Consider the following 70,632-nt stretch of genomic DNA (forward strand, 5'->3'; position numbering starts at 1 on the left):
GCTGCACTTCCTAACCTCCTTCCAAATGTATGACCATATTAGAGACACATATTTCCCTCAGATTACACAGATCCACAAGGAATTTGAAAACAAACCTGATTTTCATAAACTCCCATATCTACTGGGTGAAACACCACAGTGTGCCATCACAGCGGCAAGATTTGTGACCTGTTGCCACAAGAAAATGGCAACCAGTGTACAGTGTTAATTTGTATTGTTTATTTCACTTTTGTATATTTTCTACATCACCTGGCATTTGACAATGTTAACATATAATAATGCCCCTTGAATTAAATTGAATTGAGAGAGAGAGAGAGAGAGAGAGAGAGAGAGAGAGAGAGGGAGGGAGAGTCTGAGAGCTAGAAACTGATAGAGAGCGAAAGAGCGAGAGAACAGGAGAGCGAGAGAGCGAGAGAGCAAGGGAACAAGAGCAAAAGAGAGATTGCGATAGAGAGTAAGTGGCGAGAGAGTAACAGCTCTGGGAGGCAAAGCCTGTTTGATCCTGAGGGGGTGTAAGACGTTTGAAGCTGACAACCCCTTTGTGATGATAACACATGTTTTCCAGCGCATTACCCCCCCCCCCTCTGCTCTCCTCCATGCCTCCACTGCTCCATCTCTCCATTGTATTAAGCCCTTCCAGACGGAAGCTCCCTGTATTGTAACGTCAGCGCTAATCTGAAACGATATCTTTAGCTGTGTGAGTTTATGAACAGCTGTTGGTATTGTTAGACCCATGTTAATCTGGTTCAGTATCTTCAGCCCGTCATTTAGTGCTTTGATCCTTTCCCATTATGGTGTGGCCTCTGTTTATCACACAAATGCACGCACACACACACACTCACACACACACACACACACACACACAGGCTGTCGATCTGTGGTGGAATTATTCCACATGGATGAAAATAAAATCTCCATTATCGGCCATCTATTAGCAGATGTGCATAGAGATCCAATGAGTTGTTACACTATGTTACACTCACTAATGAGTTGTTACACTATGTTACACTCACTAATGAGTTGTTACACTATGTTACACTCACTAATGAGTTGTTACACTATGTTACACTCACTAATGAGTTGTTACACTATGTTACACTCACTAATGAGTTGTTACACTATGTTACACTCACTAATGAGTTGTTACACTATGTTACACTCACTAATGAGTTGTTACACTATGTTACACTCACTAATGAGTTGTTACACTATGTTACACTCACTAATGAGTTGTTACACTATGTTACACTCACTAATGAGTTGTTACACTTACTTTGTAATGCTGTTCAGAAAGAGGATTGACACACTAGGTGTCTGTATTGTATTATCTATGTACAGTTGTAGATAGCCTAGAGGTTAAGTAACCGAAAGGTTGCTGGTTTGAATCCCCGAGCCGACTAGGTGAATATTCAGTCGGTGTGCCCTTGAGCAAGGCATTTAACCCTAACTGCTCCTGTAAGTTGCTCTGGATATGAGTATCTACTTAATGACTAAAATGTTAAATAATGCCATGTTAGTTGACTCATAAGATGTTAACAGCAATGTTTACAACAATGACCTGGGGTCAAGAGTTGTGCACAGTAAGACTGTACACAAGACTGAAAAAGCTGGAAAGTACAAATGGCTGTAAGCGAAGTGTTCAACTCAAATTCAAGGTCTAATTATACAGAGCAACCCTAAGTCATCTCTGATTGAGACGCACAATTAGCATCTACTATTATGAGCATAACAATAGAAACGTGAGGTTCCTGTGCCTGACGACAAAAAAACTCAGAAAACTGGAGCAGAGCGGAGAAACAAGGCAAGCTGTGTACAATTAACAGAAATATAAATATCACTTCATGGGTTGTGTCCCAAATGTGTCCCAAATGGCACCCTATTCTTTGTGTAGCACTACTATGGCCACTACGTAGTGCACTACCTATGGGTTCTGGTCAAAAGTAGTGTACTTGACAGGGAACAGGGTGCCAATTGGGACCATGTTTAAGCAGTCATTAATCAGATATAAATAGTGTGCAGCCTTTAGTTGATTAACGAGGTGAGACTTGTGCTAATTACTGTTTCCTGGGCTTGTAATTAAGTTGGCAGAGATAATCAAGACGAATGAACACTCTGACCCCCTTCTCTTCTCCCCTATAAGGCTCCAGGCATTGTTCTCCACTGGTGTGTCTGTTTTGATTCGCTGCTGCTGCTGCTGCTCAGTCATGTAGCATGTAGCAGCCCTCACCGTGACACATACAATGCTCATAAAGCACCATGCTTATGAAGCCACAGACATTACCTATCTACTGTTGTCCCATCAAAACCATGCATGGCAATAGTCTACTTCAAGTCAGTTCTTCTATGATGCTCTTATTGTCTATTTATATAGTACAGCTCAAATAATGTCTTACAAGTACTGTAGAAAACTCTCACTTCCCACCTTCCCTGGAGGGGAGCCCACCCCTTATTGGCCGCCACACACCTCCATCAAACTTAATCAAAAGCCCAATAATGACCACTTCGAAAGGGGTGGGCCATTTCTATTAAGGGTGCTCACCAGAATTCATTAGGCCTCTTTCCACCAACCAAACCAGCTCAATAGAGTCCTACAAATGCTTGTATTGAAAGTAAGTCATGTATGTGTTCTGGCCAATGTTAAGTATATCCCTATTGTAAATGTAGCCCAAATGTATATATTGTTTTGTAACTAAGTGTGCTAATTGGAGGACATATTTAAAGCATGCATTAATACTACAGCCTGAGTGATTAAATACTGATTGTTGCTAATTGTCTCATTGTAGTACTTAGAATCTTTCAGTTCAAGTATATTTCCTTTATTGTCCACATGAATATGCCCTGTTCTGTTTTATCCTAGTAAATTCAACTGCCATCCAATTGTCATCCATCCTCAGACAAACCCCTTTTTTTTCTGGTCATAAAACTATTTGAATAATGATGTTTTGCTTCAAATCCAGTTTTTATACATTACAGTCTCTAACTGCTAAAGTTAAGGATAATAAAATGTAATATGTTAATAAGGGATGGTTTTTTAAAAATGCGTTATGCTTCACCAGCCTTATTTAGGTTGTTGACCCACTCTTTCATATTGTGCCTCCCCAGATGTTCCTGGGACTTTAAAATCAAGTACCTAGGCAACTTTTTGAGTTGGGTTTTTTATTTTGTATTTTTTGGGAAAAACCCTCAACTGGGAAACAAAATCAACTGGACCCACAAGGTAGATTCTCTGACTGATACGTATAAGTTGTCTACATCACCACTACAACTACTATAAACTTGATTATATTACTTCACTACTGGTTGTCAAAGTCTAATACCAACCCCACCCATGGCTTTCCAGAGATGGTTATACCTGGGACCTCGGTTGGGGAACAAAACATTTTTCAATATGAAGGAGACATGTAAATGAACCTTATCAGTCCCAAGCCAATATCTGCGTTTTTCACTCATTTCATTTATCTGCTTATACAGTCTCACATTGACGTGTTTCACCATTTTCTTTTCAGGATGAGTCTCATGGCTGTTCCCCAGGACCACGCTGTGACTTGAGGGCTGCAATAAGGAGAAAATGTTTTCTGTTTTGTTATTTTGGACCAACTTTACTTGTGCTAATTAAATGTACGTTCTTTATGGTACTATATAATCAACTAATTGTACGTCTATGTGCTAAAATGACCCCACTTAAAGTATACTAGGTGTAGTTGTAAGACATTATTTGAGATGTCTTATATACACTTACAACGTAGCGACATTGCAAATAGTGTGAAGTGCAGCAGAAGTGTCACTAGAATATCCCATGTGCACTTCAGCTTTGGTGTACTTTTTCAGTACTTCAATACAGACTTTCATCAAACTGGTGTCTTTTATATTAGTGCATTTGTATGGTATTGCAGTACATTGTAGTGTTATTATACTAAAGTACCTTTGTGTGTGTATATATAACGTTTGACATATGCACACTTGTAACGTCGGCTTGAGTGTTTGTCTGTTTACTTACACGGGGAAGACTTCTGGCATCTCCCACTCCCAAGATTGATACAGTCGGAAGTGGTAATTGAACGTTGACCTTTGTGTGAATTGGAAACAAGTCGACTAGCAGATATTGAATCCATAATTAACGTGTAAATGCGCTAGGAAATAGCTGAAGGGATGTGGAGTTCATTGAATTAGACAGAGCTGGAGCAACGCTCTTAATTATTTCACGCTGCAACTGCTGCTCACATTAAGACGAGCTGAAGCCATGATCTGCCTGGCTGCTCTCAAAATGATTGTTGGAAAATATTGTGTGCATTTCCATAAGGCTGTGGTGTATAGCCTCCCTCCCAGTCATTCTGAAGAGGTCTATAGCCCTGGAATAAGATGCATATTTCTCAACTGCCTTCATCTTTGCGTTAAGGGAGAGGGAGCATGTACACAATCTCACCTAATGGTATGTTCATTCAAATGAGCACCATCCACTTGTTCAGGGTAACTAAATAAAAGTAACTGCCAAAATAAAGGTAAACGCCAGCAGTGTGTTAATAGGGTGTTGGGCCACCACCAGACAGAACAGCTTCAGTGCACTTTGTTGATGGTGGTGGAAAATGTCTCAGTAGCAGGTTAACATGGTCATTTAACCGAAGCTCTTCTCCAGAGCGCATCCATTTCTCATACTGGTCACCCGTGGGAATAGAACACCCAACCCTGGCACTGTAAGAGCCAAGTTCTTCCAACTGAGCCACACTTTATATCCCTCATTTACTCAAGGTGTTTTTATTTGGACAGTTACCTGTACAAACGCAACAATGCTTGGCTTTTAATTTCATCATGTTTGGCGCCATCTCCTGGTGCTCTTGTGGTAGCGCAGTGGTTAACAGGGAAATACTTCTGGCTCAGAGTAATTAAACAGACTGGTAATAATCAGAGGGGAATATATATATAACGTTTTTTTTAAACAATAAACAGGACATGGTAATAGACTTTAATCTCCTTTCAAAAGCACTTGTGTACAGTATTCAAAAGTCTGCTCGTTTCACAGTTAAACAAAAAGACTACTTGACGTTAGAGCAATGTTTAGAGAGAAAAACTCCCCCTATGTACAGTCATTCACATTTGACAGTTCAAGCAGAGATATTACATTTGATTTTGAAATGTACATATACACATATGCTACAAATGCCAGAGAAGAAATAATGGAGTGCATTTATACACATTTTAAAGAAGCAGACCAGTATTGAGTCAAGCTGAAAGTGTTTTTTTTTTTACAGTGGTCTTGTGTTCATTTCAGAATGAAACTCAACAGGGAATCAGACTTGCGTTACGGAGTGTTTATGATTCCTTTTTAACATTATAGCGCACGTGTAGGCGACAGTGTATATCAGCACTATTTGTGGACCCTGTGTGGTTAAAAACATGACGAGGTCTGCAGACAAGAGGACGACACACAAACATGATTCTAAAAGGACAACACTAACTTGAGTCAAGTGTAAAGGAAACCTTTTCAAAAATCCATGCACTTATGTCAGTAGAGAACATTCACAAAAGTTGAGTAACTTAGTGCACAACACATCTCAAGTTAGGATCTGATCAACAACAACCAATTTCTGACCCGTCCTCCATTTCCCCCGTGAAGGAACATACACCTACCATCTCAGACACTGCAGTCACAGACCCAGAATACAGACATGTTGATTATCATTAAATAAAGCCACATCAAAATAAAAGGCATGCTCAAAACAAAAAGTGAACACAAGAGTTAAGACAAGAGTTAAGACAAGATATCGTGATTCCTGTCCGACTTCCCAGTTTGTGGTTTCTTCGCTACAGTAGATGGGGTTAACTAAACATGCAGAGGGCTGCACAGGTCAGGAGCAACAGTATGATAATGGGAGAGGCATAGGTCTGCAGACTCGCAGTCGCTTCCTGAAAGGTGCCTTGAAATGCAGTTCTCACAGGTGCTAGCAGCCCATAGGACACCGGCTGCAAGTCTGCAGACTGATACCGTTGGCATGGAAGTGCTGAGTATGAATGGAAAAATATATAGTCTGTCTATATATCCGAAATGGCACCATATTCCCTATACACTTTACCCCGTGGGACCTGGTCAAAAGTAGTGCACCATGTAGGGAATAGGGTGCCATTTCAGCAGCCTATCAAGGTGGTCTCTTCATTCAGGTACAGTGACCGCACAGACCTGCCCTGACTAACGTTGAGGCTGTTTTAACACACTCCTAACATACTCTCCAAGACCTCCCAGTCAGAAAACAGTTCTTCACTTAAATGGGTATAAAACTGCACTTTAAAAAGTAAATATTGTACATTATCAATATTATCAATTCGTAAATGGAAAAATACAATGTGCAATTATGTACAAGCAAAGAAAATATCAGCACTTTGGTATTGGTTGGTTTTTACCTATTAGATGAACTTTTTGTCGTAAAGAACTTCCAGAACCAAGCAGCACATACATTATAAACAGACAAAGACAAGTACTATACTGTTAGACTCTTTCAGACAAAGATACATGTCTTTCAAAGACACTCACTACCAAAGCCATTGGTCCTCCAATCATAGGTCTTACCTCAGTTGTCTCACAGGCAGTTGCAGTAAACCTTGTCAGACAATTCACCCTGAATTTCATTCCGCTGCTCTGTCGATCGCTATATACATTCAGTCTGAAACTGCCATCCTAGAAGTCAAAATGAGGGCCGTCGTACAAAACAATTGAATCAGCGATTGAATCGTCTTAACAAAATATCACCAGTAGCAAAAGTTGATTACGTCATCAGTGTAGGCCCGGACCTGGCCCAACCCATCAGTTTCTGGGACCAATCAGAACGGTCAGAATACCTTCTCATTCTAGAAATCATTAGGGAGGGAAGCAAATCCACTCATCGTGGAGAAGAAACTTCAGTTGGCCGGAGTGTTGTGGATGGGTAGCCAAGCAACAATAAACCAGGTGACGCCTATAATCCTCGACTTAAAATCACTTCCAATGGTGACGCCATTGAACATCAACTCTCCATTGAAAGTGCCTTTTAGTCCAGGACTAGGCTGAGTCGAGCCAAATGCAACTGCCCCATGAGGTTACATGAAAAAAAAAAAAAAAAAAGTGAATCTAAATGACTTTATACAGTGAACATAACATAGTCATGACTAGGGCGTGGCGGGTTTCAAGACCACAAGGCCCCAGGCCCAGAGTTTCTCCTGGTCAAGAGTTTTTCCAGGAAATACTCCTGGCCGTCATCATGACGACAACATTTCCCATAATTCAAACTACAGCCCAGTTACGGTAGGGAAGCGGACGTCGTTTCAGTCAGGTGAACAGAATGTAAACAAGATGGAGGCACTCCTGTTTGTTACCTAGCAGACAGTACATAAGTGAATCTAACCATTCGACCGACAAATATACATTGGTGACTATACCAGATGCACCAACACATATTTGTCACTTGCTACGTAGCCTACCATTAAACCAACCGATATAATGGTGACTAAATAATCAGTGGGCCAGCGAGCCCAGACAAGAGATGTATATATATCCAATAGGAATGGCTCGGAGTGAGCCCACACACACTAATATTCCCAGTCAGTCAGCAGCACAACACAGGAGACAAGTTCCAGAGTTGGTCCGGGTCTCCTCTGTTGTGAGTTACCCCTGTGGGCGGACACAGACTGGGGTGAGAGATGCTACTGGAATGTCACACTGAATTTGCCATTCTTTACATGGCACTGTTTTCATTTGGTTGATCTTAACAAAAAAATAGCCATGATAGTTTTTTTCCTTTTCTTCTTCTTGCATATTTATAGACATTTTGGAGGACTTGGTCTTAAAGACTTTAGTCTTTATGAAGAAGTGCATGGTTCTAGGCTTCTATAGCGAACTAGGTAGGGATCTGTCTGTAGCAGTGATGCTATGGAATTGGCCCTGTGGAGTGTCAATGGATGCTGAGTCATGGTTTCTAACAGCTAGGAGTTCTCAAAAGGGTTCTATGAGTTCTAATATAGTTATACGAGTTCTAATATAGTTCTATGAGTTCCCATAGGGTTCTATGAGTCTCTAGTGAGTGCCTGAATGAAATCCACAGGAAGTGTGGACTGGGCTCTCTCTGGGTCTTCTTTCCGACTCCCCCTAGAGGGCACTCTACGGTGGACATGAGGACCACATAGGGAGGAGGACTTTTACTCTGGAAAGTTCAGCGCTGCAACTTCTGGCTTCATCTTGAAGTACTGGCTGAAGCGAAGGACTGCGTATCTGAAACGAGCGAGCCAATGTACGCCAACGTTAGTAACAAGATATCAAGTGACAATGTGTCATAAGAAAACAAGATGCTGCGTAAGGGCATAACATCAGAAGGTCAAAGGTAGGCATTCAGGGTGAAACAAAGTATTCAACAACTGACATTATTACAGAAACTAAAAATACGCTATATGCTATATCTGCTATGGCTTTAATGTAATGTCTTTGAGAGCTTGGGACTATCTGCATTATGGGCAAAATTGAGTTATTGACTAAGCCTTGTTCTGTTCAATTGTTCTGTTCAATTGTATCCACATATATAGTACTCTAAAAACCCCCAATTCAAGTTGAAATGAATACAATATAGAAATTGCTGACACCATTCAAACCAATGAGGGTTCGGAACTCTAAAGCCAGGTATCTCAGAACCATATTCTTGCAGATAGAACCTTATAATGCCAAGCTCTCGTTTTTATCTCCGGATAAAAACGTACATTTCTGAAGACACTTACCCCAGGAAGTCAAAATCAATGGTGGAGAACTCAGCCTGAATCAGAGCCCATAGGCCCCAGAAGAAATGAGATGCCTGGAGAGAGGGGGAAAGAATGGGGGATAGTCATGTTATTAAATGTGGGTGTCGGTGTTCATAGTCCTGATAGGAATGGAAATATTTAACCAACACCATTGTCACACCAAACACAACAAATCCCATAGTGACAACCAACAGAAGGTGTTGTCTACAGCTGAAACAGACCGAAACCAAGGCTACCACTTCTATCTACAGTAAACATACTTGAGTGTAGTTACCAAAGGAGGTAGGGTGAGTCTCAGGTGGTGTTGGGATCGTCGCCCAGGAGGGTGCTACTATTGACCGTGCAAAATGAGAATTCTAGAATGTCGCTTTCCAGGACAAGGAGGCTGCTATAGTCTGCTATAGTCAAAACCTTATACAGCAAGCTTCTGTTGTAGTTTGTTAAGCCTATGGATTTGCAGCCCTACCCCCTATGTGTAGCTAATGTATGGATAATAACCCCAAGGACTCTATTGTCCATAACAAGGCTGAAGTCTTCTCGTTGGTTTTCAATACGTTTGCACGGTCACTTCTCTCTATGTGACATTGTAGAAATAAGTCGATCTAGTATGGTCCCTCCTTTGATCTTTGAAAGCAGTGCAACGCTTCTATTGCTATTCAAACGCATCGGACCTTTCTTCATCTAAGCCGTAAAGTACTCCGATAAATGACCATTATTGCACTTCTGTTGAACAGCAAACAGGCAGACGGTCAATTAGAAATATTTACAAAGCTCTCTCTTCCTGCTTCGTTTGTGTCTCATTTGCAAGTCTACTACATGTTTCTTTCAAAGCTCCTCTGCTTTTCGATACCCAGGGTACACACAGTTGAAGTCGGAAGTTTACATGCACTTAGATTGGAGTCATTAAAACTTGTTTTTTCAACCACTCCACAAATTTATAGTTAACAAATTAGTTTTGGCAAGTAGGTTAGGCCATCTACTTTGTGCATGACATAAGTAATTTTTCCAGCAATTGTTTACAGACAGATTATTTCACTTATAACTCACTGTCACAATTCCAGTGGGTCAGAAGTTTGCATACACTAAGTTGACTGTGCCTTTAAACAGCTTGGAAAATTCCAGAAAATGATGCCATAGCTTTAGAAGCTTCTGATAGGCTAATTGACATAATTTGAGTCTATTGGAGGTGTACCTGTGGATGCATTACAAGGCCTACCTTCAAACCCAGTGCCTCTTGCTTGACATCATGGGAAAATAAAACAAAATCAGAAAAGACTTCAGAAAATAAATTGTAGACCCCCACAAGTCTGGTTCATCCTTGGGAGCAATTTCCAAACGCCTGAAGGTACCACGTTCATCTGTACAAACAATAGTATGCAAGTATAAACACCATGGGACCACGCAGCAATCATACCTATCAGGAAGGAGAAGCGTTCTGTCTCCTAGAGATGAACGTACTTTGGTGTGAAAAGTGCAAATCAATCCCAGAACAACAACAAAGGACCTTGTGAAGATGCTGGAGAAAACAGGTACGAAAGTATCTACATTCACAGTAAAACGAGTCCTATATCGACATAACTTGAAAGACCAATCAACAAGGAAGAAGCCACTGCTCCAAAACCTCCATAAAAAAGCCAGACTACGGTTTGCAACTGCACATGGGGACAAAGATTGTACTTTTTGGAGAAATGTCCTCTGGTCTGATGAAACAAAAATAGCTGTTTTGCCATGATGACCATCGTTATGTTTGGAGGAAAAAGGGGGAGGCGTGCAAGCCAAAGAACACCATCCCAACCGGGAAGCACGAGGGTGGCAGCATCATATTGTGGGGGTGCTTTGCTGCAGGAGGGACTGGTGCACTTCACAAAATAGATGGCATCATGAGGAAAGGAAATGATGTGGATATATTGAAGCAACATCTCAAGACATCAGTCAGGAAGATAAAGCTTGGTCGTAAATGGGTCTTCCAAATGGACAATGACCGCAAGCATACTTCCAAAGTTGTGGCGAAATGGCTTTAAGGACAACAAAGAAAATGTATTGGAGTGGCCATCACAAAGCCCTGACCTCAATCCTATGGAAAATTTGTGGGCAGAATTGAAAAAGCCTGTGCGAGCAAGGAGGCCTACAAACCTGACTCCGTTACACCAGCTGTCAGGAGGAATGGGCCAAAATTCACCCAACTTATTGTGGGAAGCTTGTACGAAACGTTTGACCCAAGTTAAACAATTTAAAAGGCAATACTACCAAATACTAATTGAGTGTCTGTAAACTTCTGACCCACTGGGAATGTGATTGAAGAAATAAAAGCTGAAATAAATCACTCTCCACTATTATTCTGACATTTCACATTCTTAAAATAAAGTGGTGATCCGAACTGAACTAAGACAGGGAAGTTTTACTAGGATTAAATGTCAGGAATTGTGAAAAACTGAGTCTAAATGTATTTGGCTAAGGTGTATGTAAAACTTCCGACTTCAACTGTACCTTCTAGATGAGTACGTGTTCAGGGAAACAATCTCTGCTAGGTACCAGGGGAGACCGTTCTACACAATAGACTACACTGCCTTAACTACTGATTAAAGGCCCAACCAATTAACATTGAGTGATTCAACCTAACACACACATCCTTGTGCAATTGATTGGTGTTGGGTACATTGTGTCGTTTCTCTGAAAGAAGTGAACGGAGAAGAGCGGAGGGGATCACTGCTCGGCCCTTCGATCTGAGAACATCAAACAGACGGAGATGACTGGCATTGAAGATCTCCTTGTGAAAAGCTTCAAAAGAGCCTTTCAACTTTACCTAGGAACACCCCTGACTGATTTACCTGTCTCACTAAACATCGGTGTAATACTTCATCTTATAAACAAAACTCAAATAAAAATGTGACAAAACGTACAAAGGTTCACCAACTTCGTCTTGGGCGTAAACCACAGATTAACCACGCAAAAAAGGAGTCGTGAACTCACCAGGGAGAAGCGGTTGACCTGTACGTAGAGCACCTCCACCTCTGTCTCAGTGACCTCTGACCCTTGACCTTTGTGTTCCTTATAGGCTTCCAGGTAGGAGCGCAGCCACTGCAACTGCAAACTCCGCTCTGGGTAGTGGCTGTAGTCCACCTCATTCAGGCCTACAACAGGACACACACGCACCAAGTAAAATATCAAAACACACAAATGCTTAGTACAATGACCAAACGCAAGCTTAACACACTGACCATTATATGTCATTTAGCAGATGCTTTTATCCAAAGCAGTCATATTTTCAGAGCGGGATTTAATTTTTTTATTTTATTTAACTAGATTTTACAGATGTTTTACTTTGTCAGCTCGGGGATTCGATCTAGCAACCTTTCGGCTACTGGCCCAACACCAACCACTTGGCATCGCCATGCTCTACCAAGCTACAGAGGACCACAACACATACTGTACAGGCAGCACTTTATAAAAATGACCAGTCGCACTTGGCAAAGTTACTCCACACACAGACAAACTTTTACCTGCAAATTCATTGAAGTGGTTCCCAATGTCATAGGCTTGGTAATTGTACCCAGCATATTCGTAGTCAATGAACTTGACATTTTCTGAAAGGAGCAGAGAGAGGAAGATTTGATTAGTACAGGACAGAGACCCGTCACATTATTAATGATAAAGCTGTGCATTATTAACCCATTATCATCCCTCTCTCTAGTCTAAGTGGTTCTGATGCCTCACTGACAACCTACTGGAAATACCGTAGGCCTCTGGGGTTGAGGAGTAAGAGTTTGCATTTTGAAGGGAAGTGAGAATGTTTCGAGAAAACGAAGTTGACACAAATGCAGACACATAGAAAGTGGGCAGACAGACTAGACATATAGGCCTAATTGATGCAGACATGCAGTTCGCCTGGTCCCAAACAGGTAAATATGCTTTAGCCGATTCCTCTGACTAGCGTGGTCATGACAGTGGTTGTCATGTTATATAATAGCCAGATGAGTTATATAAAAAATAAAGGTTTCTATGAGGGTTCCATTCAGATGTAGGACCAGCTTCCAACCAGTTTGAATTTCAAAGTGTTCTGGAAAAAGTTGAGAACTGATATTTTCAAAATGTTCATTTTTTTCTGCCATTATGTAGGGTGATCACAATCCCAATATAGGCTACAGGAGCCAGTCATGTGATTGGAAAATGGATTGGATTATTCCGTCGACAAATAGTCTTATCAACTTTTTCCAGGAAATCTCCTGATTGGCTTCACAAACAAATTAGCTCACACAGAAGCTATTATACACAGAGGAATAATGTGTCATTTGTACATGTTTAGGTTTGTGTTGTTTGGTTAGTGAGATACGTTGTAAATAAACAAGAGAAGTCCAAATGTGTCATTTAAAAAAAAAAAAGTAAAGGATGTCTATGTTACTTTCCACAGCAAGCTTATATTGGGTTAGTTCGGTTCATATGCCGTTGGGGAACTTGCAGTGGAATTGATTGGGTAAAAGGTCATGCGTTGAGAAAGTGATTGTGGTGGAAAGATGGAAACAAAGGCACCATGCAGAAGGAATGTGGTGTTGGGAGGTAAAGAGACCCAACACTGACCTCTAGCGAAGAAACAGTACTGCATGAGGGGATGTCAACATGCAAAGCCTTACCCCCAAATCGAACTAGAAAGAGCTGTTTTAACTCTCCCTGACAACAACAAAAATACCCTTTCAAATGCTTTAGGGTCTTCATCCTTTTAGCATTTCATTTACTATGCAGGTCATACTCAAGAGTGCTTGTTGAAGCACCCTAAATTCCAAATGATGTGTGTTTGTCACAGTACAGTTTCACATACAGTGTGTGTATGAGTGTTCTGGTTGTGTGTTTCTGAGGTTGACTGAGTAAAGACACGTGAGATGGTTACCGGACGCCGGGCGGTCCTAGCAGGACACAACAGAACACCTCCAGTCAGTGGCTAGTAGCCCTGTACAGCAGACGAAAAGGTTTGGGCAAACTCACATCCATCACACACACACACACACACACACACACAGACAGACACTCTCACACATTCACACACAACCAGTCACAGAAACAGCCAACTCTGTCCTCTCCTTCGGTCTCTCACACTTCCCCCTTCTCGCAACAGGCACCTTCAAAGCTAAACTCTGATTGGTCCACGTGGGACCAAATGGCACTACACCTCCCTGCTCCTATGCAAATGAGATAATTGAGTGGCTTCCTGTTGTAAGCTAAGCAGCACAGGTTTGAGTCTCAGGGACTTGGGGAAGAATTTGACTACTTCTCTCCCTTAATCACCTGACAGAACAGAAAGATAAACAGAGCGATGAGGCCCTGGGAAAAAAAGGAGAGGACACTTATTCAGCTGAATGAGAAACAATCCTGCTCTCTTACTGGGTGAACTGAAACGACTCTTGTAAACATCTTAAATCAGTTTCCCTACCCTTTCACTTATCAGTTTCAGAAGGTAAATCGTTTGTGTTATTGTTGGAAGGAAGAGGCTTCCCTCTGCTCTCTCTCTCACACAGAGAGAGAGCGAGAGAGCGAGAGCGAGAACTAAAACTGCCACTGAGAGACTGTGGTTGAAAGAGCTGTGTGCTCTGTCTACACTTTAACTGTAGTTAGTTATGTTTTCTGTGATTCATATTTGTTATTGCTGAAGCTTGAGGTTTCCCTCTCATAAAACAGAAAAGAGCTACCCTGTCACCATGTAAGCCAGGTGTAGTCTAGCACAGGGTTGGATAACAGTATGGTAAAGAGCTAGCACTGCAAGAGCCGTCTGTCAATGAGTGAAAGTAATAAAAGCAAATGGTGCACTGAGCTAGCTCACACGGCCAGTCACTGTCTGAGTGAAAGGAGTGAGGTAGCGCCTACTGCTGCTCTGAGCGGAGAGCTGTGGCGTAGAACAGTGGTGTGTTCTGAACTGGGTCTGCCTGTCTGTCAACCCTCCCTCTGGCTGGCCAGACGCTCCTAGGAGAGAAAAGCTGGGCACAAGGAGCAGTGAGATCACCCCGCCCCTTGCTGAACAGACCAGCGAAGGGGTAAACAGTGCTCTCCCTCAATCCCATGTTTTCTCAGGTAAAAATCAGCTGAATCACTCTCCCTCACCTTAGCCTCGGGTAAGAATGCTCTCCCTCACCTTAGCCTCGGGTAAGAATGCTCTCCCTCACCTTAGCCTCGGGTAAGAATGCTCTCCCTCACCTTAGCCTCGGGTAAGAATGCTCTCCCTCACCTTAGCCTCGGGTAAGAATGCTCTCCCTCACCTTAGCCTCGGGTAAGAATGCTCTCCCTCACCTTAGCCTCGGGTAAGAATGCTCTCCCTCACCTTAGCCTCGGGTAAGAATGCTCTCCCTCACCTTAGCCTCGGGTAAGAATGCTCTCCCTCACCTTAGCCTCGGGTAAGAATGCTCTCCCTCACCTTAGCCTCGGGTAAGAATGCTCTCCCTCACCTTAGCCTCGGGTAAGAATGCTCTCCCTCACCTTAGCCTCGGGTAAGAATGCTCTCCCCCTCCACCCTCAGGTTAAAACACTCACCACTCCCTCTGCAACCATTGGCCACCTGGCAGGTCTGGGAGACCATTTCTACTTGCATCAGCTTTGAACACGGGCGGCCGTTAGTACCAAAGGCATTCACAACACAAACAAAACAGCATTCCCAAAGGACCACAAATAAAAACATGTACTGATGAAAATTAAAATGGGCTACAGATCTCCCTCCCTTCCCACCCTTAGCTAGCATGACATGGGCAAAGCCTGTCGGCTCGGTGATGGTAATTGACTACACAAGATGCACTAAAGCCAGGGCCCTGTTCAGTTGAGCAAAACAGGAGAAAACACTATGAAACAGAAACTAAAATAAGCCAACTTAACAAGTTTGGGTACTTCATACCTTCTAGGTTTCACAATGTTCTCAAATGTTTTACCTACTGAACACTATGGTCAGTCCTTCCTGTGATTTGTGGCTTTTGACTGGGAGAATGCCGTGCAGAGCAGGAGTGCAGTGCCTCAAATCTATTTTAACCCCAGAACTAAACAAATTCAATTTCTCCTCATTTCTCCTCAATGTGGAAAATCTGAATTTCAGTCGACTTCCTGAACGGACTGAATTTAAAAATGGAATTGACCCCAAACTCTGGTGCAGTATATGAAATCAGGCCTACCTGTGACTGGGTAGTGGTGGACAGTGCAATAGTAGCTAGGTGCGGTGCAGTATGTTTGGGCATGCAGGGTAAAACTCACCTCCTTGCTGATTATAGATTATGTTCTTACACAGCAGGTCATTGTGGCAGAGGACTACAGGAGAGCCCAGCACAGACAGACTCTGCTGCATCCACACCATCTCTTCCCTCAGTCGCCTTCGACTAGGCACCTCACTGTTTAACCTGGGGATGGAGGGAGGGGGTGGAGGTAGAAAGAGAGAGATTACACTTTACAGAAGTACACAGGGAAAGAAGTAGGTGTTGCGCAAACTCAGAGGTACAGTATTATTGTTCCATATCGGACCAATAAAAGAAGAGGGTTGGAATCTACTAGAAAACGGACATCAGTCAAGAGTAAACTCATTGATACATCATCTCAGATCAATAAACAACGACTGCATAGAGGAGTCTTTTATAGGCTTGAAACTCCAAGCATAGTGCATAATCTCCAATCCACATGACTTTATTAAAACGGTCAACATACCGAACTAAAATACAGTACAGTATTATTTAACTAGGGAACAGTGCATATTGTTCATGAATAGTGGGTGTGGTTTGACAACAAAACAGTACAGTATTTTTTTATTTAACTAGGCAACAGTACATATTGTTCATGAATAGTGGGTGTGGTTTGAGTGACAGGGGGCTCGTCCTCTTCAGGTAAACACACCTGGTGAATGGCAGACACTCACTGTGCAATCGCTCAGGCATGCCAGAGGTCACAGGACAAGCATCTCTCATAACTCCAGTGTTCCATTCAAGAGCTTCCTGATGGAAAGTTAGACTAGAGCCCCAGGGAGTTATTCCTCATCATTATGTAACCAGACATTACCTACAAAAACTCCTGGCCCCATTAATGTCATAAAGTAGGAAATAGGTGGAGGAAAAATATTCAAGCATCAATAATATGTTTTATAACTTTATTGATGAGAAACCTCCAACAGATTTCATGTGTCCCTACTAACATATCGTAGTCCTCCTACCTAGACCTCGACTTCGTCCCAATATCTCAACTAGCATACTATTCAGTGTGCATGGCATGAATACACCAACACAGGCCTTCATACTCCGTACCATGCAGGTCTGGATATTGGGACCCAGTTCATTTCTTTATCTACACCACTCACCTCATGTTCATCTCTGGGTCTTGGAAGAACTTGGGCATCAGGGCGAAGTACTTGCCCATGGTCAGCCACAGGTCTGACTGGGGCACCCATCCGTTGTGAGCATGGATGGCGTGGTACTTAGACAGCTGCCTCGCGATGAGCCTGTAGGGTGGTGGAAGCCATGTGAGTCGGCGATAGGGAGTTTTGAGAGGAGGGACCAAATTCTAGAGGCCAAGACTGTAAAACTCTTACTTCAGTATTGGCTTATACACTAGAGGTCATATTTGTAAAGAATACCAGAAATGTAATGAAAGTCGGGTCATAGGAGAAACCCAAGACTGTCAACTCACTAAGCTTAAGGTGAGTTTACACCTACGGGTGAGGCTGAACTGAATGCATAGCCCCTGAGCACTTGGGCGTTAGCGAAAGAACAGGTTAGCTAAAGAATGGTTCTGTGAGCATAGATCCAGGGTGAGCTTTCAATCACACTCCTGACCTGTAACTGCCTATGTTCCATGTTTCTACTGCTAGGAATGTTCCTCGAGGGAACAAGTCACAATGCCTTTCCTTACTGACTCACCCATATATTAGGCACCGACGCACCACACCTTACATGACATGGAATGGAAAGACTATGGAATGTGTAAAAGTGCAGGTGTACTGTGGTTTCACCTGAAAATGAATTCAAAGGTGTGGTGTATGTAGAGCACCGAGTGTGTCGTGTGGGAGTAGCTCTGCTAAGATTAGGGCCTGGTAGTTGTACTCGACGCGGTGGGCTATCTGTCGCTGTACCTGGACGTGGGCAGGCTGCGGATGTGTTCAGGTTCCAGCGCCTGGCCCTGTAGGAACTCATAGCAGAGGCCGTTGTTGAAGGTACAGTAGAGACGAGGGGCGCAGCGGTGTGCGTGGAGCGTCCGGAAACTCTTCACCTCGTTCTCCCGGTCCACAAACAGCTCCGTCTTGTTGCCATAGATACGCACCAGGACCACATCCTGCATGACCCCGCCCACATAGCAGCCCAGCAACTTATTGGTGATTCCATCTGTGAAGAACTGATAGAGGAAAAAGAGATGATTGGTAGACAAATTATTGCAATGGGGTATCATCATCATCATCACAGCCAATGCCTCAGTATAAAATAAATATATATAAACTAAGCAAAAATAGATAAACGCCTTCTCACTGTGAACTGCGTTTATTTTCAGCAAACGTAACGTTTAAATATTTGTATGAACATAACAAGATTCAACAACTGAGACATGAATTGAACAAGTTCCAGATATCTGACTAACAGAAATTGAATAATGTGTCCCTGAACAAAAGGGGGGAGGGGGGTCAAAATCAAAAGTAACAGTCAGTATCTGGTGTGGCCACCAGCTGCATTAAGTACTGCAGCGCATCTCCTCCTCATGTACTGCACCAGATTTGCAAGTTCTTGCTTTGAGATGTTACCCCACTCTTCCACCAAAGCACCTGCAAGTTCCCAGACTTTTTTGGGAGGAATGGCCCAAGCCTTCATCCTCCGATCCAACAGGTTCCAGACGTGCTCAATGGGATTGAGATCCGGTCTCTTTGCTGGCCATGGCAGAACACTGACATTCCTGTCTTGCTGGTGGCATTGTCATGCTGGAGGGTCATGTCAGGATGAGCCTGCAGGAAGGGTACCACATGAGGGAGCGCACAGCAATGAGATTGCCTGCAATGACAAAAAGCTCAGTGCAATGATGCTGTGACACACTGCCCCAGACCATGACGGACCCTCCACCTCATCCCACTCCAGAATACAGGCCTCGGTGTAACGATAAACGCGAATCCGACAATCACCCCTGGTGAGACAAAACCGTGACTCGTCAGTGAAGAGCACTTCTTGCCAGTCCTGTCTGGTCCAGAGACGGCGAGTTTGTGCCCATAGGCGATGTTGTTGTAGGTGATGTCTGGTGAGGACCTGCCTTACAACAGGCCTACAAGCCCTCAATCCAGATTCTCTAAGCCGATTGCGATCAGTTGTCTGACCGGTCTCCCCGTCTTCGGCGTCTCACAGTACGGACATTGCAACATATTGCCCTGGCCACATCTGCAGTCCTCATGACTCCTTGCAGCATGCCTAAGGCACATTCACACAGATGAGCAGGGACCCTGGTCATCTTTTGTTTGGTGTTTTTCAGAATCAGTAGAAAGGACTCTTTAGTGTCCTAAGTTTTCATAACTGTGACCTTAATTGCCTACAGTCTGTAAGCGGTTAGGGTCTTAACGACCGTTCCACAGGTGCATGTTCAATGAACCATAAGCAATTAATGAGCAAGCATGGGAAACAGTGTTAAAACCCTTTACAATGAAGAGCTGTGAAATTATTTGGATTTCTACAAATGATCTTTGAAAGACAGGGTCCTGAAAAGCGATGTTTCTTTTCTTGCTGAGTTTATTTAGGACAATTCACTCAGTTATTTATAGGCTTATGTCCAGTCATGCAGGTTTTCATAACAGGGATGGCTATAGGCCCCTATTATATAGCCAATTTACTACAGGTACAGTTGACTTCCTGTCAGGTAGGCAGCTTTCTCATCTTTCTATTAATACTACAGATGAGGACCTTTCTAAATACGAATATGCCAACAAGTACGGTCCCCTGGACCTCCACCATCCACGGACAGTATGCTGCCACCTATTGTAGTATCATTTTCATCCTGGGACTGAATTCTATGGTTCCTTTTAATAGGTTGTCAATTGATTTCAGATCTGATTGAAAAACAAAAAAAGGACCCCAGAACGCATTGATGGAATTGTCTGGGTGGGTTTAAACCCAACGGTTGTTTTCATCCCCAATGAAAACTGGAACATTTCTGGGGGGGTGGGGGGGGGCAGGCATTCCACCCCTAATCGTATACACTATCAGGGATTGACCATGAGCGTAGAGGCACGTCCGGAATTTTATTTTGCAGGAGGAAGCAATGGCTGGCATGTGCTGAGTCCTTGCTTTTTGAATGCAAATAGACAGTGTGGTTGTGTGTGTGTGTGTGTGTGTCTACCCTGCCCACAATACCCCCCTAAATCTGTGTTTACAAAGAGAAACCACACCCCCATTCTGTGTTCAAGACGACCGCTCCGCCCCTTCAATTATGTTTTTATTTAGGAGGCGGAGACTGAACTTGTCCCAAATGTGCCAATCTTGTATGGTCACCGAGTTTTACCATACCTCCCGTTCATACGATCAGCATGCATGACAGGCTTGTTCCATTTGTATACATAAGCTAGGTGGTGTAAACCTGTGTGGTGGGTTAGTGCAGGTTTTCCATGAACAAACCACATGATTAGTGAGTCATAAGACCAGTTAATGAAAAACCCCATTTCCTGATGTAAATTGCCAACTAGGCTGTTTCCTTTCTCAGAAGTGTGTTCCCCATTTAGACTAGCCCAACTTTAAATCACACAGAACCCGGGAGAAACTCGGGCTACCTTGTTACTCGGTTGGGAATTGCCAAGGAACTTACAATACGATATTATCGTATCTTCAAGATAAAAGAATAAATAAGACTAGAAGACTAACAATCCTCAAAAATATAGTCTTAGCACAAGCCCTCAGGGGATGTCCCAGAGAACCCCTCCGTCCTGACAACAGCTCTCCCCAAAACAGTTACCGTGCACAAAACAGACCAGGCAAAAATTCGGACTTTTTACCTCCCGTGGTGACTTTGCCAAGTCTCAGAGACCAATTGGTAAAATCTGATTTACCACCCCAAGATATTCCTGAACAACGTCTATTTGCGCCCCTACTGGATGGAAATTACAAATGTAATGGCTGTGCTCAATGCAATGGCACTTCTAAATGTAGATCCTTCAAACACCCACAAACAGGGAAATCGATCCCAATAAAAGGTGTTATTACGTGCTCCACTAAGGCAGTTATTTATCTTATAACTTGTCCTTGTGGTAAAAAAGTATGTAGGTAAAACAAAGCATGAATTAAAAGTACGTATCTCAGAGCATCGTAGCACCATTAGGTGTAAAAACTTTACTTATCCAGTTGCGGCCCACTTCTTGGAGGCAGGCCACTCGATTTCGTCTCTGCGTTATATTGGCATCGAACATGTCACCCTCCCTAGAAGAGGGGGTGACCTTGATAATTTATTGTTAAAACGAGAGGCTACCTGGATCTTTAATTTAAAGACCCTTGCGTCCTTCGGTCTCAACGTAGACTTTGATCTGAAGCCATTCTTGTGACTTTGCCATTGTAATTGTGTGTAAACTTGTATAGTCAAATTAATCTATGATCGTATGCTATCCATTTGTTTGTATGCTGTTCTTTGTATGACATTTTAATATTTGATTATTAACCAATGATATTAGGCCACTCCTGGCCATGATTACAGACACCTGTGTCTTTTGACACTATATAAACCCGCAGTGTTTGTGATTATACCCTGATGAAGACAGCATGGCTGCCGAAACGTTGGTATTACATTTTTGCATCTGAGCTCCAAGAGTGTGCGGCTCTCTTTTATTTTCAAGTTTCTACTACGCTAGCCAGCACCTCGTCTTAATAGGTGTGCGTTTCTTTTTCTTCTAGACTTTGCCAAGTACCTCAACTCCTCCACAGAGCTGAGCTCAGACTGGAGCTTTTACTTTTTTTTTAAATGAGCCTCCGACTAACTATGTAGAGATACTTTTTTAAAAAGTACCTTTTAAACCCTTACCGAGTACCTGTTTGTCCTCTGTTGTTGCGTACCTTTGTTTGCTGAAATCCATACTATTTAATAAAACGTTAATTAAATAAATCAGACATTTCCTTGTTGAGATTCAATTGGCACATGTGCATTCGCTGTTGTGGCAATGAATGCTAATGCAGTGTTCCTCAAGTGTGACACTTAAAGAGACATTTCTTAACTGTTCAACTTCATCTATTCAGACCCCTTGACTTTTCCCACATTTTGTTACATTATAGCCTTATTCTAAAATGGATTTTAAAAATTCCCCCCTCATCAATCTACAATACCCCATAATAAGAAAACAAAAACATGTTTATAGATTTTTTTGCAAATGCTTTATAAATGAAAAAAAAAAAAGAAATATCACATAAGAACCTTTACTCAGTACTTTGTTGAAGCTGCTTTGGTAGCAATTACATCCTCTAGTCTTCTTGGGTATGACGTTACATGCTTGGCACACCTGTATTTGAGGAGTTTCTCCCATTCTTCTCTGCAGATCCTCTCAAGCTCTGTCAGGTTAGATGGGGAGCGTCGCTGCACAGCTATTTTCAGGTCTCTCCAGAGATGTTCGATCCGGTTGGCCACTCAAGGACATTTAGATACTTTTCCTCTGCGCCAATCGAGTTGTCTTGACTGTGTGCTTAGGGTCATTGTCCTGTTGGGAGGTGAGCCTTTACCCCAGACTGAGGTCCTGAATGCTCTGGAACAGGTTTTCATCAAGGATCTCTGTACTTTGATCTGTTCATCTTTCCCTCAATCCTAACTAGCCTCCCAGTCCCTGCCGCTGAGAAACATCCCCACTGCATGATGCTGCCACCACCATGCTTCACCGTAGGGAAGGTACCAGGTTTCCTCCAGACGTGACGCTTGGCATTCAGGCCAAAGAGTTCAATCTTGGTTTCATCAGACCAGAGAATCTTGTTTCTCGTGGTCAGAGTCCTTTAGCAGGCTGTCATGTGCCTTTTACTGAGGAGTGGCTTCAGTCTGGCCACTCTACCATAAAGGCCTGATTGGTGGAGTGCTACAGAGATGGCTGTCCTTCTGGAAGGTTCTCCCATCCCCACAGAGGAATTCTGCAGCTCTGTTAGAGTGATCAGGTTTTTGGTCACCTCCCTGACCAAGGTCCTTCTCCCCCGATTGCTCAGTTTGGCCAGGCAGCCAGCTCTAGGAAGAGTCTTGGAGGTTCCAAACTTCTTCCAATTAAGAATGATGGAGGCCACTGTGTTCTTGAGACCTTCAATGTTGTAATGTTTTGGTACCTTCCCCCAGATCTGTGCCTCGACACAAGCATGTCTCACAGCTCTACGGACAATTCCTTCAACCCCATGTATTGGTTTTTGATCTGACATGCACTGTCAACAGTGGGGACCTTATTCAGACAGGCGTGTGCCTTTCCAAATCATGCCCAATCAATTGAATTTACCACAGGTGGACTCCAATCAAGTTGTAGAAACATCTCAAGAATGATCAATGGAAACAGGATGTACCGGAGCTCAAATGAGTCTCATAGCAAAGGGTTGAATTCTTATGTAAATACAGTATTTTTCTTTATAATATATGTTACGAATTTACAAAAACCTGTTTTTGCTTTGTCATAATGGGGCAAAAAAATATTTTATCAATTTTGGAATAAGGCTGTAATGTAAGAAAATGTGGAAAAGGGGAAGGGGTCTGAATACTTTCCAAATGCACCGTATGTGATGTGCATTTCTACATGTTGTAGTAAAAATAATACAGTAAAACAAGAGTATCCAATGACATTAACCAATTAGTAGACAACGCCTACTCATAATTGGTTAAAATCATATTTTCACAGATGTTGATGGGGTGGTGTTGAATATGAAGTGAAAAAAATTGACATTTTCCTTTAAAGGTGTGCTATGCATTAATCGCACCACCTTTTCCTGGTTGCTACAATTCTAATAGTTCACTTAAATGTGACAAAACAAGCACGTATAGTGTAGAGTCATTGTACCATCTAAACCGCTGTGAAATATATTTTCCATAACCCCACCCCCAAAAAAAATATTTTCAGCTGTTTGAAGCTGGTGTACAAAACAAAGTAAAATAAATCAAAAACCAAACTTAAGAACAGGAAGCATAGAAAAAGTGCACATAGAACACTACAACTTTCAATGAGAATGACAGATCTATAAAACTCACATTTCTATGTGAATTTAGTCAGGTTGCCCAAAAAGTGACATACTGCAGCTTTAAAAGGAAAGTAATTTTAGGTTGTAATTACATTGGTTTAAGTCATTACACTATTGATTTTTTTTTAAATCCCACTTTATAAAGTAATAATTCATGCATAATGTAAAAATGAGCCAAATCTATTACTTTGTGTTCAGCATATTTATAAAATTATCAGCATTTATTACATTATAAATACAATAAGTTATAAAATTAGGAGCCCATTACATTGGCAGTTATTACATTATCAGTTGCTACAGGGTTTAAGAATTTACAATTTTTTCGGAGGTTAATTTAAAAAGAAAACTCGTCTGCTTACCATATTCATAGATACGAACTACTTTAGTGCCCATTGATGATAGGTGAAGTTTTGCTGCAAAATGCAATTTTTTGGGCGGCCCCATCAAATGTACACAGAAATGTGCGTTATAGTTATGTCAGTCTTATTGAAAGCAAGTCTAAGACGCGCTAGATCTGTTCTATGTGCGCCAACTTCATGCTTCCCGTTTTTTCCTTTTGTACTTCAAAACAGCTGAAATTACAATATTTTTGGTTATGGAAAATAGATTTCACTGCGGTTTAGGTGGTACAATGACTACACTATACGTGCTTGTTTTGTCAACAAACAGGATATGGTTGAACGATGTCTGCATAGTACATATTCACGAGTCCCAACTCTTGCTCTAGTCTAAAAAAATAACACGCATCGTTACTGCGGTACTATTTTGGAAAGAATACGGAACGTATCGTTAATATCAGCGAGTAGTGAATATAGATACATTACTACACACATTTATAGCGTTAGTATTCCCATACGGCTATATCTCCACGTTACAGCGCTTGTTTACGGAAGATGTCGCCAACTGTGCTTATTAGCCATCTAGCGTGCTCCGAACACCAGCGTGTCAGCTAACAGGAGAGGAAGTGTAGTTCGTCAACTGGAGGCAAGCATTGGATGGATCGGTGCAAAACTGCTACAGTAAGTAGCTCTCTTTTCTTCTTTTTTTTACGTGTATTTATCTCTGACATTAAAAGACAATGGTATATTCGAAAACTTTTTAGAAAGCGATGGTTATTGACTTTTTTCAAACGTTAAAACAGCGTCGGAATTGTAGTTTACACGGGCGCCAAATGTGGGCGATTGTAATGTGGCTGAAGGGTTTTGAAGAGCTCGTTTGCGCTCAGCTCCTTGTTGGAGTTGATGTAACGCTACTTGGCAACCAGTCCCACTACTCATAATCATACATTCCTGGAAGTTGTATCTAGTCTTGCAATCGTAGAATGACACTTAATATTACAATGCCATAAGAAAATTGGCACCAGATCAAATGCATAGCTGGCCAGTTGTGTTTTGTGCATGATGACGCCTATAATATCCTTGAATTTGATAGATACTTTGTTGCAATCTCCTGACGTGATACAGAACGGACAGTGAGTTACTGAGCTTACTAGATCAGGCAAACTACGTCAAGCAAAAGGCCTATGAATTCTACTGCCTCGATACATTCGTCAATCGGCTGGCTTGAATGCTACACTGTTGCTAGCTAGCAAGTTGACGCAGCTTCTATTTAAAAAAGCGCAACACTCCAGTTTCAGAATTATGTAATAGCTGCCTGGTAAGCAGTATGCGACAGATGACGACTGACTAGTCTCTTACGGTCATCGTAGAAACATATTAGAAATGAATACGTTGAATGTGACAAATGTAATACCTTCATTTTGACCTCGGATGGTTTCCAGAACGGTCTCAGTTCCTTGATTAGTCTCAATGCACCAGATCTGTAATCGTTCTCGTCTAATGTGACATCTATTTTGGGTACAGCGGGCGCCTCGTCGGGTACATGAATGTAGTTGGCCATAATGAAAGGTTCCGATTAAATTGACAAGAAGTTCACTGTAGGCGGCTGCAAATGCGTTTGTATGAACTCTTGCTTGGCTGCGGAGGTTAAAAATCTACTCGCTTCTAGTGCGGCAACGCCTCTCAGAAAATCCCACCCATAAAAATGACCGAATTGCAGTGCATACTGGGAAATTCGTGACTCACCAATCGCCATCAATGGTCTAAAATGTCAGCCATTTTAGTAAGGGAGTAAATCAACCATGGTTCGCCACTGCTGTGATAAGATATTGTGTAAAACAATGAATTTGAACCGTATATGCACTGCATGTTTGTTAGAGCAATGCCAGCCAGTTTTAGAGGAATGAGTCTATCATTTTTTTAAAAATTAACTGCCAATATGCCAGCATTCCATTTAAACAATGCAGTCAATCCACAGCCATACACTGGCTGAAATGACATTTTAGTCATTTAGCAGATGCTCTTATCCAGAGCGACTTAGTGAGTGTATACATTTACTACTGTTTTTCGTATTGGTTTCCGGTGGGAATCGAACACTGCAAGCGCCATGCTCTACCAACTGAGCTAAATCAGTTGATGATAGGACTTAGACAAATTCTAAATGCAACAAGTAGGGCTACTGATATTGTATTATATAATAACACTCACAGCTTTCCAAGAAAACAACATTTAAGACATGTATGTTCTGTTTACATATATTTTGGAGGCTATTTAAACAGAACAAGTGTATAAAAGCTTCATAACTGTATTTATAATTATACAACAATCTTTTGGGGTGACAATATTTTATTACACAATTTCTGATATATTGCATGCCTTTTATTTTCCTGCATAGGTAAAAGCAGGAAATGCATCACCTTTGCCTCTACTGCCATTCATTAAGGCAGCCCTGGCACCTCTCTGATTCAGAGGGGTTGGGTTAAATGCGGAAGACACATTTCAATTGATTGCATTCAGTTGTACAACTGACTAGGTATCCCCCATCTCCCTTTCCCTTCTATTTAGACTGGATTGGATTTCTCTCAGACCAAAATGGCTGCCATTTTCACTACATTCTGGAATTTTGAAGGATTATGACATAGAATATAGCCCCTCTAGTAATTTATTAGGATCTCTATGCCCACTGCCCACTGTGGCAAAAAATATATATAAAAGTGGGATGCATGCCAGCAAAGACACTACACAACACTAAACAATACATTAATTGTACTATAACGGTGACAAACGGTCCCCACAAACGGCCTACATAAAGCTGTCCCAACAGCAGTCCCAACATCTTACCACTGCTACACCTGGCTATCAGCTGAGCCTTGTCTGGCAACGAAACAGTTCACTCAGCCTCATTAACTTCCTTTTAAAAAAACATAGCTGATATGGCTGACTTGCTGTGGTTTTTAATGACAATTGAGATGTACAAACTATGGCATAAGGGGACAACAAGCGGATAAGAGGCAATCCGTAATTTTGATTAAGACATTAATGAGCGAGCCAGGATGGATGTAGTCACCTTCCTTTAGCACTTTTGAAATGTACAGAGACAGAATTTAGAACATGGGCTGTTCTTACAGTGTTCTCCCGGTACACCAAGCCAGGACTGTAGGATAAATAAAGGGGATGCCCATAAGTAGACAATGAAATCTCTTACAATATTAGATGATTACATTTCTTTAAAACAGGTTTTTATTTTTTTGAACCTTTATTTAACTTATCTCCTTATCTCAGTTCACTGGTCACGATGGGAACACCCACCCGTAGCACACGCTCCAGCAGGTGTATCTCACTGATCATCCCTAAAGCCAACACCTCATTTGGCCGACTTTCGTTCCAGTTCTCTGCTGCCTGTGACTGGAACGAATTGCAAAAATCGCTGAAATTGGAGACTTTTATCTCCCTCACCAACTTTAAACATCTGCTATCTGAGCAGCTAACCGATCACTGCAGCTGTACATAGTCCATCGGTATATAGCCCACCCAATTTACCTACCTCATCCCCATACTGTTTTTATATATTTACTTTTCTGCTCTTTTGCACACCAGTATCTCTACCTGCACATGACCATCTGATCATTTATCACTCCAGTGTTAATCTGCAAAATTGTAATTATTCGCCTACCTCCTCATGCCTTTTGCACACAATGTATATAGACTTTAAAAAAAATAATACCGTGTTATTGACTTGTTTATTGTTTACTCCATGTGTAACTCTGTGTTGTTGTCTATTCACACTGCTATGCTTCATCTTGGCCAGGTCGCAGTTGCAAATGAGAACTTGTTCTCAACTAGCCTACCTGGTTAAATAAAGGTGAAATAAAAAATAAAACAACTAGTCAAGTCAATTAACAACAAATTCATATTTTCAATGATGGCCTAGGAACAGTGGGTTAACTGCCTTGTTCAGGGGCAGAACGACAGATTTTATACCTTGTCACCTCAGGGATTCGATCTTGCAACCTTTCGGTTACTAGTCCAACGCTCTAACTACTAGGCTACGCTGCCGCCCCGGGGTTATAGGCTACTTGTGCACCACCAAGTCAGAACAGTAGGGGAAATTAAGAGGGGTAAATAGACCAAATTATTAGGGTGAGGCACATGGGCTACTAACATCTTACTACACAACATACACTTAGTATTACTTTCTTAGCTCTGGTATACATATCTCCCTGGCATATTACATCATTTATGCAGCAGCATACAATACATTTTTGGACTCACCTTTTTGTGCTGTGCTCATTTGAACAGGAAGGTGGCTCGGTGGTCCTTCGTGGGCAAATTTTGTCATCAAAGTCTGGCATTCTCTGGATTTATGGTTCTTTCAAAACAACTGGGAACCCGGAAAAAACAAGGTCGAATCCAGTGATCTTCAGGTCGTAGCTCTAGAAAGAGGCCAGATTTATAATTCCGAGTTGGATGACCGTTCAAAACGTATTTTCCCAGTTGGAGCTTGTTTATTCCTGACTTCCCAGTTGTCTTGAACTCATTGAAGTCAAGTTTTCGCAGTTCCGAGTTAACAGTTGAAGCACAACTCATGCTTCATTGACAGCATGGCCAATGTTGAATGTTTATCATTTTAAACTTGGAAAAGAGCCATTTGGGACACACAGCCACTCCACTGAATAGCAGGCTAGTCATTTCTTTGTAATGCTTGAAGTTAGCCATTGTCACTGATTCCTTCCAAACTACTCATTGTTGAATTAGCGATTTCTAACTTATTGTGTAATCTTTCTGTCCAATGGCCAATGAGCCATTATTTCTCTTCACATGACAAGGATTAAAAAGGATTTGCCAGTAGATTGTTTACTTGATTCATGATGATGACTGCTAGCTAAGATTTCGAAAGTATGATGATGGCATGATTAGTCCAATCAAAGCTACTGTACATATAACGTGATTTGATGTCATTTTATCTGTGACCAATGACTTTGAGCCTTCTTGGACAGGCAGCTCTCTCTCTCGCTCTCGCTCTCTCTCTCTCTCGGTTTCCTAGGCTCCGGCCTTTCTAGGGAGTTTTTCCTAGCCACGGTGCTTCTACATCTGTATTGCTTGCAATTTTGGGTTTTAGGCTGAGTTTCTGTATAAGCACTTTGTAACATCTGCTGATGTAAAAAGGACTTAATAATTATATTTGATTTGTTTGCCTGAACCTTCTCAGCCTGATGTTATTCACAACATCATAAAGCTCTAAAAGCTTTCATTGCACCACTCACACTCCGATGCTCTATAAATGTCATAGGTTTAATAAAATATGCCAGTTCTGCCAATAATCATATTAAATGTAGCACATTATAATAAGAGTATTCATGATATAGATAAATACAGACAGTAGTGACCAATCATTTGGAGTTAATATAATTAATCAAATTGTATCACCAAAACAATTTAAATTTTTTAAAAAAAAGTAGTTGACAAATTGTAAAACTATAGCTAGATAATTTACTTTTACCATCAACGTCATGGTCTTGACCACGAAATTAGAACACGGACAAATATTTTTTTAAGCAAAAAAAACTTTATTTTTATTTTTTTAAATACTTATTTGATTGACAAAAATAGACAAATTATTAAAGTCAGACAAGAACACATACAAAAACCACTGTACATAAAAGTCAGTTGGGACAGACCACATTACTTAAGACGTCAAAAAAACACTTTTTCTGTTACTATGTAATCTGAGGGAATTTAATTTTTTTAAATTGTCAATTAAATGTCAAACGTTGATTTTTTTGTGTGCATTTTAGCTAACCCTAACCCTAATCCAAACCCATGAATAGCCGAGCCGACAAAGTGAACAATCTTTCGCTGTTCCCTCGGGCACCATACTACTATGGCTGACGCTGTTTAAAAACAACACATTTCACTGCACCTATCCCGTGTGTGACAATAAAACGTGTTTTTTTTTAAATCCTCATATTCCTGCTACGTTAATTCTCCTAACCTGGTACGAAAGTCAGGGACTTTTATTTTGAAACGTCGTCGGCGTTCATGACACCGGAAGTAAACTCTCACGTTGCGGAAGCAAGCGCAAAACAGCTGCAGCACACATGTTGAAGCAAAAGCATCACACAACGACGAAATGGAGTTACATTTGAACAACAACAAAACAAGCTCACAAGACTTGCTCGCGTGTGGCAACGGAGGAGGTTTGATACTTTTTCCCGTAACTGATTTATCTGAGGAGTTGTTTAGCCTGTTAGCTATCCTAGCTACATGCACAAACTCTTTAACAACATTATGTTCCAGTGGAGGCTGCTGAGGGGAGGATGGATCATAATGTTTGGAATGGAAAAACCATGTGTTTTATACAATTCACTCCATTCTGGCCATTATTATGAGCCGACCTCCCCCCAGTAGCCTCCACTGTTAGCATGAACACATCAACGTGGTCATATGTAACATTTCGGTGTCCTTGCACATAGGTCTTCATGACAAGCTTCTCCTCAAGTCGAAGGGGCCCAAGGCTGGCAGGTCTTTGCAGACCGAGAGGGTCCCAAGAAGTAGTGGTGAGTTACAAACTATTTCTGGCGTTTGTTTGTAGATTGGCTAGCTTGCTAAATATGTTCAGCAGATTGCTACGTGTGTAGTTACGTACATACAACTGTGTGTCGTGTTTCAGTTCTGGACAGACTGCAGAACTTCCTGCCCCAGATGGCCCAGGCCAATGAGAAGCTCAAGTTGCAGATGGAGCAGGCACCTGAGGGCCACTATGACATAGAGAGGGTGGAGGAATCTGGAAAGGTCATAGAGATGGTGAGTCTAGTGTGGCTGTCTTTTTATAGCGAGGGGAAGTGTGACGCCAGAACACCACGAGCAGCCCTATCTTATTTTGTAGCCTGAACAGCCGCTAGTCTGTCTTTTGATTGTCCCACTCCAAAAGAGAGGTAAACAGCGACCACTAGCGGCTGTTCAGGCTACATGTTGTGGAACAACTGAGCAGAGAAAGGGCACTTCTAGTTTTCATCAGCTAAATTCAACTGAGACTGCGATATGACATTGCCACAATCAACAGGTTGAACTGCAGGTACTACAGATGAGTGTGCAATGGTTTTTTTGTAGTTCTGCTGCAACATTATAGCTCCAGGGGCAACAACCATGAAGTTTGGCCTTGTGCTTCGCACTCATGGTTTTTGCGGAAGTCTGCCAGATTCTGCTGTTTACTTTGCACATAGCTGACTCTGTCCTGCAAGTGAGACATTGGGCGCGTTCGAGGTGATCACTTTTTGTGAAGTCGCCTTTCAAAGTGTGTTGCATTTATCAGGATAAAATTTGTCCGACTTTGTACCTACATGTTGACTGCGTGAACTTTACAAAAATAATGTGATAATGACGTTTTGACTGCAGTCCACTGCAAGTTTCTGCAGTTGCTCTTCACCAACTTCACCCTGCGGCCATTGCCTGCATTGTGGGAGGCTCTATTGTCAACCTATCATTAGGCGGTTTTTGTTTGACCCACGTGAACGTGACCAAAGACGTGACTGGAACAGGAACCAACTTTGCTGCAGTTAGTGCATATGTACAAATTAACGTGATATTTGAGCCTCTCACCAATTTATTGTACAATGTACGCATATATTTTCAGTTTGTGAGTGATGTAGGGGTTGGAGACTTGTTTATTTTGACATAATAAGGAAACATATAGAAACTGTGGTAACACTGCCATGTTGCACTGAACCACATCAGTGTCTGACTTTTGGCCTAGCATTCAAATGAGCTCATTATGTTAATGATGACATTGATTCCTTTGTCTCTCTATCAGGATGTGTCGCTGGTGGAGCTCAGTGGTTCGGACAGCGACTCGGACAGAGAGTCTTCACAGGACAACGACGCCAACTCAGACTCTGAGGAGGAGAGCGAGCTCACAGAGGAGAACCTCAAACTGCCTGGCAACAGCCAGATAAAGAAGGTTCATATCCAAGTCCTGGAGAAACAAGAGGATTAGGCTGTCATAGGCCCCTAAAGAGACTACTGGGACAGTTGCAGTGTAGAATATTGACATGCGTTGGTAAAACTAATCAACTGATGTGGGATCCGTTCTCCTTCTCCAAGCCCTTTTCATACCCATTAACCATTCAATAAGACCTGATCGTGGGTCAGTGAGGACATGGTCCTGGAGGGCTAATGGATTATCAGTGTTTCAGTGGGTGGAGACCAGCTGCAGTGAGGGATAAAGGGGACATAGGTGTCTACATAGGGGGGTGTCTGTACTATAAGGGCCAAATATGTGTCAACAAGTGTTTCAGTGCTATTTGAGCCATACTGAGATGGGGACTAAGCATTGAGTGCATTCTCAAGATTGTGAAGTAAGAATATGCCATATCATTTCCTGTTTATCTGATGACCCTAGGATACTTGTAAGGTTAAAGTTCATAGCGGCTTGATGGTATATTGATGGCAGAGAAAGATTTGTATTAAATCCATTTTCAATAGATCATATTGTTTGTGTACATTAAGTATTTAAGCAGAAGTGTTTGACTGAATTTCTCATCTTCAATACCAAATGCTTTTTTATATCTGTCTGCTTTGTGTTATGGATAGGCTTAGTCCCAGCATTCTGTTAAGGTTGGTCACAAGGTTTGTGAGCTATGAAGGTTTTCCCAGATTCATTTTTTCCTGAAACAAAAGCACCAAAACTGTATACTGTGTTTCATAATAAAATGTTCTGAAATCCTAGGTTGTTGTGAATGACACAGCATACACCTACACACATGGTTAAAAGGAAAAATGGAAGTATAGACCATGACAACGGATGAAGAAAGAAATCATGGAGTTTATTCACCATTGTACAACATTTATGTTGGAAGACAAACAATGCTGTATTGGGGCTGGTTTTTGCACAAGGTTTGGGGGAGAAGAGTCTCCCACATCTCCATAGAGACCAGATTTCCCTGCAGTTTTCAAGATGCTCATTAAAATGGCACATACAATGAAAATGTGATCATCTTGAACGTATACGTTGTTAGTGTTAGCCGTTGTATATCAAACAGTCTTTCTAAGGTCGTTTATTTAATACCTTGTTTAAATTAGTATATTATTTACTAAACTTAAAGGGGCAATCTGTAGTTAATTTACTGTTGGACTTAAATTGATATGTACCCATTGATTCTTGAATATACCTTAAATGCTTGATAAGCTTAGTTCATCTGTTTAACCCCAAATATAAGCTTGTTTAACTTTTTTTTGTAAACAAAGTAAACTATATAGCCTCAACTATAATGTTGATGTCATGGATGGTCAGTCCTTGCATCCATAGCTCTGTCTATACATTTGAGAGTAGTTACATTTCTCCAGCCCCATCCCTCAGTTTTCTACCAAAACAGGCAGGTAGGTTGGTGTCCATTATCTAGTGTTGTAACCTACAGTGCTCCTTTTCTGACAGAAATACAATGTCAAAAATATATCCAATTATTCAGTGTTTTTCATTTGTTATAAAATATTTACAAATTACAATTTAACTAAGGGACTTATGGATATCTTCAGAAGTGTGGCACCTAACATTGCTGAGCAGAAATGACCTACAAATCTGAGCCTGCATGCTTGAGCTAAAATGAAACCTGTGACTGACAGAGCAGGAGGAGATTGCCTGAAGCGCTTGGCTTTTGAAAAGCAAAACGTTCTTTCATGATGAGTGGAGGAACCGAAAACTTAACTCAAAGGAGGGTTGATCCAGTCAAATCCACCTTAGCTCCGGAATACTGAAATCCACCACTGCGTTTGATATGTGCATTCCCCTTTTGTAACTGTGGGGGAAACTGCCTGATATGTCCGTAATGAACAGAATGCTCAAAACTGTAGGCACCTTGAGACGAGGTCGTGGCAGAAGGTAAGCGACCCATCAAAGGTCTCCTCTCTCACACACCTGCTGTTAGCAAAGCAAATGCTGGACTCCTGATTGAGACTGACTGGTGAGTCGTGATCAGGTGGATTGATTGATCAGTCGTTGTTACAGTTTATTAGGAGTGGCTGGCTGCCTTAGTACTCCACAGTCACTGCTTTGGTCCTGAGGTATTCGTTAAGAGCATCCTCTCCTGCCGGGCAGAACAGAAGCACAGTTAAAATCGGTCAAACTCAAATCAAGCATGTTGGGCTCACAAGGCTATTCAAAGCTAGGCCCATTTTCTTTGAACTATGGACTATGTTTCAAGAAAAAGGTAGACAATAGAAAATAAATGGAAATCTATTTATGACAGACCACCAACAAAAATCAGTATATGATATGATCCACATTCCAATATGACAGTATCCACCATGAAACCCCTTGCCTAAATGATTACATGATTAACCCCAGACTCACCAAGGTCTTTCCCGAAGCCCGACTGTTTGAAACCGCCGAACGGCGAGGCCACGTCGGTCTTGTTGTAAGTATTGATGAACACAGTCCCTGCGTCCAGCCTCTCGCTCACGTACATGGCCTTGCTGATGTCACGCGTGAACACGCCGGACGCCAGGCCGAACTCGGTGTCGTTGGCTCTGCTTAGCACGCCATCTATGTCACTGAAGGTCAGAAGGGGAGAAGAAAAGACTTTGTGGTTCCCAACCCTGACCAACGAGCTCTATTACTTGGGTCTGTGATGAAGAAAGGTTGTCTCTCTAAAGACTGAGGAGACGCACCCGTCTTTGAACTTGGACACCACCATGATGGGACCAAAGGACTCCTCTTTGGCGATGAACATGTGATCCTCCACGTCTGTGAACAGTGTGGGCTCCATGAAGAACCCTGGAGGGAAACCACATCATAGTGTAGTTAGCAATGATGATGAAGGTGGTTGGCTGAAACGTTGCATTACAGTGGCCTCCAATTGTGTTGTACTGTCAGTATTCACTAACCAGTCTTATGTTACTGACTATTCAGCTATTGCGGTACATATTGTTAGGAAAATTATGATTAAATGACTGAACAATATTCTCATTTTAAATAGAACTGTTATACTCTGTTTTATTATATCTGATTAACAATATGAGTTCATAAGAAGGGATTGTGTGACACGGACAAGTAGTAATTAAAGTTAATGAACACCATTCCAACTAGGAAGAAAGGAATGGGTTTTGGATTAAGTAAACAGATAAGGTAGTTAACCTATGGTTGAACCGACAAAACTGAGCTCTGGGGTATTTTAGATAAGGCTGTGAGTGCATTCCTAGGTTCTGTTAATTAGAACTGTCAGCTAAGTGGTGATCGATAATGGTGAGGAGTCAAAAGTTAATTCAGTTGTGTTGTGTGTCTTGTGTATGTGTTAGTAGAGTTGGAATGAACTTTTAAAGTTCCCTTTGTCTCGGTTGAGGATTCATTTTAGAAGCAATGAAATGACGTCATGTTATTGTATATAAACTGTTGCTCGTGGTAACGTGGCAGCGCGCTCCGAGAATAAATTATGTTACCTATTATTGATAAGACTGGTCTCCGTCTATTTTATGCAAACAAGAATCTTACAAATTCTCATAAAATAGATTAAGGGAATTCAATTAATGAAAACATTGGTATAATTAAATTACAGTAACAATATACTATTTTATCCTATGTATATACTTCATATTATAGATATACTGCATATTATATCCACATACTGTCTGTCCATGTCTATACATCCCATCATATCCCATCCTGTAGGTTCATGCTCTACAACATCCGCAGAGTACGACCCTGCCTCACACAGGAAGCGGCGCAGGTCCTAATCCAGGCACTTGTCATCTCCCGTCTGGATTACTGCAACTCGCTGTTGGCTGGGCTCCCTGCCTGTGCCATTAAACCCCTACAACTCATCCAGAACGCCGCAGCCCGTCTGGTGTTCAACCTTCCCAAGTTCTCTCACGTCACCCCGCTCCTCCGCTCTCTCCACTGGCTTCCAGTTGAAGCTCGCATCCGCTACAAGACCATGGTGCTTGCCTACGGAGCTGTGAGGGGAACGGCACCTCAGTACCTCCAGGCTCTGATCAGGCCCTACACCCAAACAAGGGCACTGCGTTCATCCACCTCTGGCCTGCTCGCCTCCCTACCACTGAGGAAGTACAGTTCCCGCTCAGCCCAGTCAAAACTGTTCGCTGCTCTGGCCCCCCAATGGTGGAACAAACTCCCTCACGACGCCAGGACAGCGGAGTCAATCACCACCTTCCGGAGACACCTGAAACCCCACCTCTTTAAGGAATACCTAGGATAGGATAAAGTAATCCTTCTCACCCCCCCTTAAAAGACCTAGATGCACTATTGTAAAGTGGCTGTTCCACTGGATGTCATAAGGTGAAAGCACCAATTTGTAAGTCGCTCTGGATAAGAGCGTCTGCTAAATGACTTAAATGTAAATGTAATATACAGTTGAAGTCAGAAGTTTAAATAGCCAAATACATTTAGACTCAGTTTTTCACAATTCCTGACATTTAATCCTAGTAAAAATTCCCTGTCTTAGGTCAGTTGGGATCACCACTTTATTTTAAGAATGTGAAATGTCAGAATTATACTAGAGAGAATTATTTATTTCAGCTTTTATTTCTTTCGTCACATTCCCAGTGGGTCACAAGTTTACATACACGCAATTAGTATTTGGTAGTATTGCATTTAAATTGTTTAACTTGGTTCAAACGTTTCGGGTAGCCTTCCACAAGCTTCCCACAATAAGTTGGGTGAATTTTGGCCCATTCCTCCTGACAGAGCTGGTGTAACTGAGTCAGGTTTGTAGGCCTCCTTGCTCGCATGCGCTTTTTCAGTTCTGTCCACACATTTTCTATAGGATTGAGGTCAGGGCTTTGTGATGGCCACTCCAATATCTTGACTTTGTTGTTCTTAAGCCATTTTGCCACAACTTCGGAAGTATGCTTGGAGTCATTGTCAATTTGGAAGACCCATTTGCGACCAAGCTTTAACTTCCCGACTGATGTTTTGAGATGTTGCTTCAATATATCCACATAATTTTCCATCCTCATGCTGCCATATATTTTGTGAAGTGCACCAGTCCCTCCTGCAGCAAAGCACCCCCACAATATGATGCTGCCACCCCCGTGCTTCACGGTTGGGATGGCTTGCAAGCCTCACCCTTTTTCCTCCAAACATAACAATGGTCATTATGGCCAACAGTTCTATTTTTGTTACATCAGACCAGAGGACATTTCTCCAAAAAGTACAATCTTTGTCCCCAAGGTCCTTTGCTGTTGTTCTGGGATTGATTTACACTTTTCGCACCAAAGTACGTTCATCTCTAGGAGACAGAACGCGTCTCCTTCCTGAGCGGTATGACAGCTGCGTGGTCCCATGGTGTTTATACTTGCATACTATTGTTTGTACAGATGAACGTGGTACCTTCAGGCGCTTGGAAATTGCTCCCAAGGATGAACCAGACTTTTTTTATTTTTTATTCTGAGGTCTTGGCTGATTTCTTTTGATTTTCCCATGATGTCAAGCAAAGAGGCAGAGAGGTAGGCCTTGAAATACATCCACAGGTACACCTCCAATTGACTCAAATTATGTCAATTAGCCTATCAGAACTTCTAAAGCCATGGCATAATTTTCAGAAATTTTCCAAGCTGTTTAAAGGCAGTCAACTTAGTGTATGTAAACTTCTGACCCACTGGAAGTGTGATACAGTGAATTATAAGTGAAATAATCTGTATGTAAACAATTGTTGGAAAAATTACTTGTGTCATGCACAAAGTAGATATCCTAACCGACTTGCCAAAACTACAGTTTGTTAACAATAAATTTGTTTTAATGACAACCTAAGTGTAAGTAAACTTCCAACTTCAGCTGTATATATACACAGTTTATACTCCGGACTCTGAGAATGCTCATATTTCTATATTTCTTAATTCCATTCTTTTAGATTTGTGTGTACTGTTAGATATTACTGCACTGTTGGAGCTAGGAACACAAGCATTTCGCACCCGCAATAACATATGCGACTAAAACAACTTGACTTGATTTTAACACAGGTTATTCTACTATAGCTACTTTGGTATGAGTGCATACTGTGATACTAAGATACTATAGTATTGAAAAGACACTGCTTCAAAAGTGTTTACCTGGCCTGTCCACCTGCTTGCCCCCGTACACCAGCGTGGCGCCCTCCTTCACGCCCACCTCACAGTACTCCACCAGCTTGTCCATGTGGGCCTTGTGGTTCTGGGGCCCGTGGTCCGTGGAGCGGTGCAGAGGATCACCCACCTTCATTTTCTTTATCTCCTCCACCTGATGGGGGAAGAGGGGAGACGGAGGAAGAGGAGGAATGCAAAGTCTATGACGAGGAAAGGGATCTTGAGAGACCCTTGAGCTATGCCACACGGAGACTCAGTTGCTGTGGGGTGGAGGAAACGGTGGAAGGGGAGGAGGAGGAAAAGTGTATTGTGCGTTTTGGACTGTTGTGAGAGGGTCCAGGATACTCACCACTCTCCTGATGTACTCGTCATGTATGGACTCCTCCACGAACAGGCGTCCAGCAGCGATGCAGTTCTCTCCTTTGTTGAAGAACACAGAACTCATACCCTGCAGAAAGGGAGGTGGAGGGGAAGGGAATATGACGAAAAATAAGAGCAGGTCAGATGAAGAAATTCGAAGACACAGGTATGAAGTCTCTCTCCTCTTTTCCTTCTCCTTTAGTTACTCTCTCTCTTTTCTTTCTCTCCCTCCCTCTCTCTCTTTTTTTTCTCTCCCTCCCTCTCTCTCTCTCTCACCATGCGCACAGCCTTGTCCATGTCACAGTCGCTGAAGATGATGAGTGGAGACTTCCCTCCCAGCTCCAGAGAAACCTTCTTCAGGTTACTCAGCGCACAGCTGCAACAGGAAACGACACGCAAGCATGAGCAGGAAGTAGCTCAATATCAGCCAATCAGGAATAAGTCGGGTCCCAGCCCCCTACTGTACCTTTTCATGATCTGTTTGCCGATTGGGGTGGAGCCTGTGAAGCCCAGTTTACGGATGTCAGGATGGTCAGACATGCGCTGTCCCACCATCCCACCTATTAGAGATGGGGGATAGGGAGGTAGAGAGAGAAAGGGGTCAGAGGGCAGCAGGGGGAGAAAGGGTAGTAGAGATGAGGGAGAGAGGATGGTAGATAGAGTGAGAGAAACAGAAAAATAAAGATTAGAATCAAAAACCTTATCTAATAAGTCACCCACAGATCTCCTGGAGGACCTCTCCCTTCCCACAAGCCCTTACTCCCTTGCGTCCTGTTACCTGAGCCAGGTACGATGTTGATGACTCCCTTGGGAATGCCAGCCTTCACAGTCAGCTCAGCAAACTTCAGGGCTGACAGAGGAGTCACCTTTTGGAGGAGAGCAGAAAGTGAGTGAAGCACGTTCCTTGCTGTGGACACGGGAATCTCTTCAAGTGAATGAAATGGCATCTGATATTCACATATGTGGTTCAGCAATGTGCAGTGCTAGAGAGGCTATTTTAACATGTCGGCCTGCAGAGAAAGGTTACGTTAGGTCGAGTCGTGTGTGACTGCTGTGTTACATAAGTTGTTCACCTGCTGGTATAAAATCTATGACTGAATCTGTTGTAATGTATGCAGGTGTGTGTGTTCTCACCTGTGCAGGTTTCAGGACCAGTGTGTTTCCAGCAGCGAGGCAAGCGGCACTCTTCCATGCCAGCATCATGAGTGGGTAGTTCCAGGGAATGACGATGGCACACACACTGGCACCCAGGAAACACACAACACTCACCATGAACGGTCAGACAAATGCAGTGGTTACTACAACCAATGCTCAGACTAAAAAAACTAAAACCCACTACTCATGAATCATGTGCATATCTAAATACATATTGATATTTCCTGGTAGAGTTGTATGTGAACTCTGACCCCTTACCCCAGAGGTTCCTTCTTGGTGAAGGTCAGATTGCGATTGGGCCTGGCCTGGTTGATGGGTATCGTCTTGCCCTGCAGCAGACATGATGTAATAGAAGATATGCATAGACTACTAGATCACTGAAAAGATCTAGATAACTAGGTCAGGATTTGGCAAATATGGACATGTGCATGAAAAATAAGTGGAGCCAGTTTCATCATACAAAACCCTGCAAACATCTTTATAAAACGCTCCAAACAACAACAAAAAACGTCCTCTCACTGTCAACTGCGTTTATTTTCAGCAAACTTAACATGTGTAAATATTTGTATGAACATAACAAGATTCAACAACTGAGACAAACTGAACAAGTTCCACAGACATACAGAAATTGAATAATGGGTCCCTGAACAAAGGGGGGTCAAATCAAAAGTAACAGTCAATATCTGGTGTGGCCACCAGTTTCATTACGTACTGCAGTGCATCTCCTCGTGGACTGCACCAGATGTTACCCCACTCTTCCACCAAGGCACCTGCCAGTTCCCGGACATTTCTGGGGGGAATGGCACTAGCCCTCACCCTCCAATCCAACAGGTCCCAGACGTGCTCAATGGGATTGAGATCCGGGCTCTTCGCTCGCCATGGCAGAACACTGACGTTCCTGTCTTGCAGGAAATCACGAACAGAACGAGCAGTATGGCTGGTGGCATTGTCATGCTGGAGGGTCATGTCAGGATGAGCCTGCAGGAAGGGTACCACATGAGGGAGGAGGATGTCTTCCCTGTAACGCACAGCGTTGAGATTGCCTGCAATGACAACAAGCTCAGTTCGATGATGCTGTAACACATTGCCCCAGACCATGACGGACCCTCCACCTCCAAATCGATCCCACTCCAGAGTACAGGCCTTAGTGTAATGCTCATTCCTTCAACCATAAATGTGAATCCAACCATCACCCCTGGTGAGACAAAACCACGACTTGTCAGTGAAGAGCCCTTTTGCCAGTCCTGTCTGGTCCAGCGATGGTGGGTTTGTGCCCATAGGCGATGTTGTTGCTGGTGATGTCTGGTGAGGACATGCCTTACAACAGGCCTACAAGCCCTCAGTCCAGCCTCTCTCAGCCTATTGCGGACAGTTTGAGCACTGATGAGGGATTGTGCGTTCCTGGTGTAACTCGGACAGTTGTTCTTGCCATCCTGTACCTGTCCCGCAGGTGTGATGTTCGGATGTACCGATCCTGTGCAGGTGTTGTTACACGTGGTCTGTCACTGCGAGGACGATCAGCTGTCCGTCCTGTCTCCCTGTCTTAGGCGTCTCACAGTACGGACATTGCAATTTATTGCACTGGCCACATCTGCAGTCATCATGACTCCTTGCAGCATGCCTAAGGCACGTTAACACAGATGAGCAGGGACCCTGTGCATCTTTCTTTTTGTGTTTTACAGGCTCAGTAGAAAGGCCTCTTTAGTGTCCTAAGTTTTCATAACTGTGACCTTAATTGCCTACCGTCTGTAAGCTGTTAGTGTCTTAACGACCGTTCCACAGGTGCATGTTCATTAATTGTTTATGGCTCATTGAACAAGCATGGGAAACAGTGTTTAAACCCTTTACAATGAAGTTATTTGGATTTTTACGAATGATCTCTGAAAGACAGGGTCCTGAAAAAGGGACGTTTCTTTTTTTGCTGAGTTTATTTCACATATCTGGTCCATGCGGGTGAAACTGTACCTGGATCTTGTCGCACCAGCCGGCAAAGTAGCGGAAGGTCTGGATGGACATGCCTACGTGGGTCTTCAGGGCCAGGGTGTAGACAGCTCCAGAGTCTATGGACTCTATGGTGGCCAACTCCTCCTGGTGCTCCTCCATCAGGTCAGCCAGCCTGGTAGGGAGGGGAGGTCAACAAGAGAGAGGGTCCACTGGCAGTCTTTGTCCTCAAAATATATTTTGTTGTATAAGTGGATATAAATCTGCACTATATAAACAAGTTCCCTGATAGTAACTATACTCCATAATGAGTCGAGGCAGATCTCCGCCAGGCCTCTAGGAGGCGCTGTAGGCTTGGTGCTCACTTGTACAGCAGGGTGCCACGATCTCTAGGGTTCATCCTGCCCCAGGGGCCAACCTCAAAGGCCTCTTTGGCTGCTGCTACCGCCCGGTCCACATCTCCCACTGACGCGTAGGCTACCTTACAGATCACCTAGGGAAAAGGGTTCACATTTCATGAAGTACCAATACAACAATGTCCACAAGTATGTATATCAGTGTGTATGTGAGAGTGTATATCTAAGTCTGATAGATGAGTAATAGTAGGATGTGTGTGTGTGTGTGTGTGTGTTCAGGTGTATCTGTTTGTATTGCATTACAACTCACAGAGCCATCGGCAGGGTTGATGGTATCGGCGGTCTTGCCGTTCTCTGCGTCCTCAAACTTGCCATTGATGAAACACTGCCAAGGCATCTTCACCGTCATGTTGTTGACGTCTTTAGTTGCCTGGGAACCAAACCGTGACAGTGGCATAACATTACACGTCAAAGACAAATTACAGATCCAACGGTGTCTCATAAACACGTGTATATGTGTGATATAAACACTTGGAAGGTGAGTGGGAAACAGTATGTTTCTCATCATCATCAATAATAACACCATCTGTGCTCTGTATGACTAGCCTGGTCCCAGATCAGTTTGTACTGTATTGCCAACTCACATGGTCATTAATTGAACTCCTATAAACATTGTTGCACAACTGACCATAGAAGTTGGCAAGACAGCACAAACTGATCTGGGACCAGGCTACTGTATGACAGTTGTTTGTCTGACTCACATAGTCGATGACCATCTCCTCCTCCTGGTCCTCCCCCCTCAGCCTTCTCACAAACATCTGGATGAAGTCCTGGAAGGTGGTGGCCATGTACACGTCCTCATTCTGCAGCTGCAACCCTGCACACTTCTGCTTGATCTCCTCCACCAGCCTGGGGAGAGGATGGGGATATAGCAGAGTTTATGAAGGGTCATAGTGAGATTACGGCAGGTCATAGGAGAATGTCACTCAGGTACACTGGGGTCAACTAGGGTCAAAAAAGTCGCCCTGATGATCAAAATCCGGTCACTGTTCATAAAATACATAACAAAAAAACTCGAGGTCAAGTGAGGGAAATGAAGGGTTAAACCAGGCCAATGCCAGTGAAAGCATACACTCACCTGACCACGTCCATAGAAGCAGCTCCTGACTTGAAGAAGTCTGTGGTTTCCTCAATGGCAGCAACGTTGCTCAGAATGCCTTTCCAGATGTCCTGGAGCGGCAACACACTGAATCAGTGGTGCTAATTGAACAGCTTCTATCTGAATCATGCGTTTACAACATGGCGGCATACTAAGTAACAGATTATGTTGTAGTAGAGTCAAACTATCACACGTGGCTATGTGGAAGCCTTCAGAGAAACGTACTCGTATCTCCTCTGCTATCTTCTTCTCGTCATCAGTCAGCTCCACGCGGGCGGTGTCTCCTGAAGAGAAGTACTTAGCAGCAGAGATCATCTTACCATCCTCAAACTGCAGGTTCTTCACCATCAGCTGTGGAGGAACCCGAGGAGGGAGAGGGAGAAGGAGGAGAGGCAACAAATAGTTAGGGTTAGGCCTGAGCTATGTCTTAATGAATAAACTGGAGAAATCATTCACAAAATGAACATTAGAAGCCATCGGAGGCTGATAGATATAGTGCTCCATGTTACAGCACAGGCAATAAAGCCAACAAGGTTGCCACTAGACACTTGGCTGGACATTTTTTACATTTACATTTAAGTCATTTAGCAGACGCTCTTATCCAGAGCGACTTACAAATTGGTGCGTTCACCTTAAGACATCCAGTGGAACAGCCACTTTACAATAGTGCATCTAAATCTTTTAAGGGGGGGTGAGAAGGATTACTTTATCCTATCCTAGGTATTCCTGAAAGAGGTGGGGTTTCAGGTGTCTCCGGAAGGTGGTGATTGACTCCGCTGTCCTGGCGTCGTGAGGGAGTTTGTTCCACCATTGGGGGGCCAGAGCAGCGAACAGTTTTGACTGGGCTGCGCGGGAACTGTACTTCCTCAGTGGTAGGGAGGCGAGCAGGCCAGAGGTGGATGAACGCAGTGCCCTTGTTTGGGTGTAGGGCCTGATCAGAGCCTGGAGGTACTGAGGTGCCGTTCCCCTCACAGCTCCGTAGGCAAGCACCATGGTCTTGTAGCGGATGCGAGCTTCAACTGGAAGCCAGTGGAGAGAGCGGAGGAGCGGGGTGACGTGAGAGAACTTGGGAAGGTTGAACACCAGACGGGCTGCGGCGTTCTGGATGAGTTGTAGGGGTTTAATGGCACAGGCAGGGAGACATTTCCTTGTTCATTTCCCATTGATCTAATTTTCCGTGACTCACCGCTTTGCTATCTGACCCGTACAGAACCAAGCCGTTCTTGGTGACGACACCAGCTTGGGACGCCCCCTCTATCTCCAGGGGCTGACCGGCTGGCACCGACTCCCCCAGCATGGACGATCCGTACAGAGTCACAGTCTAAGGAGAGAGAGGACACGGGTTCGATTGACATACTGCCAATGAGACAGACAGACACACACACACACACACACACAGTAATACAGAAACAGAACATTGGACACTACGTCCAGTTCATACACACACTGTAAATGTAATTGTGTGTGTGTGTGTGTGTGTGTATGTGTGTTTTAGGGAACGCACCTGACCATCAATGACCGTCCACGCCCCGGGGACTTTATCGTGGCCACGGATCCAGTTGTGGATAGCCTCTGCCGGCTGGGCGAGGTTGACCTGGAGGAGAGGAAGAAGATGGAGGGTGAGGAAGAAAATCTTCCTTTTCTAGGAATCAGGGGGAGGCCAAACAGTTGGCTGCTTATTATGCAACACCTTAAACCCACCCCCCCCCCACTCACCAGTGCTGTAGGCTCTAGTAAGTTAACACTCCCCCCCACCCCGTCAAACCCTACCCCCTCCTTAGACAACCCATCATCCCATTACTGGCCCTAGTACATCAACCTCTCACTAAACAGGACTTTCCCAAACTGAGTAATGAATGGACGTATTGTGGAATTAAATGGCTACAAATTGAGCAACATCAAACTGCCCTAAACAGTTTTCAGGAGAAAACATAATCATTTGGACAAAAATAGTGACAGGACAGGAAAAACATTTGAATGGTTATTTCCTAACATGATATTTGACTTGGTTTCCTTCATTCCCTACAAACAGCCTTAACCAGGTGACGCTGTGGGCAGTGTCTCTCGCGGTTGATGTTCCACACCCACATTCAGTATCTCACCTTGGAGTTGGACTTCTTCTGGATACCCTCGTAGCTGGCCCCGTCCTCTGTCTGGGGGACGCGCGTGGCTTTCCCATCAGCGATCAGCTGCACTGACTCCACCTGCACCACAAGAACACACCAACCCCCAAGCGATGTCAGTGTGTTACGTGTTACAGCAGTGGGACTGTGTTATGTTTTATCCTGACTGTGATCCGATGATGGTGCGTTGCTGTGGTTACCATGGCCTTGATGCCCTCTGGAAAGAGGAAGCGATTGTAGAGGGAGTCCACCGTGTCGTTGGGTTCCACAGGACACTCTCTCTGGAGCAGGATGGGACCCGTGTCCAGACCATCATCAGCCCAGAAGATGGAGAACCCAGCCTTCTTATCTCCCTGGATCAGAGTCCTGAGGAGGACACAGAACCAGGTCAGACACAGAACCAGGTCAGACACAGAACCAACGTCTAACATAGAACCACGGTCATACATAGGAACTGGGATGTACACAGAACCACGGTCATACATAGGAACTGGGATGTACACAGAAACAGGGTCATACATAGGAACTGGGATGTACACAGAAACAGGGTCATACATAGGAACTGGGATGTACACAGAAACAGGGTCATACATAGGAACTGGGATGTACACAGAAACAGGGTCATACATAGGAACTGGGATGTACACAGAAACAGGGTCATACATAGGAACTGGGATGTACACAGAAACAGGGTCATACATAGGAACTGGGATGTACACAGAAACAGGGTTATACATAGGAACTGGGATGTACACAGAAACAGGGTCATACATAGTAACTGGGATGTTGTGACGACCCTCCCACTCTGTCTGCCGTATTCTCTCTGTTATTTCCTTATTAGGATGCTGGTGGGCGGAGTTGGGAGGGTCGTCAGCTACATGGGAAACACCTGGGCCCGGTGTCTCCCAGGATAAATACACCACTTCCCCATTCATGGAGGAGACTCTCTCCATGCAGACACCCTTTGTAGATTGTGTTGTGGTTCTTGGTGGCCGTTTGCTGTGGCACCTTTCATCACCCTGCATTATCACATTCATGCATGCAAAACACTCACTTACACTACTGATTACTGATTACACACACCATTGTATATTATACTTAGTTGCTTTTGGTAATAAATACATATTTTGCTACTCCTTATCTCCACGTTGTCTCCCTTTGTTACGGGCTTTGAGCCGGTTCGTGACAAGTGGGGGCTCATCCGGGATATTTGAACTATTGGTTTGGGAGACCGTGGAGGTACGTGTTTGGTTTGCATATTGTGTTTGATAGGCCCAGTATTGGTTGCCTTTTGTTGTTTGGTTTGTCTGCTGTGTTGGAGAGACTATAATGGTTAGTTTCCAGGCCCTGCCTAGCCTGAACTCTTGTTCTACTTTCTGTTGGGATATCAGTCTGAGGTGAGTAATCTGCTGTGTACCTCGGTGGGAGATTTGGGTAGGGTAGTGGAACTTGCTACCCGGAGCTATAGCCTTTTTCCCCTGATAGGTTTAGCGACGTGTTTCATTTTTTGGAATATGTTGGGCATGGTTAATGTTTGTTATTTTTGTGTGGTGTCTGTGGACTGAGCAGTTGTCTCGGGGGCACATCCGTGGCTTGGTGGAATTTGCCAGCATGCTGGGGAGTTCTATTTCCTTGCCAGCGGGCTACAGTGCGTAAATTCCCACTGCAAATCTGCACGAAGACTAGGGTTGAGTTATTGTAGGTTTTGGGGAAGCTCCGTATCTCATCTCTCTTCTGTGGTACTCAGGGTGATTGTCAATTCTCGGGTTGTGGTCTGGTGTGCTCAGCAGAAGGGAAGAGTGAGATTTTTTTTTTTTTGGTGTGATTATGGCGTCGTATGTAGATAAGTTCATTCGCTCTCCATCAGAGGAATTGTTAGATTTAGGTACTAAAGAACAGCTGTTGAAGGTCGCGGAACACTACAAGGTTGAGATTAGTGATAAACGTCTAAAGAATTCTATTAGGTTGATATTGAAGGCCAATCTGATGGAGAGTGGTATTCTTGAAGTTACCACCGGGCCAGCCTCTGCTGAGGATTTGTCGTCTCCCCATAACGTTACAATGGACATTCCATCGGTTAGTCCTAGTAGCCTTCTTTTTTGAACAGCAGAAAGAACTGCTTTTGTTACAGCTGGAGCATGATCGTGAGAAGCTAGAGCATGATCGGCAGCATGATCGTGAGAAGCTAGAGCATGATCGTGTAAAATATGAAAAGGAATTGGCATTTAAACAAGATATGGAGCGTGCTAAAATCAAATTGCAACAAGAACGTATAGAGTTGGTTAGGGAAGGAAAGATCTCAGGGGAGAGTTTGTTTTGGGAAGGTGACCCAGATTTACCTAGGGGTAGTTCCGCTTTTGGTCGTGCCCCAGAGACATTTGATATTGTTGGGAACTTACGGTTATTGCCTCGGTTTAATGAAAGGGACCCCGAGACATTCTTTTCGTTGTTTGAGCGGATTGCTGACGCTAGGAGTTGGCCTGATTCTGACCGCACTTTAATGTTGCAGTGTGTGCTGACTGGTAAAGCGCAGGAAGCATATTCAGCTCTTAGTGTACACGATAGTGCCAGTTATGATAAAGTTAAAACAGCTGTGTTACAGATTTATGAATTGGTCCCTGAGGCTTACCGCCAACGATTTAGAACTTTAAAAGGGATGATAACCAAACTCATGTTGAGTTTGCGCGACAGTTGTCTTTACAGTTTAATCGCTGGTGTTCCGCCTCTGCAGTTGTGACTTTCCAAGGGCTGTGTGATCTGATTATGTTAGAGCAATTTAAGGACACAATTCCTGATCGTATTGCCACGTATATTAATGAACAGAAAGTAAAGAATGTTGCTGAAGCTGCAGTTTTGGCAGACGAGTATGTGTTGACTCACAAAAGTGTCTTTGCAGAACCCCGTATTCGGAAAGAGTGGGGGCGTTCGGATAGATTTGGGCTTCGCTCACCGAGATACTTTGGTTCTCGGGCAGAGTTCTATTCAACTAGGGTTGAACCTGACTCCCATGGTAAAGCTGACTTTGGGCAGGAGTGTCACTACTGTCAAGGTTCAGGGCATTGGAAAAACGAATGTCCACTTCTCAGGTCAAAAGGTGCTTACGCTAAATCTAAGCCTACTGCATTAGCTGCACCTGTTCCACATCAGTTCATTCATGACTCATTTCCTCAGGCCCAGGAGAATGTGAAAGTCCATATTGATCCAGACTATTTACCTTTCATTACAGAAGGTTTTGTGTCTATGTTAGGAAGTAAAGACCTAGTGCCAGTGAAGATCCTGAGAGATACAGGTGCCTCTGAATCATTTGTGTTGGAGTCTGTGTTACCCTTTTCTGCTGAGACTGATTTGGGGAATAGTGTTCTAATTAGGGGAATAGGGTTGAACACTCTGTCAGTTCCATTGCATAAACTGATGTTGGATTGTGGGCTGGTGAAGTTGTTGTGGGTGTGCGTCCTTCGTTGCCTATTGAGGGTATCGATGTTATCCTTGGGAATAACTTGGCTGGTGAGCGTGTATGGCCTGTCGTGTTTCCATCTCTAGTGGTTTCCACTAAGCCGTCATTTGTTGGGATTCCTGATGAGAGTGTACAGAGTTTCCCAGAGGTGTTCTCTGCGTGTGCAGTGACACGTTCTATGAGCCGTGGCGAACTGGTCACTGCGCCGACTAATGATAATAATACAAAGTATGTCACTGTTTTCCCTGTTATCCCGTTATCTGTAACCCGCTCAGATCTAATCAATGCGCAACGGATGACCCCACGTTGGAAGAGTTGCGTGATCAAATTGTGCCTATAGAACAGTTGGGAGATGTCGCCCATGGCTATTTTCTCCAAGAGGATGTCCTGATGAGAAAGTGGGTGTCTCATGATAGTGTTTTTCTGGGGGAGGCAATTAGTCAGGTTGTTGTACCAGTTAAGCTTCGTGAGTTGGTGTTGGAAACTTCTCACAGCGACGTTGCTGGACATATGGGGTGAGGAAAACCTACAATCGCATATTAAGACATTTCTTTTGGCCTAGATTAAAGAGGGATGTTTCTGATTTTATCAAAACTTGTCACACCTGTCAATTAACTGGTAAGCCTAATCAAGCTATTAAACCAGTACCATTGTTTCCTATTCCTGTACTCAGCCAACCTTTTGAGTATCTGATTATTGACTGTGTGGGTCCTCTGCCTCGTTCTAAAAAGGGTAGCAGTTACCTGTTCACTGTGATGTGTCAGACCACTAGGTTTCCTGCTGCCTATCCTCTCCGATCTATCACGACTAAATCGGTGTTAAAAGCTTTGACTCAGTTTCTCTCATTGTTTGGAATCCCTAAGGTCATTCAGAGTGATCAAGGATCTAATTTTACCTCTAATCTGTTTGGTCAGGTTCTTCAACAGCTCCATATTAAACACAATTTGTCTAGCGCCTATCACGCGCAAAGTCAAGGAGCACTGGAACGTTTCCATCAAACACTTAAGTCTTTGTTGAGAGCTTATTGTACTGAGATGGATAAGGATTGGGAGGAGGGGTTGCCTTGGTTACTGTTAGCTGCTAGGGAAGTTTCACAGGAGAGCACAGGTTTCAGTCCAAATGACCTTGTGTTTGGACATAGGGTGCGTGACTGGAAGTCTCCCGAGCCTCCTCAGTCCCTGTTATCGTATGTGTGTGATTTCCGGCGACGGCTGTATGCCGCTGGTGAAATGGCTAAAGAGAAGTTATCATCTTCACAGGAGAGGATGAAGGGCATATTTGATCGCCGAACTGAGCCTCGTCACTTTAGTCCAGGTGACCAGGTTCTTGCTCTGCTGCCAATTGTGGTTCTCCTTTTCAAGCCAAGTTTCAAGGTCCATATACAGTGGTGCGCCAGTGCACTGAGCAAAATTATCTAGTTGCCACTCCAGAACGGAGGAAAGCACACCTGCTGTGCCATGTAAATCTGTTAAAACCCTATTATGCACGTTCCTCTGAGACTGAACAGTGGGATTCTACAGAGGACGGTAAACCTGTTCTTTTGGCTGATACCGTTGTTTCCTTGGGTTCTTGTCGTGCTAGATCTGTGCATGAGGAGGAAGATGTTCCTGGTCCTGACGATTGTATATTGCAGGGTAGATTGAAAAATTCAGAAACACTGGATATTTTAGACAGTCTTCTCACTCACCTACCTGTTGATGGGCGGAAAGAGATAGTTGGTCTGATTCAGAGATTTCCAGGTTTGTTTTCTGATACACCTACACGTACAAACTTAATAGAACATGATACTGACATTGGAGGTGCGGACCCCATTCGTCAGCGCTTCTATAGAGTTTCTTCAGAGAAACTACGTTGTCTGGATGCTGAGGTCAAGTACATGCTGGAGAGTAAGATAGCAGAGCCTTCTTTCTCCAGTTGGGCTTCTCCCTGTATCTTGGTCAGTAAACCGGATGGAACAAACCGTTTTTGTACGGACTACCGTAAGGTAAACAGTGTCACAAAGCCAGATTAATTTCCTCTTCCTCGGATGGAGGACTGGGTTGATCAAGTCGGTGCAGCTAAGTTTGTGAGCAAATTTGACCTGTTAAAAGGCTATTGGCAGGTGCCACTGACGAGTAGGGCACGTGAAATCTCTGCCTTTATTACACCCTTTGGTCTGTACTCGTATTCAGTTATGAGTTTCGGTCTGCGCAATGCACCTGCCACTTTTCAGCGACTTATGAACAGGGTTGTCGCCGGTCTGCCCGGGTGCGCTGTTTATTTGGACGATGTAGTGATCTATGCAGATACTTGGGGAGAACATCTGTCCCGTATTCAAGCCTTGTTCGAACGTCTGGCTGCGGGTCGCCTCACAATCAATCTGGCAAAATGTGAGTTTGCTCAGGCGACCGTTACATACCTTGGAAAAATGGTTGGGCAGGGTGAAGTGCGTCCTGTTCGGGCTAAAGTGGTGGCTATTGATGCTTTTCCACCACCAACTACTAAAAAGGAACTGATGCGTTTCTTGGGCATGATTGGTTATTACCGTAGTTTTTGTAATAACTTCTCTACTGTGGTCGCTCCCTTGACAGATATGCTGAAAGCTAAGGCTGTTTATGTTTGGTCTACTCGTTGTCAACACGCTTTTGAAGAGGCAAAGAGGTTGCTTACCTCAACTCCAGTGCTGGCTGCTCCTCGCATGGATTTGTCATTTACCTTGCAGGTGGATGCTAGTCATGTGGGGGCAGGTGCAGTTTTGCTGCAAGCAGATGTGTCTGGGATTGAGAGGCCTGTTAGTTTTTTTTCCAAAAAGTTTAACGATTATCAATTGAACTATTCGGTTATTGAAAAGGAAGCGCTAGCACTAATTTGGGCACTACAACACTTCGAAGTGTATTTCGGGTCGGGGGTATTACCTATTGTGGTCTACACCGACCATAACCCCCTCACTTTTTTGAGGTCCATGATGTGTCCAAACCAGAGGATAATGCGATGGTGTTTATTTTTACAATCATTCCATCTCGATGTGAGGCACATCCGGGGGACTGAAAACGTGATTGCTGATGCGCTCTCTCGTGCGCCCTGTTCCTAATGTTTACGTGACTGACCATTGTTTCGTATTGTCATGTTCTCTCTGTCCTGTCTGCTCCCTCCTGGTCTTGTTTTCTTCTTTCCTCTTAAATGTTGCTTCCTGTGCGAAGGTCGCTGAGGTCTGGGGAGGAGGTTGGCTGGGGCAAATTGTAAGTGTGAACACGTAAACCCTCATCAATTTGTGGCGCAGAAGCTGTGTCAATTTGGAACTTAGAGGCTGGTATTTTGTTCCGGGGTCCTTGTTGGTCCCCGGTTTTATGGGGGGGATGTGACGACCCTCCCACTCTGTCTGCCGTATTCTCTCTGTTATTTCCTTATTAGGATGCTGGTGGGCGGAGTTGGGAGGGTCGTCAGCTACATGGGAAACACCTGGGCCCGGTGTCTCCCAGGATAAATACACCACTTCCCCATTCATGGAGGAGACTCTCTCCATGCAGACACCCTTTGTAGATTGTGTTGTGGTTCTTGGTGGCCGTTTGTTTGTTTGTTTGCTGTGGCACCTTTCATCACCCTGCATTATCACATTCATGCATGCAAAACACTCACTTACACTACTGATTACTGATTACACACACCATTGTATATTATACTTAGTTGCTTTAGGTAATAAATACATATTTTGCTACTCCTTATCTCCACGTTGTCTCCCTTTGTTACGGGCTTTGAGCCGGTTCGTGACATCTATCTTTATCTATCTTGTAATGTACACAGAAACAGGGTCATACATAGGAACTGGGATGTACACAGAAACAGGGTCATACATGGAACCATATGGAGCAGGTCACTCATGGAATCGGGTCATGCATAAAACCAGGAACTAAACCATGACAAATGTTTTGACCGGTATTGTCATAGTAAAATACTCCAGCAGCAACAAGATTTCAACACTTAGTTAATAATGCTGCTAGATCGGTGATTAAGCTATTAGCTACCTGAAAAGTGCAATAACGTTAACATTATTGTGCAGGTTTTCAGTGAATTTATGTCAATCACAAAGCTCATCAGACACAGATCAGTGTCAAATATTGGCTAAATCCACATAGCTGTTCACACACACACACACACACAAACACACACACACGGATAACAGGAACCGAGAACAGATAAGGGTAGGAAAAAGATAAGACAAACTGTACTCAGCCAAACACATTACAAACAGTTCATCCCCAAACCAGACTAGTTAAGATAGCACCTCTAACTCCTACTCAGCTCTCCAGCAAGTGTTTAACTATATGGGCAAGGCACACACTAAAGACTTTACACTGGTCACGAATACGTATTGACAACAGCTCGTTACCACGTGCCTCTGCACTTGACCGTCTCCATAGGGTCATAGTGTCTACAGCAGTGATCCTGTGTGGGCCTATTTCAGGAGTCAAGCACACTTGTTATTCTGTCTGTCTTCTCTGGTGGTCAGTTTAGGCCTGGCTCACCCACACACCCCTTGACAGGCTGACCCTTGACCTATCAACTTCATGGTCAAGTTTCTTCACTTCACAGACAGCCAGAGATAGACACATACCCAACTACCCCACCACACATGCCTATAAACCTTAATCCTCTCCATCGTAAAACCCTTTCTTCTTCCCTCCCTCACCAGTTGATGGCGGAGGCCCCGCGGTGCAGGGGCAGGATGGAGGGGTGGTAGATGATGGAACCGTGGGCCGGGTGGTCGATCACGTTCATGGGGATGAACTGGGAGCAGAAGGGCATGACGTTGAGCTCAGCCCCCACCGCCTTGTAGGCCTCCACCACTTCCGGGATGGGCTTCCCTTTGACACGCCACCGCGGGAACTTAAAGACCGGCGTCCCGTCCTTCTCCGCCGCTACCGCTGGTGGGGTGGGGGAAGTAACAGAGATTTGATGACTTTGACAAATATTGAATTCTTTATCTATCTTGTAAATTGAGAGGTAATCATAAAGATAGTCAGGAAGGCAGGAATGATAGAACATTACAACATCTCTATATTTTCTCTCTGTTAGTTTAGACTCGTTTTTCCTTTTGTACAGTGTACAGTATGTGAGTGTGTCTCTCAGTTTATCTGTGTGACCGTTATCTGGGTGTGCGTCAGGGTTGGGGTTCATTCTGAATTGAGTTCCGAATTGCTCTTTAATTTCAATTAAATTCTTGAATTGGCCACACCTCACATGAAGCAGAATTTGAATAGAATTTGAATACGTATTGACAACAGCTGAAATGACCACATGTGCCTCTGCATTTGACCGTCTCCATAGGGTCATAGTGTCGACAGCAGTGATCCTGTGTAGGCCTATTTCAGGAGTCAAGCACACTTGAAGTAGAATTTAATGAAATGAAATTCAAATGGATTATTTATTCTATACATTACCATAGTAATGTTTATTTTGATATAATGTATGGTTACCACTACCATGTAGCATAAAGTTGAAACATTCTCCTAAAACAATTAAAAATAATTAGTGGTCTGGATATATTCTAAGACATTGTTGTGGGTTGTCTATAATAATTCATAATTTTCTTAGTGTTTTTTAAATATCAGAAAAAAATACATTGCATTAGATCAAATACTGGAGTATGTAAGGGAACAATCTAGCATCTCATGACAATGAAAAATAGTGTTTGACATCTTTGAGTTATAATCAAACTCATATTTGAAATGGTATGTGAATTCTTTGCATTAATAAGTAGCATATCCTGTTGATAAAAGACTTCTGATATGAATGAGACTTTCATGTTTCACGGCTCAGTTGAATTGCTTTGAATTCAATTCAAATCAGATCCTGCTTCCTGTGGTGTGTGGCCAATTCAAATTCACTGTTTGAATTAAATTAAATTCAGAAATTCCCAAATTGACCCCAACCCTGGTGTGCGTGGGGGTTCCGGTCTTCCCCAGTTCCAACCAGTTCCAGGACACAGCCTGCTCCTCTACCCTACCAGGGTTATGGTCACATGAAACCCACACTTTGGCCCCACCTGCTCCACACAAATTAAATCACACACACACACACACACGCTGATGGGAGGGGTGGGACAGGACAGGGGGCTGGACACATGGAGTTGTTGGCCTCATCCAGCCAGCTGTCCTAATATGGGTGCTAAGCATGGTAGTAGCCTCATAGTACTAGAAGGCCATGCTTTATGTCATGGCAATAAGCGAAGTGTTAGAGAATGTATGACCCACAGACGGTTAGGCTAATAGAGACCGTTTCTGTTTACCCTCCAACGCTACGTTGGAGTGATGTGCGGGGCATCCAAACATCAAAAAGCTCTGTAAGCAGGATAGCTAAAGCTGATGTCGGGACGTTGACACAACTTAACAGGAAGTGAATGTTGACCATGAAAACATGCAGGACTGGTGGCTATAGCACATTATTCTTCTGGCTTTATCTAACTCTATTGTTCATAATTTACCTTGACTTGCTAGCTTGCTAGGTAATCATGACATCTGCGATGCTGTGGACGATAACCATCTGATTCCGTGTTTGTTAACTTGTACACGCTGAAGTTGCATGGGATCGTATCCACTGCTAGGTAAACAAACAGGTTTCCGACGACTGTGCGTGCAACTTTTCATGAAGCGGGAAATGGGTCTATAGATGTGACATTACATCATCATTACATTGTCAAGTAAACACTTAAACAGTAGGCAAAAAATACCCACAATCAAACCATCTGCCTTGGTAAATACTTTGCCCAAGAATAACCGGCAAATGTGAAACAATGTTTTACTCAAATGTTTGATCATATTGGGTAACAAGGTTTCCTTTACAGTACCTGTGTCCAGCAATTCAGACCCTGACATGTCTCTGGACCAGAGGTCCTCTGCCAGATCATGGCAACTCATAGGGGAATGTTATTTTTTACAGGGATGGCAAAAAAAACGTAATAACATAGAGGTCTGTTAACCTGGCCAAACGGTACAAACCTCTCCATCCTGTGCCAAGAACTCAGTGGGCCGCCGTTTAACTTCCCTGCAGAGCAGAGGAGGATGGTGGGAGTAGCTATAGGAGGACAGGGTCACTGTAATGGCTGGAATGGAATAAATGGAACAGAGTCAAACGTGGTTTCAATATGTTTCCTGTGTTTGATACCGTTCCATTCCAGTCATTGCAATGAGCCTGTCCTCCTATAGCTTCTCCCACCAGCCTCTTCTGCTGCAGAGTCAGGCTGGACTGAAGTTAGGCTAAATCAGGGTAATAGTGACTAACAGGGTTTGGTCAGGGGTGTGTTTCTCCCCTGTGTGTGGTTGTTTGTTTGCCTAGCAAGGACGCAGTGCCGTTAAACTACGGATATTGTCCCATCTAGTCAGTTATTCGCTCTATAGAGAGAGGATAGGGCAAAGCAGAGATAGAAAGAGAAAGGGGGAGAAGCACAGAACAGGGACCCTTGCCGTCTCAGCTGATGCCTGCTGGATAAAATACTGTGCATCATATCAAACCAGCCGAAGCGACAGATGGCGGCAGACTTTTCACCTCACTGCTGTTCCTCTGGGTCGACTTAGGGCCTCTCCCTACTAAATCAATGGGCCCACAGTCCCGGGGCTAACGCTGGGCATAAAGGTCTTTGTACAGGAGCCTTACAGAGTCAACACGGGTCTACCTCCCTCGCTGACAGGGGCAGTCAGATCATCAGGGACACCACGGAAGCCATTGCATCTCATTTAGAAAAGTGACTGGGAGTAATCATTTCCACAAACTCCACTAACTCAGTTAGACCGTGGGAGTCTGGGAGAGGACGGACTGGACCAATTTGTAAGTCGCTCTGGATAAGAGCGTCTGCTAAATTACTTAAATGTAAATGTAAATCATGACTGAGGCCATGCAGATGGTAACAATGTGGCCATGCTCTGATGAGGATGTAAGCATACCACTTCCATAAATGCTTTGCTGCAATATTCATTCACTGAGTCGAGAGAGAGAGAGAGAGAGAGAGAGAGAGAGAGACTCCCCCTCCAGTCATCACCAGCGTGTCAATACTTACCCAGAGGGTCTGCCTTGCCATCCCTATCTGGCACAGTGAACACGCCCACCACCTTATGGCCCTGCTTCCGTAGGTTGGTGTACACCTCCTGTCCAAACAGGCTCTGGCCAATCAGAGCCAGTCTCAGCTTATTTTGGTAATAATTCTGGAGGAAACAGGAGAGAAGAAGGAGCATGTGAGTTAGAGTGGTAAAAACTATTTCTCACACACACAACAAGAATAGCCTACACTGTACTGGTGCGTTTTAAGATCAAAACACATAGTTTTCCCCCATATCCCTCAGGCTTTGAACCAATATGACCAAATACTGATGGTGACAAACACCAACTTTCAATTGGACCATACCCATGTCCAATATTCAACTTCACTTCTAACATCCCCCGTGTTGAGTATACATAGACATTTTGTAACATTGAAAAGCATTTATGCTACTCTTTCCCTCTCTGCTACTCTTTCCCTCTCCACTGCCAAGTTTTTTTTAGTCTCTGGCAGCCAGACTGGCCCAATGGGCAATAAATCTCGGTCCTCTGGGAGAGAGAGTGGTCTGAAATTCTATTGGCTACAGAGAGCACAACCCCCTCATCCAACTAGAATGAATGCTCAAGTAAGTTCAGACTGCTACTACAGTCAGTGTGTCTGTCTGGAAAGTTCATGTGAAAACGGAAAGTTTCAAGTTTCCTATGCCGAAATAGACTAGGAATAAAGTAAATCTATAGAGGTTCATGTGTAATAACAACATAATACATGTTATGACAGTGTTATTCAATTGTTATAGCCTAATGTAAACAGCCCCCGTGAAGGCTTACATACATACAGACAGGCAGGGTAGGCTATACTTTTCCAACACTGAGTGACTACCTATCTAAAACGGCCATGATAAGATATACATTTCTGGCGTTACATTGTAACCATCTACAGTAGCAGTTTGGTAGGGGCCGGTGGTGTTTATACAACACCTACAAAACCATATCGTAGCAGTCCATTTTCCTTGCTAATATCCTGACAGTAACTTTCATGTCAGTCGAATTATAGGCAGGTCGTTGCGGGTGTGTGGACTTCTGGATAGTGTGTTGCTAAACCGCTCTGCTCAGCTGTCTGTGGTCTCTCTCGTTCAGCTGACGCAACTCCCCATGAACCGTACAGTGGAAGTAATTCGTGCAGCGATGGAGAAGCGTGCATAACGTGGCAATTGACAAAGACATGCCTTTCTTTGTATGGTTGTTAGAATACAAATACATAGTACATATTATACATTCGGCTTTATAGTAATAACTAATAATGATGCATATCAGGTATCAAACAAGATAAATGTCAAGCATGCATCATATTTGGATTAGATTGTAGGCTACTGTGAGTGTGTCCTGTGCACACCCAGGCATTGGCAGATCTGAGACCGAGTCATTCATTGATTTTAACATATGAAGATGACTCAATTCTAACCTGATAGCTATTCATGCACCAGAACAACAATGACAACATCGTGTGAATCAGCTGGCAAGCAATTAGGATTCTCCATAGTGTCAAAGGGGAAGGCAGGGGGGGACACACACACAGAGGATATAGCGGATGCCACATAAACAATGTTACTTACAGAGCTGGTAGAGAATTTCCTAATTATTCGGTTCGCTGTCCACAACATGATGGCTGTATTAATTAACACCAATTAAAATACGACAGAATTAGTCCAACGTGGTCTGGGGACGTGTGGAAACACCTTATGACACACACACCTGCCTCGGAATGACAGTGGTTCGAGCCAGCCACAGCCAGCTTATACCCGAGAACCGGCGTGTGCGCGAGGTACTGTCTACGTGCGCGCTCACGCATCCCACTACTTCCTCCAACGAGGCACGCATGTATTTGACATTTCGGTGCGTTTGACAGCAAGTCTTTCACATTTTTATCTGTTACCAAGGGTAAACGATAAAAAAAAATGTCCTGGTGTTGTAGTAAGAATTGCTGTTCGACATTAATTATGCGTGCTACCAGTGGAATATAGTTGTCCGTTTATTAAAAGACCACGAAACCGGCTCGGACACGAGAACGCAACAGTGATCGACATTCATGAAAAAAAAACACGCGTTAGGTTCATCTTGGGCATTTTATACAAAAGTGTCTGTATTAGTTTATTTCAATGTTTATTAAAATAATAAAACCACACACATCAGTATCAGACCATATGTAACTGTGGTTGTTTAGTCATTAATTTAATTTCATCCATTCACTACAGGCCCAGGTTTGGACAGCTTTTCCATCTCAGGAAAACCAACAATGTGTAAACACATTTTGACCTCTGCTGAACTCCCTGATGGAAAACTATAGCAGGGCAGTTCTCTCTAGATAGTAGTGGAAGGAACCCCAAACATTCACAACAAGGTGCTTTAAACACTACACCGTTATGCCCTCTCCTGAGTGGAAATGGTTTAACATGAAGAATTATGCATTTGTATTGTTTATGAGGACAATTGTATCTGTATCAAAGTGATTTGTTGTTCTGTAATTCAGATTCAAGTTTCTGTAAAGAAGAATCAATCATAAGTCTCCATTTCAACATACAGTATATTCTGTCTTCCATTATAGGCAGACTCAGTTGGTTCAATGTTCAACTGTTAGAACGCACCAGTACTCTACTCTCTGTGTTGCCTAGCTATATCAGCGAGAACACACCTGCTGCTGTGACTCCCATAGTGAATGAACTCTGATCAAACATTCTTCTACCCCCGTCCACACTGAACTGCCTGGCACAGGTTTCCCCATGCCAATGTCAACTGGGTTACTTCTCAGTATGAAGAGGTGGGCACACACACACACACACACCCACTGACCCACACAAAAAATGTCTACCGATATCACTGTGGTCATTTGAACCCTAGTGCCCCCTATAAGCCATCTGATTTCCTATGGGATACTGTATTACTGATTTGTGTCCATGTCATAGTCATTACAACAGTGTACTTACTGCCTGTTACCACATTTGGAAATAATCTTAGTACCTAAATGTAATATGTTGTCTTGTTTGCCTACAATGTATCCTCGTGTCAAAGTTGAAAAAGTCATGAGGGAAATATAAGGCACTGTATCACCCATGCTCCACATGATAAAGAGCAATGTATCAGTGGGGAAATGACCTTTTTGAAATTAAACTGTCACAACAGAACAGTGTTTGGAAGGACAAATTAAAGAATGCATGCGACAATATATTTCCATCATTACATTTTAAACTTGGACACGAGGCTACATTGTAGGCACAGATCAGTGAGTCAGTCTCCCCAACTATTTACTAAATGTAGAATTGGAAGGTCCCCCTCTGCTGCCTCCTGTTGAGGGCTGAAGGGATCCGTGGCAACAACACGCAATAAAGAAGCCAAGGCTGGTGAAGGAAGGAGGCGGAGGAGGGAAGAAAACACACACACAGACGCAAATAAAATATAGATAGAGGTGAGCTTTGAAGGGTCTATTACACAGGGGAAGGGTCTATTACACAGGGGTGTGGGTGTGCTGTGAGGGAGCGATATTGCTGGGATCAGTGTCACAACTCCACACCACTGGAGGGGGTCTAGAGGGTTGCCAGCTGCTGTTTACAAGGATACAAGCCCCACAGCACAGTGTTCATATGCGTTTGATACTGGTCTGCTGATGCTTGATAGGGACTAAATCCACCTCCAAATGAAAACTAAACCACCAGGCTTTCTCTGAGACAGAATGGATGAACACGGTTCAACAGAGTTCAGTAGAGAGAGAGACAGAGATGCTGAGTCAGGTTGTTTGGCTGGCAGATTCACACAACTGGTACAGTAGAGAGGTTGATGTCAGTACATGGTTACTGTACTAGGCTGTCTGTGTAGCACACCAGGGCAACGTATCCACAAAGCCTCTCAGAGTAGGAGTGCTTATTTAGGATCTGTCCATATAATATTATTCATTATGATCTAAAAGGCAAAACTGATCCAAGAACAGCACTCCTGCTCCGAGACGCTTTGTGGATACATTCCTTGCAGAGTCAACAGCTGTTCTGCCGCTCTTAGATCGACTTATCATGGCTCTTCAATGTGTCGTTTCTCACTGCAAATAGGAATTCAATGAGCAGTTGACTTGTCTGTAAAAACTAGATGGATTACCATGAGATTATAGTTGATATGTTATAAATACAATGTAAATAAAATGTTGACAATGCAGTGAAGTTCACTAGTTGCAATTGCACATGCTTTGGATATCTGCATGCTACAGTTAAGTGTAGACAGTTGGTGCACTCCCAAGCCATTGAATATATCAGGAGTTGACTTATATACCAATAGTGTGACTATTAATAACTGCAGGCTGATAAAACAGGCTACAGTGAGACCTGTACGTGACACACCTGTGTGTCTTGTAACTGCTGTCATTAATGCAGGTCTGAGGGTGTTTCAGATAAACTTTGGATCTGAATAAATCATTGCAAATGTGTGTGTGTCTATGAGAAACCACAAAAAAAGATTAAGGGGATTTATTTTTGGATTTATTGTGTAACTTAGACAACATTAAAAAGAGGACTAACAATAAGAGCAGCGGTGGAGGGTCACACTTGGGGTTTCCACCTCAGATTCACAGGGGCTGCTGTGGAGAGGGGGAATCAAATCTCAATTCTCCATGTCAAACAGCAGAACCGACAAATCAGTTGGAAAGAGTTCTAATAGGGTCAAATTAATCTAGAACCAAAACCAATAGTCACTTCCCTATGGATAGGGCAGGCAGCAGTCTTGGAAGGCAGGGGAGATAAACCCAAATCTCTTTGTCTGGCCAGAAACGTAATTGGTTGGTGGAAAATTAACACAGCAAACAGTGGGTGATATTATTGGTTAATATCAAAAAGGGCGGCGGGGCACTCCTCCAGAACCGTGCATTCTGGTAGGCTCCCACAGCTAGTGTTACACTCAACGGATAACAAGTGACAATGCTTTTCTCCCTTTCCCATCGTGCTCTCTGCTGCTGGACCCGGGCGGCAGGGTGATGACATCACAGGAAGCGGATTCCTGCTCCAAACTGGACGCCGTCGCATATCCTGAGGCAGGGAAGGAAAAAGAGGGAAGATGAGCCACAGAAAAGTTTTGAGACCTATATGTTCCGCACCTTGTGTCTGTTTATACCTAGGTGTTATGGCTTGTGTCTGTTTATTTACAGCACATATGAGCTGTATGGCATTGCAGCAATAACACCTCTCATCTCTCGTTCTATCATCTCTGCAGTGGTGGAAAAAGTACCCAATTGTCATACTTGAGTAAAAGTAAAGATACCTTAATAGAAAATTACTTAAGTAAAAGTGAGTCACCCAATAAAATACTACTTGAGTAAAAGAAGTATTTGGTTTTAAATATACTTAAGTATCAAAGTAAATGTACAAGTATAAATCATTTAAAATTCCTTATATTAAGCAAACCAGATAGTACCATTTTCATGTTTTTTTATTTACGGATAGCCAGTGGCACACTCCAACATCATTTACAAATGAAGCATTTGTGTTTAGTGAGTCCGCCAGATAAGAGGCAGTAGGGATAATCAGCGATGTTCTCGAGTGTGTGAATTGGATCATTTTCCTGTCCTGCTAAGCATTCAAAATGTAACAAGTACTTTTGGGTGTCAGGGAAAATCTATGGAGAAGAAAGTATATCATTTTCTTCAGGAATGTAGTGAAGTAAAAGTTGTCAAAAATATAAATAGTAAAGTAAAGTACAGATACCCAAAAAAACTACTTAAGTAGTACTTAAGTATTTTTATGTAAGTACTTTACACCACTGCATCTCTGGGAGTGTATATGTGGTCTGCTCTTACGCTTTTCTTTCTTTCTAGAGCGCTATATAAAAGCCCCGGCCTACTGAAGTCTGACCTGCTCCTCCAAATGTGTGTGTGTTGTACCTGTCTCCACTCTGAACCCCCATGGGAATGCAGTAGTTGAGCTCCAGCCTGGCGATGTTCGCAAGACGCAACACGATGCCTGCTCCATACGACCAGCGGATACACTCCGCCAGCTTCTGTAGGTGTGCTCTAGGACCCTCTCCTGGGGACAGGAAACACTTACATGTAAGAAGAGGCAGAATGCACATAGATGCACAAACAGACAACTGAATATTTATTTGCAGTAGGTACCATATGTAACTCATTAGTTAATAGGGGCAATGAAAAACAGAACATGGACTAATATGAGGTTCAAGGTTCCCACCGTAGTTGAGGTTGCACAGGTTCCCAGCGTTGAGGAAGAAGTGTGTCCTGAAGAGGTCTCCGAAGCCGGCCCGGCCCGGACGGAAGGGTAGAGGAGTGTACAGGTGGAGCCCACCTGCCCAGTACGCCTCTCCTCCCAGGTAGTCACCTGCGGCAACACAGGTAAAACCTTACGTTTCATCATCAGGACTCTGGGCAACGGACCCAACCCTGTGCACCACACATGCCCGTTCAAATAAACAGAGAGCGCATGACCTCACCCTCGCTCTGTGGGCCGATGCTGTACATTCCAAATCCTCGCACACTGGTGGGACCGCCCAGATAGAACCTGGACAATACAGAAATATGTCAATGACATATAATAACGGCCAATTGTCACTCACAGACCACAGGTGCTCACAACATCCCCTAAACACTGGAGGATAAATACTTCACAGAATGAGTTCTCAATGGCGCCACCTAGCGATTTCTATCAAATCCATGTGACATGAACCTGATGGGAGTGGTCCTACCTGTCAGCGATGGAGGACGGTCTGCCTCCGATGGGGAGGAGACACCCACCCCAGAGGGAGGCGGAGAGGACCTGAAAGAGACCACCAGGGCCATGTTATATGACATGTTGAACACTCAGGTACCCATAATTCACTTCCTATTTGACCTGGGTATTTCCCCCCAGGTTAGGGACTGAGTAGTGTTCCCTTACCGAGTCCCAGACCAGCCGTCTGTTGACCTGCAGCTCAAAGTCCTCCTTCAGGAAGCTTGCATCTCCGCCTGTATAGCCAGCCAGCTCCTACAGAGGGCAAGACACATCAGCATGGCCACTTCATATAGATCTACAGTGGTGTATTATGCAGAGAAAGTCACACACACAAACATACCTGGTTGATCCTCAGTAAGGCACCTTTCTTGGGGAAGATGGCAGAGTTCCTGTTGTCAATGGACATGGTGTGCTGCAAGACAACAACCGTCAGTAGATTGACTCAAATTCTTGCTATTTTGAAAGTGAAGATCATTAAAGGTTAAGATTATTAGATAAAGGGAACTGAGAGACAAAGGGCTTTGTACCGAGAGGGCAGACTTGAGGGTGTGTCCGCTCTCTTCTCGCACGGCGAAGGAGGCACTGCGTGCCAGACAGCCCAGCTCCCTCCACACACCCTCCCACTTCAGAGTGTGGTTGGTCCTCCACAGAGGAAACTATAGGAGAGAGAGGGCGAATGAATTTCCACAAGGATAACTAAGGCAGATAAAATCAAATAAAAAATTAAATGTGACACACACAGACCCAAACACATACAGTAGGAGTCCTCTTACATTGAGCTCAGTGGAGACTCCTCTGTCTGTCTCTTTGAGGGAGCTCCATGGAAACTGGCCTGTGACTTTGTACAGGTTTAGAGCGAGGCTGCAACAAGACAACACCTGTCACAACTTGAAACAAAACGGCAGCCATTACACCGCAAGTGCTATGTTTTTCTGTTGTAATTTCTACTGCTTTTTTCTCCCCAATTTCGTGATTACGATCTTGCCTCGTCGCTGCAACTCCCCAATGGGCTCGGGAGAGGCGAAGGTCTTCCCGAAACATGACCCGCCAACACCGGCTCGCTTAACCCGGAAGCCAGCTGCACCAATGCGTTGGAAGAAACACTGTTCAACTGACGACCGGTCAGCCTGCAGGCCCCCGGCAAGCCACAAGGAGTCGCTAGAGCGGGCTGAGGCAAGTAAAGCCCCACCGGCCAAACCCAGATGACACTAGGCCAATTGTGCCCCGCCCTATGGGACTCTCAGTCACGGCCGGTTATGACACAGCCTGGGATCAAACACTAGGCTGTAGTGACGCCGCAACACTGCGATGCAGTGCCTTAGACCGCTGCGCCACCCGGGAGGCCTGCAAGTGCTATTTCAATGTCCTATTGACACAGAGAGCAAGGACAGAGGTGTTCCCTGTTCGTACTTGCGTTCGAAGTTGCCTGGCTGGGGCTTGAAGAAGGACAGGCCGTAGGAAGTCTCCTTGGTCCCGTAGGAAAACTGGAAGGTTAACTTCTCCGCACGGCCAAACACGTTAGGAAGCTTCACACCCAACACCTGGAAGACAGAGACAACGTTACTCCCAGGTCAGGGTCACACACCTGTTCTACCTGTCTGTGAACGTACATGAACACACTATGCACCCATTTGGAAGTGTTTGCAGTGAAAATGAGGCAGGGAAGCTGCTTAACCGGTCTCTCTGTAATCACATGATTGTATTTAGGAATGTCAGCCCTGGGTCATTGTGACAGGGGTTTCAATGAACAACAATTGTGTGATGCTTTGTTATAGCGCTCCTGTAAGTATGTGTGTGAGAGATAGTGGTGTTTGTATTCTCTCACCATGCTGCCCTCGTTGTTGCCGACCATGGTGTTGTAGCTGCCCGTCAGCCTCTTCATCTCTGTCACCTCGAACGTCACGTCCAGACCATTTGGCAAAGCATCCGCACCTGGGAGGGGTAGACCAAAACAGACAGAGGGCTCCTCTCCAGTGATGTAAATATCTTTTTACTGGTTATCCTTCCATATTGGCAACGTCTCATGATTGAGATGGGTTGTGATATTGTTTCAGACACACGCACACACAGCTGTTTAAGGGTGCACACTGTACCATCTGATGTATCTATGACAACCTCCACCTCTTTGAAGATGCCCAGACGCAGCAGTTTCTGTCTGGCAATATGAGACTTCTTCATGACCTGTCAAAGAGACAACCTGCAGCTTTTAGCACAGACGTTTCCCCTTAAACTAGGGATCATTTCAGAGTGTGTGTGTAGGTTGTGTGTGCATGTTCGAGTATGTGGAGTCCAGAGTGCTCACACTTACATCAATAAGGTTTTTAGCATGGAAGACCTCAGAGATTTCATAGCCCAGCAGATCCTCTTTGGTTCGGCCCAAGCCCTCAATGTTGACATGTTGGACAACAACCTGCAATGAAGGGACAGATTCTCAGCATCCATTCCAACTAGGTGGCCAATGATTTACTCAGCTCCCTTTGCTAAGAAGATGGCGAACAACTTGTAATTGGAGTAACGGTAACTTGGATAAGAGATGCTTACGTCTTTGTTTTCCAGGACCTCCTGTTTTGTCTCTTGTTCTGCCTCCTGCACCTCAATCATGTCGTCGGGATGAACGCCCATGTCGCGCCCGTGCATCGGGAGAGGGTCCATACTCTGAACAGTGTCGAGAAAGTAGAAAAATGATCTGAAGATATGACCATGCGTAGATAGCTATCTAACTAGCTTCGTTCTGTCAAGGTGGTACATTTTCTAACACGCTGACAGACCAGACACAATCCATATTGCATAACATTACATAAAATATAGTAAAATAACCATCTGCCTCATGTCATACAACTCTTTGCCATTAATGTCATTTCTGTATCGTGTCCACGGCCTATGAGTTCGTCCATAGTAACTAACGTTACACCGCCATACAATACACAGAACGGGGAGGTCATGCAGAATTTCATCCCCACTTCTCGTGGTTTTAAGAAATTAAGATTTACCCTGGCGTGGACAGTCCCCATGGTGACGTATTTCTCTTGAAAAATATCCCTTTTTGATAAGTAAATGTTTTTTAACAGGTCGATTTAGAGAAGAAATTCACTACTACCAATGGCTAGATTTTCCAGGTCCTTAACTCCCTTCAAGGGAGACGCCATGACACTTTGCGAAGCCTGTTCTGCGCACAGTGATTGGTCAAACATGTGCCTTTGTCACTGACAGGTGGGCGGGACAAAACCAGCGCACTGTGTAGTGTGTGCCAAGACCAGCAGAGGGCAGTATCTCTACACTCAAACTTCAGCCCTGTTTGAAGTTCCTGCTTTTACTGTGGCAAGTCTGTGCATTATGTTTAGAGATAATGTTGGTCCCTTCAGATGTATGCTTCTTATGACAAAACGTTTATTTCAAAGTATTTCCATTGCATTGTAAATAATGACAAGAATAGACCACAACCAACTAAGAAGTGCCCAGAACTGCCCATTTGGCTACGAATGTAGCCTATTGAAATAAGCGCCTGCGGGACAATTCATCTGAAAAACATAAAAACATAGCTATACCTGAGCTCTTTTTTTCTCGATATTAATCACCACGATTGTAACTTGAATATGTATAACCTTAGTTTATAGGCCTACATTATCATGATTCATGAGTTCCATTATAGGCAATTGAGACCTCTGGTGACAATTTGGCCCCGCGCTGGTGAGAAATATCTGAAAACATTTATTGATCAAGTTTGATGATTTTCTGTGTTGGTCACGGTCTCAGGCAGTGAGTAATCAATTGAACCAAAGCAACCAATTTTCCTCTCTCTCTCTCTCCCTCTACACCTCCAATGCGCTCTTCAAATGCGTGCAAGCCAATCAGAAAGCGGCTCCGCTGGTCTCGCTGTCCTCTTCTACTGCCTCTGCCAGTACCAAAACGGTTCTCTTATCAAAGAAACACACAACCAAAAAACTGCATTCAATCACCGCCTTTTACCATGGGAAGTGCTTGTTTTTCCTGGGAAGTATGTTTGTTTTTCGTCCTCATTAATACCTGTGAGGTGATGGGGGATGTTGGACTCGCAGGTAAGGAGCTCTCATTCTATCCCTTTCTGTCTTATATCATTTTGACACATATTTTTTTAAGATAGTGCTGTCTATTTTCCCTGTTCATGTTTTATTGAAAAGTTAAAACCAGCGCATGACAGCGTAGAATAGGTGAAGCATAGTGGATTTCTTTAATGCCTAGGCTAAGGTAGATTATATTCATTTTAATTGGAGAGTATTTGTGGACTGAGATAACAGTTGAGACAGTTGAGAGAACATGTTCCTTTGAGAAACACTTGGTTGAAGATGAATCATTTGGGCTAGCAACATTTGAACAGTATGGAAAGGAGAAATAGCTAAACACCGATATTGAAAAACATTGAACGAAATATATCAATTTGATGCCAAATCTAGCAATTATAAAAGGCTTTGAATGGGTGATGTGATATGCGCGCGAAATAAATCAGGCTCCAAACACGTTTACATTTGGCCTTGCAGAGCTGAACCATATCTACTCATTATGGACTGACAATTAAAAATAGTGCGTGTTAGTCCAGTTTGCATTGACAATATTACTCTAAACACTATTTGAAGTTGAGTATTTGTTTCGACATATTCAATTTCCCTTTCTGGATGTAAAAAAAAAAGTATACAAGAAATGAGGTCCATCGACTGAGATCTACCTGCATGTTTTACCAGTCGTAGATCAATCTGCGAGGTAGGTCCAGGACTGGTTAATGCGTGAAGACAAATATGTATGACTAAGCATCTTTTCACCCATCTGCTTGAACGATTCCCTTCTATGAGCTGATACATAGCATCTTTTCCGGATCAGTTGCCTGCCCAGAGGTGTCCATGTGGACATGGGTTGGGAAGGTGGCCTTCACGGTCCCTGGAGGAGTCTGTCCCAACCTGCTTATCGACTACCTTTCAGCGGAAAGCGGCGCGCCTTGTCTCCCTCCAACTATGGATTGGCGAGAAGTCAATATTGGGACGGCCACTGAAGCACGGGAGAGGGGAGAGGGGAGAGGGCTTTATTTTACATTAGTCAACGGTATTTCATCATAATAGTCCCATGGTGAACCTGCAATAACAGTTTCCTGCCTTATCTCTCTCTATTCACTGTCAACAACTCAGTGAGAACCGGCAGTTGAACTATCTAGTCCAGGTTTTACAGGCTATATTCCGCTGCCTACTCCTATCACTTTATTTTTCATTTCTACTGGCGCTCACATGGGAGCAAATAAATCAGTCATCCGCTTGATAAAAAATATTTATTGTGATGACATTTATTGTTTATTTATTGCATTTTGTTGAGCTGAGCGGGGGTCAGGCAGCAGGGCTTAACCCCGCAGAGAAATAAACGCTGGATTTACGGCTCCCAATATGGGCTATTCATGAGGGGCAAGACAGGAGACAGGGTAGCTGCTTCTCAGCTCAAGATAGATACATCGCTAGAGAGAGGAAGAGAACAGAAGTTTGGAGAGGTTCAACTTTCTCTCTTAAACTTGTGGTCTTTCTTTCTCGCTCTCTCTCTCTCTCTCTCTCTCTCTCTTGCTCTCTTTCGCTGTCTGTCTGTGTGAATTAGCTGGCTTAAGGCCCCTGGATTCATCCCCAGATGTGACTCTCTAACAATGACTTGATCAATAGGGTTCCCTATAGCCACTCAGTATTCCAGAGGCATCCACTAAGCCCTGATACACTAGTGTACCTCTCGGCTATTGGTATTTGATTCATATAAATTATTATTGGTTTTGGCCTCTTTAGTGTTACCGGTATCTTTTATAGAGTTAAGAAACCTCACCCTTCATCCACTATGTTACTCCCTGACAGTTTATTGTCTTATATGAGGAGTTCTACATTTTGGACGTTTGCCATCATAAAGTAAATATTTCCAGCCTGTATATATCTGGATGGAGCTGCATTTGGCCAAGAGGACTGAGCTTTCCCTGAGAGAGCGGGATTAAAACATTTGATTGAGGTTGTACAAAACCCATTCACCTCTCACCAAAACCATCGCTATTTTGTAGACTTAGTCCTATTGATGAGTCCTTGGAGACCAGTGGTTTACAGTTGTCCCTTGTGTCATTTCTCTAGAAGCCGATGAATGCTCTGAAGGCACGGATGACTGTCACATTGATGCCCTCTGCCAGAATACCCCCAAATCCTTCAACTGCATCTGCAAGCCGGGATACAAGGGAGACGGCAAGCAGTGTGAAGGTGAGTTTCACTACATTGTCTTATGGCTTCAATGTGATATGACTTAATTCACCCCCCCCTCCCTCCGGCCACTCCGATCCAAATCATCATCCTCAATCACCTCACACCCCTGTCCTCTCCGCACTTCATTCCGCCCGCCCCCTATTGCTCTCTGACAGGCTCAGCAGTAATGGCAGGTTTTACAGCTGTTTCACAGGAACCCCCTGTTTCTCTCCCCTCTTCTCCCCCTTCCCGACTCCAGCCCCACCGCCAGCTCTCCTAATTAACTGGTAGGAAGTGGACTGAGGGAAGGTGTGAGGGTGAGAGGGGGCAGCACCTGACTGTGCGTTCACACCTCCACTCATTTCTGCCTCAAAGCACACCACAGCTGGAGCTAGAGCTAGCTTAGCGCACAGCACACACTCCCTCCCAACGCTAGCCTGTCTAGCCGTACAAATGCAATCGAAACGCATCTACGCACGCACACACGCAAACGCCAGATCAGCTTATAGGCTACCACGGCAAATAACGTGGTAACGATACATCAGTCATATTGGCCCCTAGAGCTAGCCAGGATAGGAGAGCAAGAGAGGATTGTGGTGATGACGGGCCTTTTTCTATAGGGGTTTTCACTGTCTCTATTTTCAGGCTTTTTCAAGTGTCTCCTGTTTGTTTAAGTATTTGTGTGTATGTCAGTGAGTTATATCCAACACTTTCTCCTGTTTGCTCAGCTGTGTACCAGTCTCCCTCGCCTGAAACACATGCACACGCACACACACACACACGCACGCAAGCACACACACACACACAC

The 70,632-nt window shown here is 43.6% G+C and overlaps 5 protein-coding genes across 8 annotated transcripts in view; 2 read left to right on the forward strand and 3 right to left on the reverse strand.

Annotated features, from left to right (window-relative positions):
- Positions 1–4,946: 4,946 nt before the first annotated feature.
- LOC115106989 (ethanolamine kinase 1-like) lies at positions 4,947–25,915 on the reverse strand. Its single transcript, XM_029630265.2, has 8 exons — positions 25,644–25,915; positions 17,828–18,087; positions 17,057–17,197; positions 15,970–16,112; positions 12,252–12,335; positions 11,722–11,882; positions 8,731–8,804; positions 4,947–8,233 (listed from the first exon to the last, which is right to left on the reverse strand). The coding sequence occupies exons 1-8, from the start codon at positions 25,788–25,790 to the stop codon at positions 8,161–8,163; spliced, it is 1,083 nt and encodes a 360-aa protein (XP_029486125.1). The 5' UTR covers positions 25,791–25,915; the 3' UTR covers positions 4,947–8,160.
- A 4,348-nt stretch (positions 25,916–30,263) lies between these two features.
- On the forward strand, positions 30,264–32,953 carry nopchap1 (NOP protein chaperone 1). The gene is made up of 4 exons (XM_029630267.2): positions 30,264–30,426; positions 30,703–30,786; positions 30,900–31,033; positions 32,040–32,953. Exons 1-4 carry the CDS (start codon positions 30,360–30,362, stop codon positions 32,220–32,222), a joined length of 468 nt encoding a protein of 155 aa, XP_029486127.1. The 5' UTR covers positions 30,264–30,359; the 3' UTR covers positions 32,223–32,953.
- Positions 32,954–33,030: 77 nt separating this feature from the next.
- LOC115106988 (mitochondrial 10-formyltetrahydrofolate dehydrogenase-like) lies at positions 33,031–58,651 on the reverse strand. The gene is made up of 23 exons (XM_029630264.2): positions 58,468–58,651; positions 56,877–57,021; positions 53,514–53,748; positions 45,594–45,759; positions 45,373–45,474; positions 44,775–44,864; positions 44,457–44,591; positions 43,496–43,621; positions 43,250–43,341; positions 42,873–43,020; positions 42,422–42,541; positions 42,121–42,248; positions 41,780–41,930; positions 40,073–40,143; positions 39,794–39,899; positions 39,438–39,525; positions 39,126–39,219; positions 38,936–39,035; positions 38,649–38,747; positions 38,288–38,453; positions 34,892–34,997; positions 34,575–34,774; positions 33,031–34,308 (listed from the first exon to the last, which is right to left on the reverse strand). The coding sequence occupies exons 1-23, from the start codon at positions 58,513–58,515 to the stop codon at positions 34,253–34,255; spliced, it is 2,772 nt and encodes a 923-aa protein (XP_029486124.1). The 5' UTR covers positions 58,516–58,651; the 3' UTR covers positions 33,031–34,252.
- Positions 58,652–61,349: 2,698 nt separating this feature from the next.
- LOC115106257 (sorting and assembly machinery component 50 homolog B-like) lies at positions 61,350–66,771 on the reverse strand. 2 transcript variants are annotated; one of them, XM_029628825.2, is made up of 15 exons: positions 66,597–66,771; positions 66,148–66,261; positions 65,915–66,016; positions 65,700–65,787; positions 65,432–65,538; positions 65,017–65,147; positions 64,380–64,467; positions 64,134–64,262; positions 63,947–64,018; positions 63,772–63,858; positions 63,581–63,651; positions 63,329–63,396; positions 63,070–63,216; positions 62,766–62,907; positions 61,350–61,914 (listed from the first exon to the last, which is right to left on the reverse strand). In XM_029628825.2, the coding sequence occupies exons 1-15, from the start codon at positions 66,615–66,617 to the stop codon at positions 61,869–61,871; spliced, it is 1,413 nt and encodes a 470-aa protein (XP_029484685.2). In that variant the 5' UTR covers positions 66,618–66,771; the 3' UTR covers positions 61,350–61,868. The 2 variants fall into 2 exon arrangements, with proteins under 2 accessions (XP_029484685.2, XP_064864263.1); XM_065008191.1 differs by having other exon boundaries at positions 66,704–66,728.
- A 755-nt stretch (positions 66,772–67,526) lies between these two features.
- The window catches only part of LOC115106111 (signal peptide, CUB and EGF-like domain-containing protein 1), a 168,709-nt gene continuing 165,603 nt past the window's right edge, over positions 67,527–70,632 (forward strand). For all 3 annotated transcript variants that reach the window (XM_065008192.1, XM_065008193.1, XM_065008194.1), the window contains exons 1-2: positions 67,527–67,661; positions 69,720–69,842. In XM_065008192.1, coding sequence (XP_064864264.1) covers positions 67,574–67,661; positions 69,720–69,842 — 211 coding nt within the window. In that variant the 5' untranslated portion in view covers positions 67,527–67,573. The remainder of the gene's footprint in view (positions 67,662–69,719; positions 69,843–70,632) is intronic.

Source organism: Oncorhynchus nerka, linkage group LG23 (assembly GCF_034236695.1).
Source record: "Oncorhynchus nerka isolate Pitt River linkage group LG23, Oner_Uvic_2.0, whole genome shotgun sequence".
Lineage (NCBI taxonomy): Eukaryota > Metazoa > Chordata > Actinopteri > Salmoniformes > Salmonidae > Oncorhynchus > Oncorhynchus nerka.

What these genes read in the sequence shown, in the direction of transcription:
- LOC115106989 (XM_029630265.2), bottom strand. Translation starts at nt 25,790, where the DNA reads ATGGCCAACTACATTCATGTACCCGACGAGGCGCCCGCTGTACCCAAA. An exon ending in CCACTTCAATGAATTTGCAG is followed by an intron (nt 11,883 to 12,251) that starts GTAAAAGTTTGT and finishes GTCCTGTTGTAG; the next exon opens with GCCTGAATGAGGTGGACTAC. An exon ending in ATTGATTTTGACTTCCTGGG is followed by an intron (nt 8,234 to 8,730) that starts GTAAGTGTCTTC and finishes CGCTCGTTTCAG; the next exon opens with ATACGCAGTCCTTCGCTTCA.
- nopchap1 (XM_029630267.2), top strand. Translation starts at nt 30,360, where the DNA reads ATGGAGTTACATTTGAACAACAACAAAACAAGCTCACAAGACTTGCTC. An exon ending in CGCGTGTGGCAACGGAGGAG is followed by an intron (nt 30,427 to 30,702) that starts GTTTGATACTTT and finishes CCTTGCACATAG; the next exon opens with GTCTTCATGACAAGCTTCTC. An exon ending in CTGGAAAGGTCATAGAGATG is followed by an intron (nt 31,034 to 32,039) that starts GTGAGTCTAGTG and finishes TCTCTCTATCAG; the next exon opens with GATGTGTCGCTGGTGGAGCT.
- LOC115106988 (XM_029630264.2), bottom strand. Translation starts at nt 58,515, where the DNA reads ATGTTGTGGACAGCGAACCGAATAATTAGGAAATTCTCTACCAGCTCT. An exon ending in TGGCAAGGCAGACCCTCTGG is followed by an intron (nt 53,749 to 56,876) that starts GTAAGTATTGAC and finishes CCACCCCACCAG; the next exon opens with CGGTAGCGGCGGAGAAGGAC. An exon ending in CGTGGCACCCTGCTGTACAA is followed by an intron (nt 41,931 to 42,120) that starts GTGAGCACCAAG and finishes CCTCCCTACCAG; the next exon opens with GCTGGCTGACCTGATGGAGG.
- LOC115106257 (XM_029628825.2), bottom strand. Translation starts at nt 66,617, where the DNA reads ATGGGGACTGTCCACGCCAGG. An exon ending in TGGGGACTGTCCACGCCAGG is followed by an intron (nt 66,262 to 66,596) that starts GTAAATCTTAAT and finishes GACACTGTTCAG; the next exon opens with AGTATGGACCCTCTCCCGAT. An exon ending in CATCGGCCCACAGAGCGAGG is followed by an intron (nt 63,217 to 63,328) that starts GTGAGGTCATGC and finishes GTGTTGCCGCAG; the next exon opens with GTGACTACCTGGGAGGAGAG.